We start from the raw sequence: 60,948 nt of genomic DNA on the forward strand, positions 1-60,948 counted from the left end.
GTAGCTGTGACCCGGGAGGGAGTGTGATGAGCCCGGCCAGTAGGAAAAGATGAAACAGGCAGGGGGTGTGGATCCACCCGCCTACGCCCTTGTCCAGCAGGGAAGCCATTACAGAAGCCAGACCTTCCACCTTCTGCTCCCCATAAAGAATTTTGGTCCAGGTGCGAGGACCGACGGAAGGATCCCGGCTCGACCCCCCGGCTCCCCACCTGCAGGGACGTCGCTTCACAGGGGGTGAAGCAGGTCTGCAGGTGTCTGTCTTTCTCTCCCCCTCTCTGTCTTCCCCTCCTCTCTCCATTTCTCTCTGTCCTATCCAACAACAATGATATCAACAATAACAATAATGACCAGAACAAGGCTACAACAAGGGCAACAAAGGGGGGGAGGGGATGGCCTCCAGGAGCGGTGGATTCATGGTGCAGGCACTGAGCCCAGCAATAACCCTGGAGGCAAAAAAAAAAAAAAAAAAGAGAGAGAGAGAGAGAAGGCTGTCTCCTTTGCAATATCATGGTCAGAACTCAAAAATACTATGTTAGGTAAGATAAACCAGAAGAGAAAGACTAATACCGCATGATCTCACTCATAAGTGGGGCTAAAGAATAAAGAACAGAAAGGAAAAACAGACTGAGTGTGGCATATTGCACAAAAGCAGAGGACTCTGGGGAAGGAGGGAAAGGGATAGAATAAAGGGACATTGGGATCCTAGACACCCAGCAAGGGGACATGAGAGGTCGTGCCTATGTGTTAAAGACTACACTGTAAACCATTAACCATCCCCCAATAAGATGAAAGGAAGGAAGAGGTTTTGGAAGAAGCTGGAATGTCAAAGCACTCAGTGCTAGCCCAGTGGATGGTTCCCAATTCCAGCAAAGACAAAGTGTTAGAGAAGCAGGCAGAGTGGTCGGGAGGATCCAGCAGGGCCCACGGCTCGGCGAGTGGCACCGCAGGCCTCCATGCCCCTGGGCCCCAGGAGCCAGTGAGCACTCTGGGCTATTCCTGGACAGAGGCAGCAGTGGAATCCTCCAGTACTGACCCAGCTTCCCAGAACCCAGATCAAGAGAGGCACTCCTCAGAGGGAAACCAAAACCGGGTCTCCCTCCACCCCAAGTCTCTCACACTATTGGACTATGTTGCAGATAAAAAGGTTTAGTAATCTAGAGCTTGTCAACCATGGGTTGAACAATCATATTATTGCAGTAATGGTATAATAGCAGAAACTGTATCTCCTTTCAGTATTTACTGTGTGCTAGCCACTATGCTCTATAAGTAGAGAGCTAAAACAACGTATTGTGATGTATCACCTACATATTTAATATTAATTGTAAATTATATGCTTATATCAAAAATATTTTGGACTTGGAGATGGTATAATGTTTGTGCAAAAGACTTTATTTTTAAAAAATATTTATTTATTTATTCCCTTTAGTTGCCCTTGTTGACAAAAGACTTTCATGCCTGAAGTTCAGACATGTCAGCACCACCATAAGGCAGAGCTGAGCAGTGGTCCGGTCCCTCTCTCTCTCTCTTGATGTGTGTGTTTAAAAAGCAATTATCGGAGGTTGGGCGGTAGCACAGTGGGTTAAGCGCACGTGGTGCAAAGCGCAAGGACGGGCAGAAGGATCCCAGTTCGAGCCCCCCGCTCCCCACCTGCAGGGGAGTCACTTCACAGGCGGTGAAGCAGGTCTGCAGGTGTCTGTCTTTCTCTCCCCCTCTCTGTCTTCCCCTCCTCTCTCCATTTCTCTCTGCCATATCCAACAACAATCAGATCAATAACAACAATAACAATAACCACAATAATGGTAAAACAACCAGGGTAACAAAAGGGAAAAAATGACCCCAGGAGCAGTGGATTCATGGTGCAGGCACCGAGCCCTGGCGATAACCCTGGAGGCAAAAAAAAAAAAAAAGGCAATTATCTGGGGGCCGGGCGGTAGCGCAGCGGGGTAAGCTTACATGACATGAAGCCCAAGGACCAGAATAAGGATCCCGGTTCAAGCTGGCTCCCCACCTGCAGGGGGTCACTTCACAGGTGGTGAAGCAGGTCTGCAGGTGCCTATCTTTCTCTCCTCCTCTCTGTCTTCATCTCCTCTCTCTATTTCTCTCTGTCCTATGCAACAACAACGACAACAAAAACAACAACAAGGGCAACAAAAAGGAAAAAATAGCCTCCAGGAGCAGTGGATTCATAGTGCAGGCACCAAACCCCAGCAATAACCCTGGAGACAAAAAAAAAAAAAAAAGCAATTATCTGGTGAAAATAATAATATAGGAAATAAAATTAATATATTTTTCACACACCAAGCTTCTCTTCCCCACCAGGCAATTTCATCACAGATGAGCTCAAAACTGAAAAAGAAAGTGCCCATTTAAAATTTCATCACAGGATAGGGCCAAGGTCTGTTTTTAAGTAAAACCCCTCTATGACTTTATTCTTTGTGTTCATTTTTCATCAAGCGATTGGGGTTGTTTGATGGATTGAATGAAATTTCACTTTAGCATGGTGTTGCTATCCATTCCCCCTCTAGCAAATGAGGCATATTCGTTTCTGTTTTAACTCTTTTTCCCATCCTAAAGAAACAGCAGATTCATGTCCAGAGAAAAGAAATTGTGACAATTTCCTCCTGTCCTTCGCTGTAATTGTATAAGCCTTTCAAAAAAACCAACCAACCAAACAAACAGTTGCACTATGAAGTTTCAGAAAAAGAGACATAATGAAATGAAGCCTGAGGTCCCCAAGTGAGGACAGGGTCCTTGCAGGGACTCCAAGTGCCAGCCTTGCTATGAGATGTTCCGGCAGAAGCAATTCCCCTGCACCCTGGCTTACAGAACACTAAGGAGAGCCGGTGTCACTGTCAGCGGCCCATCCCCACATGCACACTGCAAGGTGGATCTGTGCCGTGAGGCAAACTCAGAGCACCTCGAAGGGGAAGGGACATCTCCATCACGTCCACCAATTCAGGCTCGCTCTGACTAGGCTGGTAGCTTCAGAGGCAGCGGGCCTGGGTGCCGCCTGGGCGATGCCATCTGACACTCGCAGCCCTCGGCGGCTGGCCAGAGACCCCGCCCCTCGGAGAGGGCAGCCAATGAGAAGCTGCTGTGGTGATGTCATGCCTTCTGCGCCTCAGGAGTCCTGGTTAAAGGAAACAAAGATAATCACAGGCTCTGGGAGTTTGTGGGTGTCTTTGGCAGACATCTCCTGGATCTCGCGTGGTTTGCCCTCTAATTAAGCAAGGGCAGCCATGTCAGAAGTGGCACCCGCTTCAAGTGAACCCGAAAGGACAGAGGTGTCCTCAGGGGCTTCCTGGCTTCCTGATGGGAAGGCCTGGAATGCTGTGCCCCAGGTCCCCACACCCCTCTTCTGCTCCCATGGCCTGCTCAGCAGCTGGCAGAAGCAGAGAAGCCTTTGCTTCCTTTCTTTATCATTTTTATTGGTTAATAGTTTACATTGTAGCCATGAGCACATGGGTAGAGTGAGAAACCTTGCCCTACGTTGACTGGCTTATTCTGGAGGACATCTGTTCAGTGTAAGAGACACAGATGGAGAGGCCAGAGAGACCAAGCCCAGGGTCCCTGTCCCCATGGATTGGGTGGGGAGGGGGAAGTACATCAGCCTCCCAGCCTCCCAGCTCCTGGAAATGCCAGACACTGGCCACACCTCACCGTGCAAGGGCTTCTGCAGAGTGGAGCCGCTGGCCTCTGCCCTTTGCATCAGTAGCCTGTGGCCGGCTGGGGCCCACTCCCATCTGGAGAGCTGGATCAGTGCTCTGGGTGGGGAGAGGCTCCCTCCCTCCTGCCCCCAGATTCCACAGGACAGTGGCCACCAGCTGCCAGGCTGTATGACAGCTCCTGGGCAAGGCATCTGGTGGCCACCCACACCTGCCCCCTGTGCCATGGAAGGCCATGCCCAGGGACTCCTGGCACCTCCAGGCAGATGGGGGATGCTGTGGCTGTCAGAACTATTGAGCTTCAGGGGGGCTAGAAAGACCCAGGCTGCAGAGTCCCTTCCTTCTGGGCCACCCGCTCACCAGCAAGTCTGCCATCCTCTCCCCAGGCTTCCCTGCCTGTCTGAGCACAGTGCCAGGCTAAGACCTGCCCAGCAAGCCCACAGTCCTGACAGGCTTCCAGCTTCTCCCCGGGTGCCACCTGTGTCCCATTCAAAAGGGAAGCCACTGGGGGGAGCCGGTGCCCCTCTAAGTGCCCAGCTATGTGGAACAGCATGGTGGTGAGGGGTGCCCACCCTCCTGGTCAGATGCAAATGGACCCTGTGTATCCAGTGAGGAGACGGGGCAGCTGCAAGTCGGCTCAGCTCAGGACCTGCAGGCAGGTGGCCTCAGTTCCATCTCTGGTGCCACGAGGATGGAGATGTCTGCTCTCTCAGCAAGTAAACAAACACAGGGGCAGGGTGGATGGTGGAGCACCCTGTTGAACACACATGTTACCATGTGTAAGGACCCAAGTTCAAGTCCCTACTCCCCACCTGCAGGGGGAAGCTTCATTAGCGGTGAAACAGGGCTACTTCTCTGCCTCTCCCTCCTTTTTTATCCCCCTTCCTTCTCAATTTCTCTTTGTCCTATCAAATTAAATAAAGTTTTAAAAATATTTTTAAAATTAAAAAAAATAAACAAGCACATCTTTAAAGGAATTTGAAAAGTTTGGACTTTGCTCCCAACACTTAGCTCAGAGTTCTTCAAACCCTTGGGTTTCCCTTGGGAGGGAGGAGTCTTGGTGTTTTGGGGCGTCCCTTTGAACAACCCTGAGTTTAAGTGAGTAAGGTGACTCTGGGTGGGAACCCACAGACAGATAGCCTCAGAATGGAACTGGACATCGGTCTGGCCACAGTGAGCATTTGTTTTCTTTTTCTTTTGTTTTTTTCTACCAAAGTTTTCACTGAGACTTTGTGCCTACATGATTCCACTGCTCCTGGAAGACTGTTTGGTTTTTAGATGAGGATGAGATGCAGAGAGAAAGAGAGAGAGAGAGAGAGAGAGAGAGAGGAATAGAGAGGCCATAGCATTGATCTCCCACTTGTGCTGACAGTTTCTCTCTGCGTCATCCATGGAGCGACCAGGGCCTTGAACTCAGGCCTCACACATGATAAAGTGTGTGCTGCCAGGTTAGCCATCTCCCAACCCCTGTACAGAATGTTCTGGATAAGCCACAGTCTCTGTGGTGATGGCATCCTGTGGCAGAGATTTTAGATGAAATCTCCCAGGCTTTCCCATTATATTTTTCTTATTTTATTTGGCAGAGAGAAAAAAATGAGAAAGGAGAGAAGACTTCTGAGGTCTGAGTACTGAGCTCTAAACACTGCTCAATTCTGGTATAAGATGATGGCAGGGCTTACCCTGCAGCCCCTGGAGTCTCAGGCATGAGGTACACTTCATACCTTCTAACAAGCTGAGCCATCTCCAGCCCCCCCCCCCACTCCCATCCCTGTTTTGTATTTGGCCTCTAAGTTGACATTCACCATTGAGTGAATTTTTTTTTGCCTCCAGGCTTATCGCTGGCCAATCCCTGCTCCTGGAGGCTATTTTTTCCCTTTTGTTACCCTTTTGTTTATCATTATTATTGTTTTTGTTGCCACTGATGGTGCTGTTGTTGGGTAAGACAGAGAGAAATGGAGATAGGAGGGGAAGATAGTGAGGGGCAGAGAAAGATAGGAAGACAGACACCTGCAGACCTGCTTCACCACCTGTGAAGCGACTTCCCTGAAGGTGGGGAGCCGGGGGCTTGAATAGGGATCCTTATGCCGGTCTTTGCACTTTGTGCCATGTGCGCTTAACCCACTGCACTACCGCCTGACTCCCAATAAAATATCTTATTTAAAAAAGTTCAAACACCAGGAGAAAATAGCCACAATTATCTCATGATAGTTCTGTGATGAGACGATGAATTTCAGAGATGAAATCAAAGGAAACCCCTTCTTTCTTTTAAGTTGTATGAATCCCTGCCTGCACAAGCTGATCTCAGCAAAATTCCCTCTAGCAAGACCATCAGGCTGGGGTGCTTCTGTCCTCTGGAGGTCTGGCCGGCCAGCTGGCTTTCCACCCACTCTGGACCCTTCCACAACCCCTCACCTCACCACCTCTCCCCTCCTTGGTTGGAAACTGCTTTTCCTCAAGCCCTGATATGCAATATAAGCACTTAATTCATATTTCTTATTCATTTCTCCTGTTTTGTTTTCTAGAGTTTCAGCATGGTGTTTTGTTTTATGTTTTTTTTCCCCCTCCCTACCAAGCCTCTTTGTGCTGAATAGGCTTTTGTGGGCTGGCCCCAGGGACATTGTTTGGAGTGAAAAATGCATTCAGTGCCGGGAACAAACAGCAGGCACAGAGAGAAAGCCTGCAACTCGCCTCTTTGTGGCTGGAAGAGAGAGGTGCCTCCAGCCCCAGGCAGACTCGGTGCCTGCTTATCAAGTCCTCACTCTAAAGCCAACATATGTATGTAGTTAAAAATCTCAGTCTGTGAGTCTGGTCTGGAGAAAGAGGTCTTTCCATCCCTTTGGCAGCTGGGGTGCAGAGAGGGCTCCTCTCGCTCCAGTAGAGCATCTGGTCTCTGTGGAGAACTCAGTGGTGGGACGGGACTGGGCTGTCCAGTCACAAACTAAACCTCCTGACAGACAAGTAGAGCAGCCCCACAGACCGGATGTTGTTCTGGGTGTGCAGAGAAAGTTTACAAGGTCTTGAGACAGGCCAGGTCTGTGGCAGGTGCTCCTGGGGCCCAGAGCAAAGCAGCAGGTGCACCTGGCTGACTCAGCAGCTTTCAGGGCAGGTGGGGGGCACAGCTGCAGCCTCAGCAGCACCTGGGAACACAGACAGGATCACAGGGTGGTGGTGGAGCCTTCTGCAGTTCTCTCCAGACTCCCTAAGAATGAAAACAAGGCCAGGGAGGTAGCTCAGCAGTGCTACCACACAGGCACAGGCTCCTGGATTCACTCTCCAGCAATGCATTTTTAAAAACATAAATAAAAAAAAGAAAGAAAGAAATCGGGCTGGGTGGTGGCACATATAATAATGCACAAGAACTCAGGTTCAAGCCCCCATGTCCACCTGCAGGGGGAGCTTCATGAGTGATGAAGCAGTGCTGCAGGTGTCTCTGTCTCTCTCTCTCTTAAAAAATTTTTTAAAGTATTTTTATTTACTTTATTATTAGACAGAGAGAAATTGAGAGGGGAAGAGGAAATGGGGGAAGAGATGGAGAGACACCTGCAGTCCTTCCTCACCACTTGTGAAGCTTCACCCCTTACAGGTGGGGACTAGGAGCTTGAACCTAGAACCTTGTGCACTGTAATGTGTGCGCTTAACCAGGTGTGCTACCATGTGGCCCCTCTCTCTGTCTCTCTCTGTCCCCCTATCTTCCCCACTATCACTTTTTTTCTGTGTCTAGCCAAGAAACAATCAACTAATTAATTTTTTAATTTTTAAAAAATATTTATTGATTTATTCCCTTTTGTTGCCCTTGTTGTTTTATTGTTGTTCTTATTGATGTCATCGTTGTTACATAGGACAGAGAGAAATGGAGAGAGGAGGGGAAGACAGAGAGGAGAAGAGAAAGACAGACACCTGCAGACCTGCTTCACCGCCCGTGAAGCAACTCCCCCGTGGGTGGGGAGCTGGGGGCTCGAACCCGGCCTCTTGTGCCAGTCCTTGCTCGGGTCCTTGCGCTTCGCACCACGTGCACTTAACCCGCTGCGCTACAGCCCGACCCCCTGTTGTAATCTTTATAATCACATAATAGTCGTCATTAGAAGACATTTTTAGATGTATTAAAGAGCAGATTCCATCACTGAGGTCACAGCACCCAAGATAAGAGCTGCTAGCATGTGGGCCGCATTGGTGCAGCCCGTGTGATGGGCAGAGCCGCTCTCTGCGGGCTCCCAGGTGCACAGTGGCTTCTTTCCGTGCAGGGCAGCGTGTGGATGCTCCATTTTCCTTGTGGACCTCGGTGATCTGGAATGGAGGAGTGAAAGAGCAGCTGGCCATACCCGTAGATGCGAGCATACTACTAGGAAGCTCGATGATGTGAAGTGCTGATGTTAAACAGAATTAGGTGAAAAACACAGCATGGCAGGCATCCCCTCAACCCTCTGCTCTGTGCTTGTTGTTTTTAGGCAGTGGCTGTGTACAGAAGTCCACTGCCAGCTGCCAAGATCTCAAGCCATTTTTTGTCTTTTTTTCTGAGAATATTTCTATTTCCTTTGCTGTTTATAAGTTCCTTTCTTTAAAAAAAAAACAAACTCTGTTTTGATAGGACAGAAAGAAATTGAGAGGGACGCTAACAACAATAAACAGAACAATTATAACAATGAAAAAAATAGAAAAAGAAATCGAGTGGTCTGGGAGGTGGTGCAGTGGATTTTCAAGCATGAGGTCCTGAGTTCAATCCCCGGCAGCACATGTACCAGAGTGATGTCTGGTTCTTTCTCTCTCTTCTTATGTTTCTCATTAATAAATAAATAAAATCTTTAAAAAATACTTTAAAATTTTAATTATCTTTATTTATTTATTGGAGAAAGACAACCAGCAATCAAGAGGGTAGGGGGAGACAGAAAGAGAGATGCTGGGGAGCTGGGCGGTAGTGCAGCAGGTTAAGCACACATAGCGCAAAGCGCAAGGACCAGGGTAGGATCCTGCTGTAGTCACAGCACAGCCCCTGGGGCTTATTGAGCCTGACCTCCTTACCAAAGGAGCAGGGGAGCCCGGGGAGGCCAGGCCACCACTCTAAGCCCATAAAGCAAAAGCGGGTGCTTTCTCAAGAGCTTAAAAGCCAAGGGCATTCCAGAAAGTCAGGCCAAGGAAATCTGAGCTGCTGCAGAGTCAACCAGGAAGGTGGACGGGGAGGCTGACACCGACTCTGCCTTGTAGGTGCACTCAGTCTGCCCAGGGTGCGTGGGGGAGAAACCAGAGCAGGCAAGAAGAAATGCAGTCGGGGTCGGGCAGTGGCTGCAGCGGGTTAAGCGCACGTGGCACAAAGCGCAAGGACCAGCCTGAGTATCCCGGTTCGAGTCCCCGGCTCCCCAACTGCAGGGAAATTTCTTCACAGGCAGTGAAGCAGGTCTGCAGGTGTCTGTCTTTCTCTCCCCCTCTCTGTCTTCCCCTCCTCTCTCCATTTCTCTCTGTCCTATCCAACAGCGAACAACATCAACAATAACAATAATAACCACAACAAGGCTACAACAACCAGGGCAACAAAAGGGGGGGGGGTGGCCTCCAGGAGCAGTGGATTCATGGTGTAGGCACTGAGCACCAGCAATAACTCTGAAGGCAAAAAAAAAAAAAAATGCAGTCTCGGGCCACGGGGCCCTCTGAGCAGGTAACGGGCACCTCTCCCCCGAAGGGCACTGCACCAGGCAGATTTCTACCTGGACACCTCATGGCTAATCTCATTTCCTCAAACTCCAGCCGGGCTGAGCAAACATCTGGCACAGCCTACTTCTTCAGCACGTTATCTGTAAGTGGGCTGTGCCTCACAGCTCAGGGAAGTGCACTGTGATCACAGCCTCTGGTTCATGTAAATCTGCTGGCTCTGAGCCTCCAGGACTGTGGAGACATCTGGGGTCAATAAGCCCACTTGGAAATGCCTGTCGACACCTCCCACGCATAGTGGGTGTCAGGAGCATCCTCTGCTAAGTCAGCCTCTGTGTGCTCTGGCATAAATCCCAATAGCCTTAGTTACCCCTCCAGGAGTCTCATTTTGTAGTGGCAATACTAGGGGACCACACCGGAGTGTGGGGGTGCTCTGAGTCTCTGCAGCCTGTTGGGGTTTCTGGGATTGTTTCAAAAGACAGCGGCCTCTCTGCAAAAGGTTCCAAACTTTCCTTTCTTTCTAAACCAGAACAGCAGATTCATCAGGCCCAAGCCAGACAAGAGCCTTCATTTGCCTTCCTCCCCCACCCCCAAATAATAATAACAAGCCAGCACACTGCAGTGGAAGAATAAGCCCAGGGTGGACCCAGACAGGTGGGTGTGGGCTGGGCCCAGGGGGTCTGAGGCAAGGATGCTAACATGGCATAAGAACAGGCCACGGGGAAGTCGGGCTGTAGCGCAGCGGATTAAGCGCAGGTGGCACAAAGCACAAGGATCGGCATAAGGATCCCGGTTCGAACCCCCGGCTCCCCACCTGCAGGGGAGTCGCTTCACAGGCGGTGAAGCAGGTCTGCAGGTGTCTATCTTTCTCTCCTCCTCTCTGTCTTCCCCTCCTCTCTCCATTTCTCTCTGTCCTATCCAACAACGACAACAACAATAATAGCTTCAACAATAAAAAAAAAAAAAACAAGGGCAACAAAAGGGAATAAATAAATAAAATAAATATTAAAAAAAAAAAAGAACAGGCCAAGGGAAGAGGGGCTCAGTGCCACCGTGACTCTGCTGGGCTCTCAGCTCGTTCCCTTCCTCAGCGGGGTTGAGCTGCCTGCTGGAATCAAATCAGGTCATTCAGTGTCCCAGAGCCCTCTCCCCCACGGCTGTGTCTATTTCCAGCCTGAGGAATTTTCTCTGTGGTTGTCTTTGCTCCTGAAACTTTCTGTGGTGCCCTTGGTGTTTCTGGTGGCCCACGGTGCACTCAGCAGGCTGGAACCGCCTCCCTTTCATCCATCGCCACCCCCCCTCCAATACCCTATGCCCACCCCAAACCCCCAACTTCCCTGCTTGTCACTCACACAGTGACTCACCATCCTGGGACCTTGTCCTCCTATAAACCCCAGCTTGTTCCCTAGAACAAGATCAACGCCCCTGCTCCCCACCCCCCTCCCTGCCTTTCTTTCTGCTGAGGCAGCTGAGTTGGGAGACTCAGACTCAGTTTCTTTTCTTTCTTTATTTGCCTCCAGGTTTATTTCTGGGGCTTGGTGCCTGCACTAGGAACCCACTGCTCCCTGTGGCCATTATGGATAGGTCAGAGAGAAATTGAGAGAGGAAGGGGATAAAGAGGGAAAGAGAAAGCCTGCAGTCCTGATATACTGCTTGTGAAGTGACCTCCCCCCCAGCAGGTGGGGAGCTGGGGCCTCTAACTCTGGTCCAAACACTTTGTTCTACGTGTGCTTAGCTGGGTGTGCCACTACCCAGCCCCCAGACACTCAGTTTCTGAGCTCTGCTCCTGCATTCTGGGGTGACAGCATCCTGGGGGCTCTTCATGATCTGGTCTCAGCAAAGGTAGACAGAGAATGAAGGGAAGGTTTGAGCTGCACGTTTCTGTCCCCAGTCAGCTGAAGAGGGAGAGGAACCAAGTCCAGGGGACAGGTGGGCCAGCTGCAGGCTGGTTCTTGGGGAGAAGTTTGTTGAATTTCTAAAAAGTCTTATTTCTAGAGGTTTGTCCCTCTGGTTTAAAAAAATGGGGTGGCAGGCGATAGCATAACAGGGTAAGTGCACAAAGTGCAGAGTGTAAGGACCAGTGCAAGGATTGCAATTTGAGCCTCTGGCTCCCCACTTGCTGGGGGGTTGCTTTACAAGCAGTGAAGCAGGTCTGTAGGTCTCTCTCTCTCTCTCTCTCTCTCTCTCTCCCTCTCCCTCTCTGTTTTCCCTCCTCTCTCAATTTTTTTCTGTCCCATCCAACAACAGCAGCAGCAACAACAATGGAAAAAATGACCACCAGGAGCAGTGAATTCATAGTGCAGGTGTGGAGTGCCGTCAATAACCCTGGAGGCAAAAAAAATTTTTTTTAATTTGTGGACAAGAGCGAGGTGGAAGAGAGAACGAGAGCATCATGCTGGCACACATGATGCCAGGGACTGAACTCAAGACCTTGCGCCTGAAGGACCTCACTCTTTATCCACCACTGCCTCTTGGGCTGTGGGCATGCTTGTTAAAGGGCCAGCGGTGAGACTAGAGGGTCCTTCACCCTTTCTGCTGCTGTGCACCTGCTGGTCATGTGAGCACATCAGATCTGAGGGGCGACACCCCCACAGTGCCACCGGACCCACTGAATCTCCTGCCACCAGGAGAATGAAGGCCCCAGCCAAAGCCCCCACCCCCACCCCCACCTCCACCCCCACCCTGCCCAGTTGCTCAGAGACAGTCAGCTCGGCCACTGCACACCCACTTGGTTTCTATGCCACACGCTTCACCCAGTGTGCACAGAAACACCTGTGGACGGTTCACCCCTGGATCCGTGGACTCCTGGGACCCTGAGCCCCCAGTCCCCAGAATCCTGGACATACTACAGGGTATCTGGACTTTCAGGTCCCCTGGGCCCCCCAGAAGTCAGGGCTCTTGGACCTCTGGGGACCCTCGGGCCTTCTGGGTGGTGCCTCAGGCTTGGACAGGGCTCCTGCTACCCCCAGGAGCCTGTGACCACTTGGGATCACAGGGTCCCCAGTCTCTGGGGGCTCCAAGCCCCTGACCTCTGATGACACCCAGGGGACCTTCTAGCCCCCTACTCCAAGGGTCGCCTCAGAAGAACCAGTGAAACTTAAGGGATGTGGGGACCCTTTGGCGCCCCTCCCTCCCACTGGTGGGGATCACAAGTATCCCTCACCTCCAACAGGTAGGGTCCCCAGACTCTGGGGGCAGGTGTCTGACATCCAGCCCCGAAGCTGCGATCAGCTAGACCCCAGGATGCCACGTCCCCACCCTGGGCCCCCAGGAGTCTTGAGGACCCCAAAACCCAGTAAATTTGTGAAGCTGAGCTCAGGATCAGGAAACCCGGCACCCCCATGCTTGGGGTCCCTCTTAGCACTAGGATCCACTGAGGGGGTGCAGTCCTGCCACCAGCTTGTCCCCCAACCTGGGTACCCCTCTGCTCCCCACAGTTACATCCAACAGGACATGTTGGTTGTCCAGAGTCCCTGGGGTGGTCATTTAGCTGGCACCCCTGTGACAGTGTCTGTGGACTCAGTGCTACTGGCGGGGGTGCCCAGCAGGCTGGGACTAAAATGCTGCTCAGTTCCTGGAGCACCGAACTTCTTTCCCCTGAATTCAGTGTCTCCTCTGGGACTAGGGAACCGCATCCCTCCAGCTGGGGGTGCCACCCTCTCTAGACTCCTGGGCTTGACAGGACTTTTCTCTTTTGGCTGTTTATTTATTTATTTTTAATTTTCCCTTTTGTTGTCCTTGTTGTTTAACATTGTTGTTGTAGTTATTATTGTTGTAGTTACTGATGTCATTGTTGTAGGATAGGACAGAGAGAAATGGAGAGAGGAGGGGAAGACAGAGAGGGGGAGAGAAAGATAGACACCTGCAGACCTACTTCACCGCCTGTGAAGTGACACCCCTGCAGGTGGGGAGCCGGGGCTTGAACCAGGATCCCGCTGGTCCCTGCACTTTGCGCCATGTGCGCTTAATCTGTTGTGCTACCGCCCAACTCCCCTCTTTTGGCTGTTATAAGACAGGGAAGGGCTCTGGGTCAGGGGGCAGGAGCCTTGTGGGGGCACCTGTGCCAGCCCCAGACCCTCCCCAGGAGATGAGGTCTAGGGGGCCACTCTGAGGCCCCCTTCCTGCCACCTCAGGCCACCCTAAGGCCCCCATCTCAAGCCACTCAGGCCCCCTCCCTGCCAGCTCAGGCCTTTCTCAGGCCCCCAGCTTAGTCTTCACTCTCTAGAATCTTCTGACTTAGCCTTCTTAAAGCTGTCCTTTTCAGACACGGGTCCCAGGTGACACAGGCATTTCTTCAGTGGAAGATGCAAGGCCGCTCAGGCCGCCTCACCTGCAGGCACTGAGCACAGAAAGCCGGGGCTCTCCTGCCCAAGGAGCAGGTCCTGGCATGCTCGCTGAGTGTGTGACAGCTGAGTCCCTTCCCCCTCCTCCCTGCGCTGTGTCTCCTCATACAAACACGGGTTCCCAGCCACACCAGCCACTCCTCCTCTTCCTGTTTCCAGCCAATTTCCAGAAGGGCAAAAATAGAAGGGCACCAAAGGCAATGGGAGCTGAGCTGGTTTATTCTTTTACTGGGGGTGGGGAGGGGGGCTTGAGGTAGAAAGAAGTTTCCCCTCAAAACACAGTGACAGCCACAGAGGGGCAGTTCCTGGAGATGGGGATGGGGTCAAGTCACAAGTGTCCAGCCCAGCCGGAGGTTTGGGGAGGTGTGCGATCATTTGGGTGTCACAGCCTGGGCAGCTCACACACCGCTGGGCACTCCCTTCAAACAGGCCTCCTGGGACCAGGCAGAGGCTCTGTAAGAAGCTGACCAGGGTCTTCCTGCATCTGGGCAGGCAGAGCCAGACTCATTCATTCATTCATTCATTCATTCATTCATTTATTCCTAATGAAGCTTTGGACCTCGACTTTATCCCAGAAACGTATTAGGGAGATAACTAATGGTAATACAAAAAGACTTTCGGGTGGGGCAGATAGCATGATGGTTATACAAAGAGACTCTCATACCTGAGACTCCAAAGTCCCAGGTTCAATCCCCGAACTACCATAAACCAGAGTTGAGCAGTACTCTGGTGAAAAAAAAAAAAAAAGACTCATGTCTGAGGCCCCAGAAGCCCCAGGTTTAATCCCCAGCACCACTATAAACCAAAGCTAAGCAGTGCTCTGGTGGAAAAAAAACATAAGCAGTGGTGCAGCTGGTATAGCAAATTCATTACCATGTGCAGGGACCCAGGTTCAAGTCCCCACTCCCCACCTCAGGGAAGCCTCAGGCAATGAAGCAGGTCTGCAGTTGTCTCTCCCTCTCTATCCCTCCCTTCCTTCTCAGTTCTCTCTCTCTCTCTCTCCATATATATATTTCAATTCCTTGGTAGCTCCCATTAAGTGCCCTGGCACTTTTGCCTGTGACTTGGGCACGGGTCCCCTCTCCTGGGGACAGACTGGATCTCACTCCTGGCTGCAGTGAGTGTGATGGCTTTGCAGGGGACCCTGCCGCTCTGCACAGACAGAGGAGCCATTTTCACCAACGGAGCCCGGCCTGCTGCTACCAGACCCCAAATCTGCTTCTGACACCCCTGCTCCGAGTTTCCGTCACTGTGAACTCATCTCATGGGGTCCGGTGTCCCCAGCGGTGACACCAGAGGCTGGGCATCAGGGGAGCTCTTGAGGCAGGTGGGCAGCGGTGACAGGCCGAGGCCGGCCGGACCCGCAGCACCACCTCCCCAGAGGAGAGGGAGGCCAGGGACACTCAGAGGCCAGGCCCTGGGTGGGCGGGCCTGCTCCCTGCTCACCCGAGGAGTGGGGTCCAGGCCGGCTCCTTCATCCCCCGGGTGGCTGTGAACTTTGCTCTGGACTCCCAGAGATCCAAGAATCGCAAAGTCTGGGGTTTTCGGAGATCCAAGGACCCAGGGATTCCGGGATTCCAGAGATCTGAGGGTCCCAACACCTGGGGATGCCGGGGGCCTGGGGGGCCCAGGGATCAGAGGACACATGAGCCCCGGGATCCCGGCCTCCCCGGAAGGGACAGGGAAGTGTGGGCGCAGGTGATGTCAGCGCATCTGCTGCTCCCCAACAAAGCGGGGGAAGGAGGGGTGATCCCGGGACAAACTGGCGACCGCGGCGGCTCCGGAGACGGGAGGCGGGATGGGGAGCGGGAGGCGGGGAGCCGGGGAGGGGGAGCGGGAGGCGGGGAGGAGGAGCGGGAGGCGGGGAGCCGGGGAGGGGGAGCGGGAGGCGGGGAGCCGGGGAGGAGGAGCGGGAGGCGGGGAGGGGGAGCGGGAGGCGGGCAGGGGGAACGGGAGGCGGGGACCCGGGGAGGGGGAGGCGGGGAGCCGGGGAGGGGGAGGTGGGGACCCGGGGAGGGGGAGCGGGAGGCGGGGAGCCGGGAGGAGGAGCGGGGGGGCGGGGAGCCGGGAGGGGGAGCGGGAGGCCGGCACCCGGGAGGAGGAGCAGGAAGCGGGGAGGTGCTCCCGCAGCCGCGCTCCTTCCCTTCCCCCGCCCCGCACCCGCCCAGCCCCGGGAGCGCCCGCAGCGACGCGAGGCAGCGCGGCTGGGTCCCCGCCGCCATGGACAGCGACGACGAGATGCTGGAGGAATCCGTGGAAGGTGCGGGCCTGGGCGGCGGGGGCAGGAGAGGAGGGTGTGCGGGGGGCGCGGGACGCGGAGGGGCCGCGCCAGGTCTCCGGGAGCGCGCACTGCGCGGGGGCTGGGGAGCAGAGGGGCACCGCCACCCACCCGGGGGCTCGGCGGCTCCCGGCCTGCAGCCGCCGCCCTGTGAACTGCCCGCAGCGCCGGGCACTCGGCCGCCCCCCGCCCGCAGACAGGGAGGTGGAAGTGCACCGGAGGACAGACCCCCGACCCGCGGTCGCCACCCCATTCCCGGTCGCGGGCCCCCCGTCTCTCCCGGGCCAGTGCTGTCCTTTCCGCTCGCCCTGGCGACCCCAGGTGACCGCGCGGATCCCCCCTTCACCAGTAGGCACGTGGCAGCCGCGGCTCCTGGGAAAAGATGAAATCATAGCAGAGCCAGTCGAACTCGCGGCGACTGGGAGCTGGGGATCTGCCCACACCTCCCCGGGGCTCGAACTCGCGGCGACTGGGAGCTGGGGGTCTGCCCACACCTCCCCGGGGCTCCAACTCGCGGCGACTGGGGGCTGGGGGTCTGCCCACACCTCCCCGGGGCTCGAACTCGCGACGACTGGGGGCTGGGGGTCTGTCCACACCACCCCCGGGGCTCGAACTCGCGGCGACTGGGAGCTGGGGGTCTGCCCACACCTCCCCGGGGCTCGAACTCGCGGCGACTGGGAGCTGGGGGTCTGCCCACACCTCCCCGGGGCTCGAACTCGCGGCGACTGGGAGCTGGGGGTCTGCCCACACCTCCCCGGGGCTCCAACTCGCGGCGACTGGGGGCTGGGGGTCTGCCCACACCTCCCCGGGGCTCCAACTCGCGGCGACTGGGGGCTGGGGGTCTGCCCGCATCTCCCCCACCCCTGTCCCGCACTCCCTGCGGCTCGGAGCATCGCTGTGCAGGCGCACCGCCAGGGGGACCAACTGGTGACACTCAACTTTGCAAATCCCAGGCCTGTGAGCTCACCGCCCCTCCCCTCCTCGCCACTTTGTTTTGCTGAGTTTCTTCCCACCACCTCTCCCTCTGCCGGCTCCTTTTCCCTTTCTCTTTCTCTCTTCCTCTCTTCCACTCTCTCCCATCTCCTCTCTCCTCTATCACTGCACTGACTCTCTCTCTCTCCTCTCCTCTCTCTATCCTTTTTCCTCTCCTCCACCCCCTCTCCTGTCCCCTTCTCCTCTCTCTAAAAAGAGGTGGGGACGTTATACAACCCCGCTGTGTGTGTCGGGAGGATTTTGTAACGCTCTTTGGAGTATTCCTCTGACTCTGCCCCAGACAGTTGAGTCGTGATGTTCCCGGGGCTGTGTGCTGCTCTTCCAGCCGGGCCTCCAGTAAATCCGGTTTAGCCGGTGGCTGTGCAGGCTTCTCACTGGTGTGTGTAAACAAGCCCTCAAGCTGGGAGGAGGCCCCATGATGTGGAGTTATGGCCACTCCTGGAGAGGAAATCCCTCCTCACTGGCAGCTGGCAGGAGACTTGGCTTTCTCTTCTTGACTCCTTTCCTAGTGCTGCTGAAATCTCAGAGTGAGACTGTGCAGAGTCGGGATGTTTCTGAGTCCTCTGAAGGGTATCCGGCCCTAGTGACCATTTTGACGTGGCCTCAGCCTCTGCCTTTGCCTTGGTCACCACGGGACGGGTTTTGTTTTCACGGTGCCCTGAACCATTTGTTTCTGAGGAACCCAGGGACGTGGGCTGAGACAGCCACACTTATTACAGTTTCAGTTTTTGTCTTTCCGTGCTATGAAAGGGAAGTAGAAAACGCTCTTCTCCATGAGCCGGGCCGGGTCTTCTCAAAGTTTACTTTCACATGCACTGCAAACCCTGGTAGTGAAGTGTGGGCTCCACATTCAGCCTCCTCTCCCCAGAAGTAGTTTATAAACAGAGTGCCAGGTCTGGGGACTGTGCAGAAGGTGCCAGGCAGCTTTGGAGTGGATGGAAGCAGATCAAGTCCTCTGTGTAAGCCAGGTGGGGCCTGCCCCGTAAGCTGACTGCATATGTGACTGTCTGGAATCAGGACATTTCTGCAGTATGAAGGGACCCTGGCCTACACCTGGGGCGTCTGGGCCGGCCTGGGACATGTCGTCACCCCACTGCCAGTCAGCAGTTAGCCTCACGCAAGATCTAGAAGCCATAGCAACCTCTGAGTCTCCAAGTCACGTGCCTGCAGGCTGCTGGGCCCCACTGTTCACCTGCTGAGTGGGGCTTCAGGGCGTCTAAAACAGTCTTCACCTCCTATCTGGCGGTGGGGTTGGGGCCTGGTGCAACACCAGTCTGAGTATCTTGGTGATTAATTGTTGTGGGACAAGTTTCACCCAAACTGTCCAGACTGGCATCCTCCCAAGATGTCCAGAGCAGGTCTTTTCCAGTGGGAAGCACAGGCCAGTGGACACGCTGTTTGGAGGGCCTGGCACCACTCTCTGGGGAAGGCAGATGTCCTCCGAGCTTGTGTCACAGGAGCGACCTTTCTGTCAGAGCAGCCCAGATTAAAGCAGGACAGCTATCCACACAGAGCTTTGTCAGGTAAAGGGACCCCCACCCTGTCACCTGAGCCCCCTCTTCCCTCCTTGACACCCAGATCCGCAGCACAGGACAAAGACCTTCTCAACTTCCTAGCTTACTTTAGAATACATCGCCATCGGCACTAGATGGCACTGCAGGTAGAACATAAACTTTACAGTGCATGAGGACCTGGGTTCAAGCCCCTGTGCCCCGCTTGCATGGACGAAGCTTCACTAGAAGTAGGTCTGCAAGTGTCTTTGCTCACTCTCTCTGTCCCCCTGCCAGTGTTTCTGTCCTATCAAAATAAAATACAAATAAAAATAAAGATTAATAAAAAGGAAAAATGGCCACCAGGAGCTGTGGATGTGAAATGCCCACGCTGAACCCCAGCTATAACCCTGGTGGCCAAAGAAAAAAGAAGAATTCTCAAGGACCCAGGTTCCAGCACCCACTCCCCACCTGCAGGAGGCAATTGCTGTAGGTGTCCTCCGTCTCTTTTCTTCTTAATTTCTCTCTGTCCTATCAAATAAGGAAAAACAACAGAATATACCGCCATGTACATTCTCACGTGTGTTACTGAATTTGGTCGGTCTGCTTGCCCGGCTTCTGAGGAACTCAGAGAGGTGATGAAGCTTTTCTCTGTGGCTCCATGGTACCAGTTAACCTGCCTCTCCCCGTGAGCCAGCCCCCCTGTGCCCAGCTCTTTCCTGTCTCAGCTACTACTGTCTATTGTTGCTATTGTTGTTTACTTCTGTGCAGAATGTTTCACACACACATGAGCCACCCAACCTTAGGAGGTGGCCTCCAAGATGAGCCTGATTTGCAGGCCAGGAGATAGGCACAGAGAAGTTAGGAACTAGCCCAAAGATACTCAGTGAGGGAGGGACAGGCTTGACCCCACAAACACACACCCCCCCCCGCCCCAGGTTCTCCACCTTTCCTAAACCTCCCTCTATGTTTATCTTATTTATTTATTTATTTTATTTTAATATTTATTTTTTTCCCTTTTGTTGCCCTTGTTGTTTTTCATTGTTGTGGTGGTTATTATTGTTGTTTATGTCATCGTTGCTGGATAGGACAGAGAGAAATGGAGAGAGAAGGGGAAGACAGAGGGGGAGAGAAAGATAGATACCTGCAGACCTGCTTCACCGCCTGTGAAGCGACTCCCCTGCAGGTGGGGAGCCAGGGGCTCGAACCCAGGTCCTTACACGGGTCCTTGTGCTTTGTGCCACATGCGCTTAACCCTCTACACTACTCCCCAACTCCCCCTATCTTATTTATTTTTAAGATTATTTTAAAGTTATTTATTTATTTATTTTACTAGAGCACTGCTCAGCTCTAGTTTATGGAGGTACAGGGGATTGAACCTGGGACTTACGAGCCTCAGACATAAGATTCTCTTTGCATAACCATTATGCATGCTATCTACCCCTACCCTATTTTAAATTTATTTAAAAAATATGTTGTATTTATTTCATGAGAGAGATACAAAGAAAAAGATACAAGACAAAGAGAAAGAGAGAGAGAGGGAGGGAGGTCTCAGAGCTTCAGGCATGAAAGTCTTTTCATAACCATTCTGCTATCTCTGCAGCCTCATTTATTTATTTATTGCCTCCAGGGTTATTGCTGGGGCTTGGTGCTGGCACTATGAATCCACTGCTCCTGGCAACTATTTTTTTTTCCATTTTATTGGGTAAGACAGAGAGAAATTGAGAGAGGAGCAGGAGAAAGATAGACATCTGCAGACCAGCTTCACCACTTGTGAAGCATCCCCGCTGCAGATGTGGAGCAGGGGCTTGAGCTTAACTTGTTGCACCACCACCTTGCCCCCGCTTACTTACTATTTTTTTTAATATTTATTTATTTATTCCCTTTGTTGTCCTTGTTGTTTTATTATTGTAGTTATTGTAGTTCTTGATGTCATAGTTGTTGGACAGGACAGAGAGAAATGGAGAGAGGAGGGGGAGACAGAAGAGAAAGATAGACACCTGCAGACCTGCTTCACCACCTGTGAAGTGACTCCCCTGCAGGTGGAGAGTGGGGGGCTCGAACCAGGATCCTCACGCCAGTCCTTGCGCTTCCCGCCACATGCGCATAACCTGCTGCGCTACCACCAGACTCCCAAGTTATTTTTAATGAATCAGTCAAAATACAGGGAACACTTGGTACCTGAGTCAGGAAGCAACAGTTAAAGATTGTATCAGTCTCTCTCTTGACCTGGGTGACTCTGGGGAGGTTGGTTCTGATAGAGTGTAGAGATTGACAGACAAATGCCATTGGGGGGGAAAGGGAATTTAGCTTCCAGTGTCTGCAAAGGACTCCATTTTCTGCTGCCTTAGAAATTCACTCTAGGACTTGAGTTTAAAAGGCTTCCGCTGCATCATGTATTCTGGGTCCCCGTCAAGCTGGAACTTGGGGGAGCTTGAGGTTGAGTGACTGGTTTCTGGAGTGGAAGCAGGGTGTCTGTACAGTCCCCATCTGCTGTAGCTGTTCAAGACACTGAGGGGGCCGGGTGGTGGTGTGGTCCACCTGTTATAAGGATCTGGGGTCAAGCTTCCGGTGCCCACCTGCCAGGGGAGTTGCTTCACAAGCACTGAAGCAGGGCTGCAGGTGTCTTTTCCTCTCTTCCTCTCTGTCCTATCAAATAAAGAAAAATGAATAAGTAAGTGAGCAAATTAAGGAAAAAATGGCTGTTGGGAGTGATGGATTCTGTGCGGGCTCCAAGACCCAGCAATATAACCCTGGTAGCAATAAACAAACAAACAACACTGAGGCTCCAGGGCCAGTGGGGAGGGACATTTAGAAATATTTGTGGGACTGAGCGGTAGCGCAGCAGGTTAAGCGCATGTGAGGCAAAGCGTAGGGAGTGGAGTAAGGATCTCGGTTCCCTGTTCGAGCCCCCAGCTCCCCACCTGCAGGGGGATTGCTTCTTAGGCGGTGAAGCAGGTCTGCAGGTGTCTATATTTCTCTCCTCCTCTCTGTCTTCCCCTCCTCTCTAGATTTCTGTCTGTCCTATACAACAACAACAACAATAACAACTACAACAAGGGTAACAAAATGGGAAAAATGGCCTCCAGGAGCAGTGGATTTGCAGTTCGGGCACCGAGCCCCAGCGATAACCCTGGAGGCAAAAAGAAAGAAGGAAGGAAGGAAGGAAGGGAGGGAGGGAGGGAGGGAGGGAGGAAGGAAGGAAAGAAAGAAAAGGGAGAAAGATTTGCTGCTCTCTTTCTGTGTCTACCCATAGACAGTGCAGCCTCCAGTGTAATTTCAAATAAATGCATCATAGCTACACCATTGAATTCTGTGGAGAAAAACAGAAGTGACTTCCTGCAGCTCAGCCCAGGAGGCTGACCTTCCAGAAACTTCTTCAAGGAAGTTCATCTACGCCGATGACATCTGCTATGCAACTCAGGCATCCAAGTTCGACATCCTCGAGGAAACACTCACGAAAGACATGTCTCTGATATCTGATGACTGTAAAAAATGGCGACTAATCCCTAGCACTGCAAAGACGGTATCATCTGTTTTCCATCTACACCATGCCTCGGCCTCGCGTGAGCTTAATGTGCAGCTTGGCGATACGAGAATCCGGCATGAAGCCCAGCCAGTCTATCTTGGCGTTACTCTCGATCGCACTCTGTCATTTCACGAACATCTCATAAAAACTGCAGCAAAGGTGGGCGCGAGGAATCACATCATTGCAAGACTGGCCAGCTCCTCATGGGGCGCGAGCGCTTCCACACTACGATCATCCTCTCTGGCATTATGCTATTCCACTGCAGAATACTGTGCCCCAGGATGGTTCCGTAGCCCCCATGTCCACTTGGTCGATTCCAAATTATATTCCTCCATGAGGATCATTTCTGGAACCATCCATTCCACCCCGGTTCCATGGCTGCCAGTTCTTAGCAACATCGCCCCGCCAGATATTCGTCGGGATGCGGCATCATCTAAGTTCATTTCCCACGTCTACGCTCGACCGGACCTGCCAATCTACGCGGAGATCTTCGCCCACCCTGTCCAACGCTTGACGTCTCGTCACCCAATCTGGTCCCCTACGCCTACACTGAACTTCTCTGTTCCAGTCTCTTGGAAACAGAGTTGGCAGTCAGCTGAGGTAAAGAACAAACACCTCATCACAGACCCCTGCAAGCGTCAACCCGGCTTTGACCTAGCACGTTATGATCGGGCCCTCCTCAATCGCTATCGAACAGGCCATGGCCGGTGCGCCGCTATGTCCCATCGCTGGGGAGCCAGAGACGACCCGAACTGCCCCTGCGGCTCCAGACAGACTATGACCCACACAGTCAACGACTGCCACCTCTCCAGATTCAAAGGAGGTCTCGAAACTTGACATCAGGCTCAACCTGACGCTGTGGACTGGCTGCGGAAGAAGGGCAAACGCTAGAAGAAGAAGCCCAGGAGGTGTGGCAGCCGGCAGCATTGGGGGTGGCAGTGTTTCCAGGAGCCACCTGACCAGCAGGCCTCCGCATCATGCTCACCAGGCGGCAATGTCTGCTTGGCCCCAGACGCGAATAACTTACTGCCAACACACTGTATGTGGCCGCGGGCTGTGCTAGGCTGTGCTGCCGCCTTAGCCACATGTCAGTCCAGCACCAGAGCCGGGTGCCAGGCTGCCTTCCAGGTGTGGGCAGTGCCATGTGGACAGTGCTCGAGAGATGGGCACAGACACTGCAGGGCTGCTGCCAGTCACTCTCCCTCTGCCGTAAATGGCAAGCTGGTTTGGGGCTCCTCCTCTGAAGTGTATCTAAGTCCCTGTGCTGGGCACCATCCACCTGTTCATCCATTCATTCATTCGTTCATTCATTCATGTGTTCATTCATTCATTCGCCACACTCTTCGGCAGATGCAGGCAGAGTCACTGTGTACATTCTCCCCTCGGACAGACAGGGCCCCTTGGTCACCCTGGGTGACTCATGGCCACCACCCCCCCCCCAGCACTGCGTTCTGTGATGAGGCTAACGTGTGGCTCCCTCCCCCCAGGGCAGCTGGACGATGACGGGCTACCGCACGGCTTCTGCACCGTCACCTACTCCTCCACCGACAGATTTGAGGGCAACTTTGTCCACGGAGAGAAGAATGGACGGGGGAAGTTTCTCTTCTTCGATGGCAGGTAACGTCCACTCTCGTGCTCTGTTCGGGGTTGGTCTCTGGATCAGGTAGCAGATCGCTGTGTTGGAAGGCAAGGATCCCGGTGGATGCTTGGGGCTAACTTACACAAAGGGACAAAGCAACCTTGACATAAGGGTGCCACTTTGGGGTCCAGAGAGGCAACCCCTGTGGCTGGGGGTGGATTAAGCTAAGTTTCCTGGGGTGCAGTTGCCCTCAGTTCATGTCTTCTAGTCCTGACACAGGCCAGACAAGTGCCGAGTCACACGGCCAGGGTCCAGACAATGAGAGCGAGACGGGTGCAAAGATGGCGTCAGCTCCAAACTCATGGTGTTTCTCTCGCCCGCCTTGGGGATGGCTGGTCTTCACGCTATATGCCTTCATGTTGCCTGTTGTTTTGTTTATTTCATCTGAGATACAGAGATAGTTTTACGCAAGAGAGAGGCCAGAGCACCACTTTGGTACATGTGGTACTGAGTACTGAACCAGGAGCCTCAGGCCTGCAAATCCTGGGGTCTTCCAAGTGGGCTGTTCCCCCTGGCTGGTGCTGACGTCTTCACTCACCTTCTCACCTCGCCCCCCCCACACACACACACACCAGCCCCCACCAGCTGCAGTGTTTTCCAGCAAGTTCTTTTTGCCTGGTCTTCACCTGCCTGAGGATCCTGTGCAGCTCCGTGCTCTCCTGAGATCTAAAAATAACCTTGAAATGTGTCTGTTTCAGAAACAGTGGCCAAGAGACTTTCCTCTTTTTGTTTTTTTTTTTTTAACATAAATTAACTTTATTTGTTGGCTAGAGAGAGCCAGAAATCTGCTTCACCATTTGAAGTTTTCCCTCTGCAGGTAGGCACTGGGTCCTTGTGCATTATAACATGTTCACTCAGCCAGGTGCACCACCACCCAGCCCCACCTCAAGATTTTTTTTTAAATATTTATTTCTTCCCTTTTGTTGTCCTTGTTTTATTGTTGTAGTTATTATTGTTGTTATTGTTGTCATCATTGTTGGATAGGACAGAGAGAAATGGAGAGAGGAAGGGAAGAAAAAGACAGACACCTGCAGACCTACTGTACCGCCTGTGAAGCGACTCCCCTGCAGGTGGGAAGACCAGGGCTCAAACCGGGATCCTTACACCGGTCCTTGCACTTTGCGCAATGTGCGCTTAACCCACTGCTCTACCGCCTGACTCCCCACCTCAAGACTTTCTAAGATAGTTGAGGGACCCCGAGCCCAGGGACGGGTCAGCTCTTTCTAGATGCAGCGAAGGATTTCACTAAGCAGGGAGAGAGAGACAGCATCACTCCCCAGGACTCTGGACGAGCTCTGGACAGTGCTGATAGGCTGACATGGCCTGAATCTTGGAATTCCTTAGGGGAAGGGCGTGTGGTCCCAGGGGCTGGCTGTGACCAGAACCTGTAAGTGAACTGACTTGTTCTGCAAAATACTGAAAGATCTGATCTGAGGTTGAGGGGAGCAATAAAAACCCAACAGCAGACTGTTTGAAGCTTACATTTTAATTGCTAATTTCGACCTTTTCTCTCCCATTGCCCTTAAATCCACAACCCACCTTTTTTTAAAATCAATTTTGTTTTATTTATTTATTTTTAATTTTTTAATTTGTTATGAATAGTGTGTTCCAGGATTCTAAGATTACAATGTATAGTTCATACCACACCACAACCCACCTTTGGAAAAAGAAGGCTTTGCTTATAACCTGCACATTTTATCTAGTTACCTTGAATGTGTATGAGAGAAATGAAACTCCACCATGAGATGTGGTGCTGACCATCAGCCCTGGAGCCTGCTGGGTACAAACTGAGCAGCCAGCTTTTTCAGAACTCGGCTTTATGGTACAGCAAGTTGGGGTGGGGTGTGTGGACAGGGCTCCAGATTACCTCCCTGGGTCTTTGTTTCCGGGACTCTGTGCAGGTGGGAGGAGGGTCTGGAGAGGTGCCTCTGGGCCTGAGAAAATCCTGAGTTATTTGTCCTAAGGGCAGAAATAACCAGCCGCTGGGGCTGGTATGAGTCCTTAGGGTGCTGCTAATCCCCCTGGCCTTCTGGGTCAAGGCCAGGCTCCCAGACTAGGTAGATGTGACCTTTGTAAAGTCTGTTAAAGAAGACAGCAAGACATCATCTTTAAAAAAAATAGGGAGCCCCACCTGCAGGGGAGTCGCTTAACAAGCGGTAAAGCAGGTCTGCAGGTGTCTATCTTTCTCTCCTCCCCCCTCTGTCTTCCCCTCCTCTCTCCATTTCTCTCTGTCCTATCCAACAACGATGACATCAATAAGAACAACAATAATAACTACAACAATAAAACAGCAAGGGCAACAAAAGGGAATAAATAAAATAAATATTAAAAATATTTTTAAAAAGGGAGTCGGTCAGTAGCTCAGCGGGTTAAGCACTCATGGCGCAAAGCACAAGGACTGGCATAAGGATCCCGTTTCGAGCCCCTGGCTCCCCACCTGCAGAGGAGTTGCTTCACAGGCGGTGAAGCAGGTCTTCAGGTGTCTGTCTTTCTCTCCTCCTATCTCTCCTCCCCTCCTCTCTCCATTTCTCTCTGTCTTATCCAACAACAACAACATCAATAACAACAATAATAACTACAACAATAAAACAAGGGCAACAAAAGGGAGTAAATAAATAAATAAATATTTTTTAAAAATAGGGGAGTCGGGCGGTAGCGCAGTGGGTTAAGCGCACGTGGTGCAAAGCTCAAGGACCAGCGTAAGGATCCCAGTTCGAGCCCCCGGCTCCCCACCTGCAGGGGAATCACTTCACAAGTGGTGAAGCAGGTCTGCAGGTGTCTGTCTTTCTCCCCCTCTCTGTCTTCCCCATCTCTCTCTGTCCTATCCAACAACGACGACATCAATAACAACAACAGCAACAATCACTACAACTGTAAAATAACAAGGGCAACAAAAGGAAATAAATATAAATAAATATTAAAAGATAAATAAATAAAATGAATAAAAAATAGATTTAGGGGGCTGGGCTGTGGTGTACCCCATTAAGCACACATAATACTAAGTGTAAGGACTCATGCAAGGATCTGAGTTTGAGCCCCAGCTCCCCACCAGGAGGGGGGTTGCCGCACAAGTGGTGAAGCAGGTCTACAGGTTTCTCTGTGTCTCTCCCTCTCTATCTCCTCTCATCTCTCAATTTCTCACTGTCCTATCCAATTTAAAAAAAAGGCCACTAGGAGCGTGGATTCAGAGTGCTGGCACTGAGCCCCAGTGATAACCCTGGAGGCCAAAAAAAGAATTATTTCTGGGGCTTGATGCATGCACAACTCCATTGCCTAGTGGACATTTTCTTTTGTTTCCTCTAAATAGAAGGTGAGAGAGAGATAGAAAGGGAGGGTAAGGGGCTGTGAGACAGCATAATGGTTCTGTAAAAAGACTTTCATGCCTGAGGCTCTAGGTCCCAGGTTCAGTACCATCACCACCATTAGCCAGAGCTGATCAGTGCTCTGATGTCTCTGTCTCTCTCTCTCTTTCTCTCCCTCCCCCTCCATATCTCTCTTGCTCTCTCCCTCCCTCCTTCCTCTCTCCACCTGTCTCTCTGAATCTCTCTCATTAAAAGTAAAATAAATAGGGAGTCGGGTGTTAGCACAGCAGGTTAAGCGCAGGATTGGCGTAAGGATCCCAGTTCAAGCCCCCAGCTCCCCACCTGCAGGGGAGTCTCTTCACAGGCGGTGAAGCAGGTCTGCAGGTGTCTGTCTTGCTCTGCCCCTCTCTGTCTTCCCCTCCTCTCTCCATTCCTCTCTGTCCTATCCAACAACAATGACATCAATAACAACAACAATAAACCCATAACAATGATAAACAACAAAGGCAACAAAAGGTAAAGTAAAATAAATTTAAAAATTTTTTAAAAGTAAAATATATATATATTTTTTTGCCTCCAGGGTTATTGCCAGGGCTCGGTGCCTATACCATGAATCCACTGCTCCTGGAGACCATTTTTCCCCTTTTGTTGTCCTTGTTGTTTTATCATTGTTATGGGTATTGTTATTGTTGTCGTTGCTGTCGTTGGATGGGACAGAGAAATGGAGAGAGGAGAGGAGACAAAGAAGGGGAGAGAAAGACAGACACCTGCAGACCTGCTTCACCGCCTGTGAAGAACTCCCCTGCAGGTGGGGAGCCGGGGGCTCGAACCGGGATCCTTACGCTGGTCCTTGCGCTTTGCACCATGTGCACTTAACCACCCGACTCCCTAAATACAGTATTTTTATAAAGAAGAAAGAAAGAAGGGGAGAGACATAGCAGTCTGCTCTACTGCTTATGAAATTCTCCCCCTGCAGTGGTCCAGGGCTTAAGCCCCCTTCCCCTTCCCCTATGGTAACGGGGACGCTCTACCTGGTGATGCACCTGCCAGCCTCTGCTGAGTAAGAGTTTTAGATAGTCAGGTCATCTGCCTGGGAGGTGGTGCAGTACATAAAGCTTTGGGCTCTCAAGAATAACTAAATAGCACATAGCAGGGTCACTGGGAGAATAACCGAGTCCTAGACAGATAGAAGACGGAGATTTTATTTTCAATGGCACGTGTAGCAAATGCTTGTTGGCATTTCTAAAAGCTTGAACACGTGCAGAAATGGAAAACGCGGACGTGCTCCTCTTTTTAATTTTCACCCCGTCACATTGTACCGCCCAGCCACAGAGATTTGAAGTCTCGTCATTAAACGTGGGCAAGGTACGTGAGGACCTTTCTCATGGTTTCAAGAGCCAAACAGCCTGAGCTGACCTGTGTGCTCCACCTTGTCATGAACTCATTCTGAGATTTTAATTGCGTTAGTTATTCCTTCCTTGGATGTGCAGAGTGCAGAGCAGAGAAGCAGAGCAGAGAAGTGCAGAGCAGAGAAGCTGTCTGTGCAGCCAGACAGAGGTTCACCCTACAAGTGAGGGATGAGAGCCTCGTTTTGAAAACTGTCTCTTTTTACCCAGAAAGGTCTTAGTTGAGTGATTCATCCTTAAGCATCTCCAGCCTCCCTGCCAGGCCGTGCAGAGTCTCTGCCCCTTTTCACTCGCCACCAGCATAGCCGCGGTCATCCTTTGTTGTTCTTCGACAGGACAGAAAGAAATTGAGAGAGGAAGGGGCATAGAAAGGGAGAGACAGAGAGACACCTGCAGCTGGGGAGTTGGGGGTCGAACCCTGGTCCTCACACATGGTAATGTGTGTCCTTAAGAAGGTGTCCCTCCCCCCACCCCCACCCTTTTTTTTTTTTTTTTTTTTTTTGCCACCAGAGCTATAGCTGGGACTCAGTGCCTGCACCATAAATTTACCACTCCTGGGCAGCAGTTTTTCTGTTTACTTGTTTGTTTGATTTTTTTCAAAATAAAATAGAAATTGAAGGGGGGAAGAGATCTGCAGCACTGCTTAACTAGTGAAGCTTCCCCCCTGCAGGTGGGGACTGGGGGCTTGAACCCAGGTCCTTCTGCATGATGATGTGTACATTCAATTGGGTGCACCACCACCTAGCCTCATGATTTTCCTTTTTAAGCTTTAAAAGAGAGAGGACCAAAGCATCACTCTGGCATTTTCGGTGCTGGGATCAGACACAGGACCTCGTGTCTGTATGTCTAGCACTGCCCACACCCCCGCCCCCGTCCACCCACAACCCCTGACAATTTTTCTGCTTTTGCTTTTTCCACCCCAAACTCCTTTGGCTTTCCCTCAGTCTCTGTCTTCTCTCCCCAGCCCGTGTGCAGGTTAACTTCTCTTCGCCTAACAGATTCTCACAGGAAGTTGTCAGCCCTGCCAGGGTCGGCTTTGCCATCACCACCCAAGTGGCTTCTGAAGTACCGGAAACAGAGTTGAGGTCAGGGTGGATTGGAGCATCTTAGCTGTTCAGCCCCAGATTTCTTGGGTGCTGTGGGCTCCCCCGGGTGCCTGGATGCTCTTGCTGACGTGTGTGTGTGTGTGTGTGTGTGTGTGTGTGTGTGTGTGTCAGGGAGGAGTCACCAGCTGCTAACACGTGTGTGTGTGTGTGTGTGTGTGTGTGTGTGTGTCAGGGAGGAGTCACCAGCTGCTAACGTGTGTGTGTGTGTGTGTGTGTGTGTGTGTGTGTGTCAGGGAGGAGTCACCAGCTGCTAACGTGTGTGTGTGTCAGGGAGGAGTCACCAGCTGCTAACACGTGTGTGTGTGTGTGTGTGTGTGCGTGTGTGTGTGTGTGTGTAGGGGGCAGGGAAGGCGTCACCAGTTCCAGGCCTGGATGCTGTCACTGTGTCTTTTGTGGGGGTGGAGCTTCACACAGCCAGCGGACAGGAGTGATCTTTCCTGAATGTCCCTTGCAGTCTGTCATCGGCCTGAGAACCCCGAGACTGCTGACCTGCTGAGCCCCTGAGAAGGGCTGCCTTGTCTCCTCAGGCAGGTCTGGATTTTAGAAAGTTCTGAGTGACAACTGCAGAGAAATTAGAGTTGGATCCGTCCTCGGCAAGTTGTGTTTCTCAGCCTCCCACATGAGGCCAGGGGTGCTTCTCTGATGCCAACGGTCACCCAGCGTTGCCTGGAGCCAAATAGACTCGTCTCTGTCCTGATGCGACTGAGGCAGCCATCTTGGTGAGGGAGTGGGAAGAGAAGTGGGTGATGGAGGGCCTGGGAGTTGGCTTAGCCTGTTAGAGCACCATAGAGTGCCCGAGTCCCAGAGGCTGCAGGTTCGATCCCAGCACCCCGTGATGCCAGGACTGAGGTGGTATTCTTGTTCTCCTTTTCTCTCACTCACTCTCTCATAATAAATGAATAAGTATTTAAGAAGTAAGTAACCTGAGTCCTCCACATCCCCCCTCCTTCTATGGCTAAGGCTCGGTGCTTAGATGATGAACCCACTGCCATTTTTACCAATTTTTTTCTTTTTTTTTTTTTATTTGACAGGACAGAGAGAAATTGAGAGGGTGTGGGGAGATAGAGAGAGAGAAAGATAAACACCTGCAGACCTGATTCACCACTCGTGAAGTGCAGTGGGTTAAGTGCATGTGGCGCAAAGCGCAAGCAACGGCGTAAGGATCCCGGTTCGAGCCCCTAGATTTGCAGGTGTCTGTCTTTCTCTCCCCCTTTCTGTCTTTCCTTCCTCTCTCCGTTTCTCTCTGTCCTATCCAGCAACAATGACAATAATAATAGTAACAGCAACACCGATAAAGAACAAGGGCAACAAAAGGGGGAAAAAATGGCCTCCAGGAGCGGTGGATTCGTGGTGCAGGCACCAAGCCCAGCAATAACCCTGGAAGAAAAAAAAAAATCTCCCCCTCCTCCCCTCCTCTCTCAATTTTTCACTGTCTTATTCAATAAAATAGGGGGGAGGAAATGGCTGCCAGGAGCAGAGGACTTGTCATGCCTGCCCTGAGCCCCATGATAATCCTGGTGGCAAATAATAATAATAATAATAATGTAAGGTAAGAGAAAGAAGAGGAGATGGTTGGGTCCCTGTTGTTTGCTCAGCCTGGACAGTCTTCCTGTCACACAGCTGAAGAGACTAGAGCACAGGTGGGTGAGTCAAGCTGTTGTTCACCTTGTCAGAGGTGGAGCTGGGAGCCAGGCCAAACTGAGAGTTCCACAGCCCCCATAACCCCACCCCTGATTCTCTCTCCATTTCCTGTCCTTCTTTTCTCTCCATCCCCTTCCCTCCTCTGACTTCCAGCAAGGAGGAGGTCTCAGCCAGACTGTCTTCCTTGCCGCAAGTTTACCTGACGTCACTCATTAACTCTGATTGCAAAGAGCAAAGGCCGCCTGATCTCAGCTTTGCCCAGGTGGCAGGAGCTTGGCACAACAATGGGATTCTTTTCACAATTCAGCCCAGGGATGTGCTATTCTAGCTAGTTCCTGTTCCTGGAATGTCTGTTTCCTCCTTTGTCAAATGAGATGATTTCACCGTCTTGTCTGCACTGTTGCGAAGGCTGAATGAGGAGGCCTGTGAAGCCCTTTGTGGCGTGGAGGATATCTGGGACCTGCTCGAGGACTGAATGTTGTGTGTTCTGTTGCCCTCTGTCGTCTTTTTTCTTCTTTCTCTGGCCTTACCAATTTGTTCTTACTGACATGTAGCACACAGAAGTTTCAGGAATCCAACAAGAGGAGGCGATCCAAGTGCATATTGTGAAATGATGGTTTGAGCAAACCCCGCACTCCGGCGGCTAGGCCAGCTCCCCAGCCATGTTCGCTTTCTCTCTTTCCTATTTCTTTTTTTTCTTCCTTTCTTACTTATTTTGTATAGAGATATTTCGAGGGAAGGTGGTAAGAGGGACACCTGCAGCCCTGCTTCACTACTTGTGAAGCTTCCTCTCTGCAGGTGGGGACTGGGGGCTTGAACCCAGGTCCTTGCACACTGTAATGTGTGTGCCCAGCCCAGTACACCCCCACTCAGCCTTTAAAGATTCATTTTGGGGGGCTGGCAGCAGGTTAAGCGCACGTGGTGCAAAACACAAGGACCAGTGTAGGATCCCGGTTCGAGCCCCCGGCTCCCCACCTTCAGGGGTGTTGCTTCACAGGCAGTGAAGCAGGTCTGCAGGTGTCTGTCTTTCTCCCCCTCTCTATGTCTTCCCCTCCTCTCTCGATTTCCCTCTGTTTTATCCAACAACAGCAACAGCAATGACAACAATAACAATAATAACAACAACAAGGGCAACAAAAAATGGGAAAAAATGGCCTCTGGGAGCAGTGAATTCGTAGTGCAGGCACCAAACCCCGGCAATAACCCTGGAAACAAAAGAACAAACAAACAAAGGTTCATGTTAGTCTTTTCATGAGAGAGAAAAGCAGATCCAGAGAACCACAGTATCACTCTAGCACCTGTGATCCTAGGGGCCAAACCCGGGATCTGATGGTAGGGAGTCCAGAACTTTCCCGCTGCACTGTCTGGCAGACCATAAAGCCACATGCACTTGAGAGATAAAGCAAAGAAAACAGGGTGGAAGGAAGGATTCAGACAGGAGCCGCGAGATAGCTCACCCCGAGGGGGCCTGCTTTGCCATGGGTAGGACCCAGCTCCCAGCTCAGACCCCGCAGCCCTGGAGAACTCTGGTGCTGTGTTGTCCGTCTCTCTCTCTGTCTCTCTGAAAAAGCTGAGAGCCGTGAAGAAGCCCCAGCAACAAATAAATGAAACAAGTGCCTGGGAAAAGAGCTCAAATGGTAGGGTCTTAGACTTTCCTGCATAGGTTCCCAGTTTCTCCCCAGCACTGCCCATGCCGGAGTGCTCCCCTGTCTTCTCTCTCTCCTCTCTGTCTCATATGAATCTCCTGCATGTGTGATTAGTAAAATAAGTATTACCAAAAATATATGTAAACATAAATATAGCAGGGTCAGGCGGTAGAGCCCCTGGCTAAGCGCAAATATTCCAGAGCTCAAGTTCCTGGCTTCAAGCCCCTGGTCCCCACCAGCAGGGGAGAGCGTCTCGAGTGGTGAAGCAGGTCTGCAGGTGTCTCTCTGTCTCTCTATTTTCCCCATCCCTCTCAGTTTCTCTCCGTCTCTATCCAGTAATAAAATAAATAAAATTATTTAAAAAAATAAAAAATGGGGGAGTTGGGCGGTAGCGCAGTGGGTTAAATACACGTGGTGCAAAGCGCAAAGATCGGCATAAGGATCCCGGTTCAAGCCCCTGGCTCCCCACCTGCAGGGGAGCGGCTTCACAGGTGGTGAAGCAGGTCTGCAGGTGTCTTTCTCTCCCCCTCTCTATCTCTTCTCCTCTCTCCATTTCTCTGTCTTATCTAACAATGACGACATCAATAACAACAACAATAATAACCACAAAAAATAACAATAAAAACTGATTCTAGAGCAGGAGTCTGTATTTTTTTTTTTTTACTATTTATTCCCTTTTGTCACCCTTGTAGTTATTATTGTTGTTGATGTTGTCGTTGTTGGATAGGACAGAGAGAAATGGGGAGAGGAAGGGAAGACAGAGAGGATGAGAGAGATAGACACCTGCAGACCTGCTTCACCGCCTGTGAAGCGACTCCTCTGCAGGTGGGGAGCAGGGGGCTCGAACCAGGATCCTTATGCTGGACCTTGTACTTTATGCCACGTGCGCTTAGCACGTGGTTGTTTTTTTTTTGTCTTCTGTGCAGAGTGAGGCAGTAAGTATTTTAAGATTCTTGGGCACACCTGGACTCTGTCACAAGCCTACACAGAAGCTGTAAGAGGAACAGCCACTCGACTGTGTGGCAGTGCAAGTGTCTTTACAAAAGCTGCGTCAGCCTCCCCTGGAGGAAGATGCCGGAAGCAAAGGCAGCACCTGGACTGCAGACAGTGGGGCTTTTCTTTCAGACAGGAGGCCTCAAAGCCTTAGGAGTTCTGTGGCCCAGTTTCTGTGATAACTTGCCTTCTGTCATCCGATTCCGTCTGTAAGCATTCGCCACAGAAGCCAAGCTGTGTCCTCAGGCAGATGCTGGAAACCCTGGGGGGAGGTTTGCTCTCCAGGGCCTGAGTATTCACGTCAGAGGGAGAGGAGAGAGCAGTCTGTTTGCAGACAGACGTGCTTGTAAGGGAGCCGGGGGAGGGGGTGCAGGCTGAGATCTGTGCATGTCCACATTCATGCGAAAGACCTGTGCTGGGCAGGGGACAGCACCCAGCCTGTTAGAGCACCAGACTTGAATGCCTGAGGTCCAAAGATGCTGGTTTGATCCCTGACACCACCTTTTTTTTTAAAAAAAAAAAAAAAAAGATTTTCTTTATTTATGAGAAAGATAGGAGGAGAGAGAAAGAACCAGACATCACTCTGGCGCATGTGCTGCCGGGGATCGAACTCGGGACCTCATGCTTGAGAGTCCAAAGCTTTATCACTGTGCCACCTCCCAGACCACACTTGACACCACGTTATGCCAGAGCAGGACTCTGGGTTCTCTCTCCCCTCCTTCATTTTCTCTTATAATAAGTAAATTTAAAAGTTCTTAAAAATATTTTATTTAAAAAAATATATTTTATTTATGGGAATCAGGCAGTAGCACAGCGGGTTAAGTGCACATGGTGCAAAGTGCAAGGACTGGCAGAAGGATCCCGGTTCAAGTCCGTGGCTCCCCACCTGCAGGGGAGTCGCTTCACAAGTGGTGAAGCAGGGCTGCAGGTGTCTATCTTTCTCTCCCCCTCTCTGTCTTCCCCTCCTCTCTCCATTTCTCTCTTTCCTATCCAACAACAACAACATCAATAACAACAACAATAATAACTACAACAATAATAAAAAAGAACAAGCAACGAAAGGGAAAATAAATATTAAAAAATAATTAAAATGTTTATTTATTAATGAGAGAGACAGAAAGCTCCAGAACATCGCTGTAATGGAGGAAAGCGAGGGAGGGACGATGGAAGATTAGGGAGACGGCATAATGGTTCTGCAAAATGACTCTCATGCCTGAGGCCCCAAAGTCCTAGGCTCAGTCCTCAGCACTGTCATAAACCAGAGCTGAGCAAGTTCCCTGGTTAAAAGTATGTGCGTGTGTGTGTGTGCGTGTATGTGGTATGTGATGTGTGTGTGTAATATAGTGGCCAGGAGGGAGTCGGGTGGTGGCGCAGCGGGTTAAGCGCATGTGGAGCAAATCGCAAGGACCGGCATAAGGATCCCGGTTCGAACCCCCGGCTCCCCACCTGCAGGGGAGTCGCTTCACAAACAGTGAAGCAGGTCTGCAGGTCTCTCCCCCTGCCTCCGTCTTCCCCTCCTCTCTCCATTTCTCTCTGTCCTATCCGACAAGGACAACATGAACAACAACAATAACTACTACAACAATAAAAAAAAAAGGGGAAACCAAAAAGGAAATAAATAAATACTTAAATATATATATATGTATATAGTGGCCAGGAAAAGAGGAAAGTCATTCTGCTGATAGAGCACAGGACTTGCCTGCCTGAGGTTCTTGGTATGCACCACCATGTGCCAGAAGCCCCTGGCTTCTCTCTTTCCTTCTCTTGTGAGGCGCTCTTGTTATTAAATAAATCATACGTGTGTTTCTGTGTCTGGGAAACAGCAAACATCAGCTTGGCATAGCTCCGTTCCAGTCAGTATGTGCTTGTTGATGTGGGAGTGGGAGCAGTGTGCTTCCTGCCCTGCATCCTCACAGCTGAGAGGGCCGACTGGGCCGCTTCTCCCACTGTGTGTGGCGCTCTTCTGCCCAGTGATGAGTTACTCGATGATGAGTTGTTCTGGGCCGGCTCCTCCACCATCCTGGGAGTCTGATGACAGTGCCGTCTCATCAATTTTGACCTCCCTGGTCTAGAATTCTGGTTATTTGTACTCTGGCAGTGCAAACAAAACTGAAAGAGAGCTGTTTGTCTCCTGGGGGGACTACAAGCTGTGATTGCAGCCTCATCAGAGGCTAGTGCTAGTTAGACTGTGCTTCTTATTTCACAGCTGGATCCTCTGTCCATCACTGTCACAGCAAGACAGGCCTTTGTAGGTGTCTACAGGCCACTGGGTGTGCCTACCACTCTCCTGTCCTTCTGCATTTGTTGTCTTTCTGCTGAGACTGCTCTTGCTCCTGAGCAGAAATCCTATCTAAAAAAAAACGTAGTCCGGGAGCTGGTGCAGTGGCCCTAGACTCTCAAGGATGAGGTCCTGAGTTCAGTCCCTGGCAGCACATGTACCAGAGTGATGTCTGGTTCTTTCTTTCTCTCCTCCTATTTTTCTCATTAATAAACAAATAAAAATCTTTTTAAAAAATTAGCACCTGTACTTATTGACTAGATGGCCAGAAATTGAGAGGGAAGGGGGACATAAATAGGAAGAGAGACAGAGAGACACCTGCAGCCCTGCTTTACCACTTGTGAAGCTTCCCCCCTGCAGGTGGGGACCAGGGGCTTGAACCCAAGTCCTTACACACAATAATGTTTGCACTCAACCAGGTATATCATCACCTAGACCCTAAAATCCGATTTTTTGTTAGTCAAATGAATGATTGGATGTTGTCTGCATATATTAAAATAATCCAAATGACTTTGAGGCTGAGCATCTTACATTTTGCACTGAAAAAGCAGATTTACTTTAATGTGAAAAATTTTAGTGGCTTGGGAAGTGGCGCAGTGGCTAAGACACTAGACTCTCAAGCATGAGGTCCTGAGTTCAATCCCTGGCAGCACATGTGCAAGAGTTGTATGGTTCTCTCTCTCTCTCTCCTAGCTTTCTCATTAATAAATAAATAAAAAATTTTTAAATACTTTGAAGTGCTTTTCCCCATATTCCAAGTTGCATTACACTGAAAGAATTTTGGGTAATGCTAATGAAAACATGAAACCCTTACTGTGCTTTTGATGATTGAGTCCTGGGTCACTTTCTTCTGTTCTAGTGTTTTGGGTCTCAAAGGTTAGGAAGCTGCTGAGAATGTTAGCTGGGAATAGCCTGGAACTCTTCCCTATTTTGTACCATTTGCTATAATCTCTCTCTCTCTCTCTCTCTCTCTCTCTCTCTCTCCTGTTTTGCACCATTTGCTATAATCTCTCCTATTTTGTACCATTTGCTATAATCTCTCTCTCTCTCTCTCTCTCTCTCTCTCACACACACACACACACACACACACACCCTCCAAAGAGGTGAAATGGGATAGCAATTACAGCAATTATGGTTGTTAGCCATAAATAATACACATGTGACTTAAATTGACATGTAGATATTTACACATTCAGGGCCCCATTTGTCTCATCAGAGACTCCATGTTGACAAGCCACCTAGAAGCCTTTGATGGTGACCAGGAACTCTGGGCCTCTCCTGAGGGGAAGTTAGGCACGAGTGGTCTAGGTGGGGCGCAGGTGGCCCCAGGATTCTCCCGCCTGCGTTGGTCCCCCACCCGAGCCTGGAGTCAGCCCAGGGAATCAGCCCTTCCCTGCTTCTTCCCGCAGAGCCGAGGGTCTGCTGGGGCCCTGGGGAGCCCCCACAGCTAAGCACTCTGAGAATTCAGGCACATGTTCTGGAGACCCGGGGAGGACAGTTCCGGGAAAGTCATTATTTGGGGAGAGTGAAGACATGGTCTGACTGTCCCCTCTTGTCCCTCCTGTCACAGCACCCTGGAGGGGTACTATGTGGATGATGCCCTTCAGGGCCAGGGAGTTTACACCTACGAGGATGGAGGCGTTCTCCAGGGCACCTACGTGGACGGGGAGCTGAATGGCCCAGCCCAGGAATACGACACAGACGGGAGGCTGATCTTCAAGGGCCAGTACAAGGACAACATCCGCCACGGGGTCTGCTGGATCTACTACCCAGTAAGCCCGAGTGCTTCACCCTGCTGGGAGCACCACGTTCACCAGCTGCGCCCTGGTGCTTGGCACTGAGGAGTTAAAGGCTTTCTCCGGGAGTCGGGTGGTAGCGCAGCGGGTTAAGCGCAGGTGGCACGAAGCACAAGGACCGACATAAGGATCTCGGTTCGAGCCCCTGGCTCCCCACCTGCAGGGGAGTTGCTTCATAGGTGGTGATGGTGAAGCAGGTCTGCAGGTGTCTATCTTTCCCTCCCACCCTGTCTTCCCCATCTCTCTCCATTTCTCTCTGTACTATCCTAACAATGACACCTTCAATAACAACAATAATAACTACAAGAACAATAAAGAAAAAAAAGGGCAACAATAGGGAAAACAAATAAATATAAAGACTTTCTCTGTGGAGGGAGTGGGCAGCTGCGACCCTGGTGGCTGTAGCTGGAATCACATTCTTGAGCTCTGTCAGCTCACAATGATTCACCCTTGACTCAGCATGTGTTGGTCCCTGTGTTGTTTAGAAAGGAACCGTTCGGGAGTTGGGCAGTAGCTCAGCCGGTTAAGTGCACGTGGTGCAAAGCGCAAGGACTGACATCCGGTTTGAGCCCCCTGGCTCCCCACCTGCAGGGGAGTCGCTTCACAGGCGGTGAAGCAGGTCTGCAGGTGTCTTTCTCTCCCCCTCTCTGTCTTCCCCTCCTCTCTCCATTTCTCTCTGTCCTATCCAACAACATTAACAACAGCAACGATAGTAACTACAACAACAATGAGAAAGAACAAGGGCAACAAGAGGGAAAGTAAATTAATTAATTGAAAAAATATTAAAGAAAAAAAAAAGGAATGGTTCCTACCAATGAAAACACATTGGGACAGATGGATTGCATTAGTAAATAAATAAGTAACCAACTAAATAATGTTTTACTTTATAAAAAAAATATATCCCTTTGGTACATAGAATAAGGAAGTGGGATAGTTCATGATTGCTGTTCATTTTATTCCGTTCCTCATTGATCCCACCTGGGGGGGGGGGGGTTGTGCACCGTTGGGACTTACTTCTCCAGGCCTACAACCTCCTGGTTAAGGTGACTGTGTTTCATGCCGTTTACATTAAGGGTCAGCTGAAGATGAGCTGGCCTGTGAGAGTATTTCTTTTTTTTTATTATTTTTTAAAAATATTTATTTATTTCCTTTTGTTGCCCTTGTTTTATTGTTGTAGTTATGGTTGTTGTTGGATAGGACAGAGAGAAATGGAGAGAGGAGGAGAAGACAGAGAGGGGGAGAGAAAGACAGACACCTGCAGACCTGCTTTACCACCTGTGAAGCGACTCCCCTGCAGATGGGGAACCAGGGACTCGAACCAGGATCCTTATGCCGGTCCTTGCACTTTGTACCACCTGTGCTTAACCTGCTGCGCTACTGTGTTGTCTTTATTTTATTTATTGGATAGAGACAGCCAGAAATCTAGAGGGAAGGGGGTGATAGAGAGGGAGAGACAGAGAGACACCTGCGACACTGCTTCACCACTTGCAAAGCTTTCCCCCTGCAGGTGGGGACCGGGGGCTCGAACCTGGATCCTTGCTCACTGTAATATGTGAGCTCAACCAGGTGCGCCACCACCTGGCCCCTTGTTATTTTCTTAAAGATTATTTATTTCAGGGAGCCAGGTGGTGGCACACCAAGTTAAGAACACGCCTGTGAGTATTTCAGAGCAGCTTTTGTTCTTTCTGGAGTGTATGAGAGCAAAAGACGTGGCAAAAAGCATCGTTGGGAATCAGTCTCTCTCTGTTTGCATTTCAAATACCCCATCTGTTGTGAGTACAGTTTCAGACAGTGTTTCATAAAATAGACCTTTAAAAATGTTTATTTTGTCCAGAGCTTAGTCAAAACACATTCCCCCCCCCCCAGCTTTATTTTCTTATGATTAAAAAATACTAATTTAAAAAAAAATCACCTGCCATTTGTATAAAAACGGACTAGCCTCAACCTAAACCTTCCTTCTTCTTGAAACACAGACTGCGCTTTAGAATAGGGTGTGAGAAAAGAGGTGTGCAGGATTTATGAGAACATGCCGTAAATAATGACACAAGTAGTCACATGTTTTCTTGGTTGGGATCTGCTGTACAGCGGAAGTCTTTTGAGTCACTGCCTATAAAGCAAGCAGGAAAAAGGAGGGGGATGGAGAAATAGTCCGGTAAGACTGATACGCTTGTTGGTATAAATAAATAAATAAATAAATAAATAAATAAGCCAGGTGGTGGTGCACCTAGCTGAGGACACATATTATAATGTGCAGGGACCCAGGTTTGAGCCCCCGTTCCCCACCTGTAGCTTTGTGAGTGGTGAAGCAGGTCTGCAGGTCTCTCTCTCTCTCTTTCATCACTCCCTTCCTGGTTTCTGACAGTCTCTACTCAATAAATAAAGATGACAAAAAAAATTTATATATATATGACTTCTCACTCTCTATACCCCATTCCTTCTAAATTTCTCTTTGTCCTATCAAATAAAATAAAGCTGTGTGTGTGTGTGTGTGTGTGTGTGTGTGTGTGTGTGTGTGTGCCATCACTCTGGCATGAGCAGTGTCAGGGTTTGAAATCAGGACCTCATCATGCCTATAAGTCCTGCACTCTGCCCTTTCAGCCTCCTCCATGGGTGGCCACACCTTGTTGATTGTGGGGGAGGCAGGTGAGCCTCTGGCCACCCAGTGCTGACCGTAGTCTCCAAGGCAAGACAGGTGTGTGAGGACAGGTATGGGAGAGAGGCCACGAGAGGCTTAACCCCAATACTGGTTTGTGTATTCTTCCTGTTTGCTTCCCTGAAGCGACTGAAAAGGCTTCTGCTGTGTAGCAGATCCCAGCCAAGGAAACGTGTGACTACTTGTGTCATTATTTAAAACATGTTTTCATAATTCTTTTTTTTTGCCTCCAGGGTTATTGCTGGGGCGTGGTGCCTGCACCATGAATCCACTGTTCCTGGAGGCTATTTTTTCCCCCTTTTGTTGCCCTGGTTGATTTTTTTTTTATTGTTGTTGTGGTTATTATTACTGTTGTTATTGATGTCATCTTGTTGTATAGGATAGACAGAGAAATGGAGAGAGGAGGGGGAAGACAGAGAGGGGCAGAGAAAGATAGACACCTGCAGACCAGCTTCACCACCTGTGAAGCGACTCCCCTGCAGGTGGGGAGCTGGGGGCTCGAATGGATCCTTGTTTCTGTCCTTGCGCTTCACAATTCTATATATATATATATATATATATATATATATATATATATATATATATATATTTGCCTCCAGGGCTATTGCTGGGGCTTGGTGTCTGCACTGCGAATCTACTGCTCTTGGCAGCCATATTTTTCTTTCATTTTTTTGGATAATACAAAGAGAAATTGAGAGAGGAGAGGGAGAAAGAAAGGGACAGAGAGAGAGAGACACCTGCAGACCTGCTTCACTGCTTGTCAAGCGATCCCCCTGCAAGTGGGGAGTGGAGGCTCGAACCAGGATCCTTGAGTGGGTCCTTGAGCTTGGTACTATGTGCTCAGTGTCCAGGTCCCCCAATCAAGCTGATTGCCAGCAGGACGCATAAATTCTAGCAGTTTCTTGGGATGGGGCTGCCGAGCCATGTGCCCCATTCTCCTTGACGGCGCAGGACAGGCTGAGCTCTGTGACTGAGAGGACCCGCAGGCGGGGAACCAGGAGGGATGGGGGTTGGCATCCATGGAGATGGGAACATTCTCTTAATATTTTCTGGGCTTCGGCTTCTCCCATCAGGATGGAGGCAGCCTGGTGGGGGATGTGAACGAAGATGGGGAGATGACAGGGGAGAAGATCGCCTACGTGTATCCAGATGGGAGGACGGCGCTGTTGGGCAGGTTCATTGACGGGGAGATGATGGAAGGGAGACTGGCCACGCTTGTGTCCACCGAGGAGGGGCGGCCGCACTTTGAGCTGGTGCCCGGCGGTAAGTGGACCTACTTCAGATCGGCTGTGCCTGCGAGGAGTCTTAACTTTGCCTCATCTAATTAATTAATTAATTAATTTTTTAAATATTTTGGGAGCTGGGCAGTAGCGCGGTAGGTTAAGCGCACATGGCGCAAAGCGCAAGGACCCGGTAAGGATCCCAGTTCGAGCCCCTGGCTCCCCACCTGCAGGGAGTCGCTTCACAGGTGGTGAAGCAGGTCTGCAGGTATCTGTCTTTCTCTCCCCCTCTCTGTCTTCCCTTCTTCTCTCCATTTCTCTCTGTCCTAACCAACAACAACGACAACAATAATAACTACAACAATAAAACAATGGCAACAAAAGGGAATAAATAAATATTAAAAAAAACACAAAAACTTCTTCTCGGGGGTCAGGTGCTATTGCAGCGGGTTAAGTGCACGTGGCATGAAGTGCAAGGACCGGCGTAAGGATCCCGGTTCAAGCCCCCGGCTCCCCACCTGCAGAGGAGTTGCTTCACAAACGGTGTCTATCTTTCTCTCCCCCTCTCTGTCTTCCCCTCCTCTCTCGATTTCTCTCTGTCCTATCCGACAACAACAATGACAATAGCAACAACAACAGGGCAACAAAATGGGAAAAATGGCCTCCAGGAGCAGTGAATTCGTAGTGCAGGCACCAGCCCAGCGATAATCTTGGAGGCAAAAAAAAAAAAAAAAAAGATTTTATTTGTTTACTGGTGAGAAAAATAGGAGGAGAGAAAGAACCGGACATCACTGATACATGTGCTGCCGGGGACTGAACTCAGCACCTCATGCTTGGGAGTTCAGTGCTCTGGCCACAGGACCACCGCTCTATTTATTTTTTAAACTTGCATGTTTTTAGAGATTTGTCAGTATTGCAACAGACTTGCAAGCATGAGGTCTCCCAGTTCAGTCTCTGCCATATGCAGAGCCAGCAGTTGAACTAGGGACCTCAAGTGCACTCAAGTCCCGTGCTCTACCACTGAGCCACCTTCCTGGCTGCTGTCTGGTTCACTTTAATGAACCAGTGGCATATTAATCAGACAGCTCCAGACTGTGTAGCAGCAAATCCGGGGCTACTGACTGGCTGGACTCCAGCTGGTCTCGGTGGGACTTGGCTGAGGTCAGCTGGACCCAAGGCGTCCTGGCAGGTTTGAGTCTGCTCTAGAGAGACCCATTCCCAGGCCAGGAGCTAGCTCAGCCTGGTAGAGCCCCAGACTTAAATGCCTGAGCCCCCAGAGGTGCCAGGCTCAGTCTCCAGCACCTCTCTGTGCTGGGTCTGAACAGTGCATTTCCTCTCCCACTCTCACAAACAGATACAGGTGTGTAGGTTCTCATTCTGGGAGCCGGGTGAAAGGACAGGGCAGAGCTGGGGCAAGAGGCCCTCGGGTGGCTCACGGGATCCGGTGCCTGAGCAGAAACACCCGTACTGTCTCCTAAAGCCTCAACACACTGTCATTCCACCCACTTCTCATGAGTCCAAGCGCAGCACGTGACTGAGCCAATGCTTGGGCTACACACACTGTGCTCCTTGGTGACGGCTGCTGAGAAGTTACAGACCGGCCAGAGCTCCAGACTTGGGACCTGGGACGGGACTGAGTGAAGGGGAGGGCAGAGGTCTGGTGTGGTCACACCGTCAGGGAGAGGAGGAAATGGAATCCCCAGCACATACAGCCTTGAAGACCAGGGGAGCCCAGTGAAACTGTCAGAGTTGGATAAGCAGGGCTGGCAAGCTAGCCCACCAGGGAGGGGGCCTGCATTGTCACCTGCTCAGCCTAGCTCCCCCCAGCCCTCCTGCACTACCGTCCTCTCCCTGTGTGTCTCTGTCTCTTGCTAGCTGAAAAAGTTGGCCCAGAATGGTAAAGCCCTGGCAATGCCAAAAGCATCTACCTTGAGAGAGAGCCCAAGCTGCCTCTCCGTAAGAGGTGCTGGGGATCGAACTCACAGCCTCACACATGCAAGTCTTACACTCAACCCACTGATCCATCTTCTAGGCCCCAGCAGTCAGGATGCTGTGAGCAAGACAGTAGAGATGTCCATCCTCTGGTGTCCCCAGGACGGCGCTCTGTCCTGGCTCTTAGTGCGTTGTGATGAACATTTTGTCTGAGGAGAGGAGACAGAAGTGTGCAGGAGAATTTCTGCCCAGCAGGACACAGGTTGAGTTTGAAAGTCTTTTTCAGGGAGTTGGGCGGTGGCGCAGCGGGTTAAGCGCACGTGGCACAAAGTGCAAGGACTGGCAAGGATCCCGGTTCGAGCCCCCGGCTCCCTACCTGCAGGGGAGTCACTTCACAGGTGGTGAAGCAGGTCTGCAGGTGTCTATCTTTCTCTCCTCCTCTCTGTCTTCCCTCCTCTCTCCATTTCTCTGTCCTATCCAACAACAACGACAACAAGAGCAACAAAAGGGAAAATAAATAAATAAATAAATAAATAGAAAGTCTTTTTCAGACAGGATCCCCTTTTGTGGATTGTGTGAGGTCGTGAGCAGCTGGCTGGCAGACCCAGGTCCTTCCCTGCCTGCTTCGGCTGACGGGATGGGATGCGTGGCCTCCAACTGCCCAGGCCTGGGCCTCTGTATATTCCCTGGGCATAGCCACAGGGAAGGGAGAGGCAGGCACCCTCCTGGTGGCCAGCAGCAGCCAGTCTCCTGATTCCACCTCCCACTGGAAAGGCCCCTGGGGAGCTGTGGGAGCACTGCCCTGGCTTTGTCCCTCTGGCACATGCTGGGGACTTCCTGCGCTGGGTAGTCTCCCTGCTCCTTCCTGTTTGGCTTCTCAGCAGTTCCTTCCTTTGCAAAGCCCTTTCCCTGAATCCACTTGTCGCTCTTTGAAGTTCTCAGCCAGTCTGTTCCCTAACATGACCCCAGCAGATCTGAATCCTTTAGTGTGAGCCATTAATCTGGGCTAGATTGCATTATGACAAAACAACAAAAAAAGGAAAATACAAGACCTGGTTACCCTTGGTAACTGCTGTAAAATGCTACTGGGATAAGAGGCCATGTCTTCTTGCTGGAGATAACTGACTTTTGCAGTGAGCCACCGGATTCCAAAACCGGTCTCCTTACTGAGCAGCCTTTGGAGGTGGCCCTGGGCTAGGCCCTGCGAGAAGCAGAGTGGATTCCTGGATGCCCGGGTCAGGTGTCTCCCTTCCCGGGAGAAGTGACTCACTGACTTCACCACTTTACTGGAAAGAAGATGCCTTTGTTACTGCCTTATCGAAAGCACGTCTGTTCTCCTTAATTCCAGTGAGGGAGGGTGTTTATTTTTAGGGACAGAGGCAATTGCCAGAGCCGTTCTGGACTGTGTTCAGATGGAAGAAAACTACAGAGAGCTGGGAAGGGACTGCATGACTCATCTGCGCGCACGCGCACACACACACACACACACACACACACACACACCATCTCACCATTTGATGGCGATGCACAATCTTAATAAAAGCCCTCTCCTGGGAGTCGGGCAGTAGCGCAGCGGGTTGAGCGCATGTGGCGCAAAGCGCAGGGACCAGCCAGGATCCCAGTTCGAGCCCCCAGCTCCCCACCTGCAGGGGTGTCGCTTCACATGTGGTGAAGCAGGTCTGCAGGTGTCTATCTTTCTCTCACCCTCTATCTTCCCTTCCTGTCTCCATTTCTCTCTGTTCTATCCAACAACGATGACATCAATAACAATAATAACCACAATAACGATAAAAACAACCAGGGTAACAAAAGGGAAAAAATGGCCTCCGGGAGCAGTGGATTCGTGGTGCAGACACCGAGCTCTAGCAGTAACCCTGGAGGAAAAAAAAAAAAAAAAAGCCCTCTCCTTAGACAAGCCTTGTTTAAGCCGTCCGAGTAAGGACATTTCAAAAGCAAAAACAGAGCCAAAGTTCCTTGGGTGGCTGTTTCCTAAGACTTAAAAGTCCAACTGTAGAGCCAGTCTGGAAGCTGCTTGTTCCTGTTGGATTTCACTCTGGTTGGTATAACGGGAATAGCACGTTCATCATCTAGCAGTAGCTTTCTTCGTGAGCAGAGGGCAGGTGTCTGGGATCATCAGGCTGAGGAGCAGGAGTGTAACTCCTGGTAGAGTGCATGCCTAGCAAGCTGGAGGCTCCGGGCCTGACAAATAAGATGAGCTCAGATGCTCCCTGCCCCCATTCAGGGGGCAGCTGACCTCTCACTCTGCCCCCAGGCTCCGTGTACCACTTTGACAAGTCCACTTCATCCTGCATCTCCAGCAACGCGCTCCTTCCAGACCTGTACGAATCCGAGAGGTAATGTGCGCCTTGCAATCTCATGGCTCTACCGTGTGGGGGTCGGCCTGCTGGGGGGTTCGCCCTGTGGCTCTCTGCACTCCAAGGGGGGTGCTTCCTTCTTACCTTGATCCTGGCCTGTGAACAGGCCTCTCTACCAAGACTCACAGCAGATTGAGTGTCCACCCAGTGAGACAGCTCTGGCTGGGACTTCTCTTCTTTAAAAATGGGGGGGGGGGGGCAACAGGCGGTAGCATAGCAGGGGAAGCGCACATGCCGCAAAGCGCAGGGACCTGCGTAAGGATCCCGGTTTGAGCCCCCGGCTCCCCATCTGCAGGGGAGTTGTTTCACAGGTGGTGAAGCAGGTCTGCAGGTGTCTGTCTCTCACCTCCTCTCTGTCCTCCCCTCCTCTCAGTTTCTCTCTGTCTATCCTGTACAACAACAACGACAGCAGTAACAATAAAGGTAAGCAATAAAAAGGGAAAAATTGGCCTCCAGGAGCAGTGGATTTGTGATGCTGAGCCCCAGGGGTAACCCTGGAGGGAAAGAAAAAACCACAAGGGCAGGGTAGACAGCATAATGGTTATGCAAAGAGACTCTCACGCCTGAGGCTCCTAAGTCCCAAATTCAATCCCCCACGCCACCATCAGCCACAGCTGAGCAGTGCTCTGGTAAAAAAAAAAAAAAAAACAATATTTGGAGGACCAGGCAGTGGTGTACCTGACTAAGCTCACACATTACAGTGAGCAAGGACCCAGATTCAAGCCTGCAGGGGGAAAGCTTCACGAGTGTCTCTTTCTCTCCCTGTCTCCCCTCCCCACTCAATTTCTGTCTCCATCCAATAATCTGTAAATAAAAATATATTAAAAAGAAAGAAAATGAAAGAAACAAATGGTCTTAAAAATATTTTTAAAAAATATCTATTTCAGAGGCCAGGCAGTAGAGCACCTAGTTGAGTGTACATATTACCATGCACAAGGACCCGGGTTCAAGCCCCAGCTCCCCGCCTGCAGGGGGAAGCTTCACAAGTGATGAAGCAGGGCTACAGGTGTCTCTCTTTCTCTCCCCCTCTCTAACTTCCCCTCTCCCCTCAATTTCTCTCTTCTGTCCTGTCAGTTAAAATAGAATGGGGGAGTCGGGCGGTAGCGCAGCGGGTTAACTGCACCTCAGCAGTGACCCTAATATATATAATATATATATATGAGGCAATAATATGTATATATATATATACATATATATATATATACATATATATATGAGGAGAGAGAGTGGGGGTATCAGAGCACTGCTCAGCTCTGGCATCGTCGGTGCTGGGGATTGACCCTGTGGCCTCTGGAGATGCAGACAGGCAAGTTGGTGCTCTTAATCAACTGAGCTATCTATCTTCTCAGCCCACCTGTCCCCTTTTCTTTTCTACCAGGGCTTTACCACTCTGGGTCGAGTTTTTTAGACAGCTAGAGAGAGAGGAGGGAGAGAGCGCAGCACTGAAGCTTTCCCAGTGTGGAGGGGCTGCGCGGGACCCCGGGGCGCACGCAGGGCAAGCAGTGCGCTGCCCAGATGAACTGTCTGCCGGTCCTCCCTTCCTTGCTTCATCCCTTCCTCCTCCCTCCTTCCCTCCTCCCCCTCCCTTCCTCTCTTCTTAGTAATTTAATTGTTACTTTGGACTCGGCAACCGCAGTGATAATTTGATGGCGATGTTAAGGGAGAGACCTATCAGAGCTGAAAAGCAGACAGGCAGCAAAAGCCTTTGCTCATCTGTGTTCCAGGGTCTACGTTGCTGAGTCTCTCATCTCCGGCGCTGGAGAAGGGCTGTTCTCCAAGATCACAGTGGGCGCCAACACTGTGATGTCTTTCTATAACGGAGTGCGGATCACACACCAAGAGGTGAGTCGGCCCGCCCGGTGAGAGGGCTGTCCTGTGCATCCCTGGCTCTCTACTAGTCCCTTGGCAGTAGCAGTCACAAAGACCCTGAAGGCTGGCAGGGGAAGGCCCTGTGTGATGTGGGCCACGTGCGCGCTTGCAGCCCCCCGAGAGCCAGAGCAGACAGGCTTAGATGCCACGAAACTGGTCTCTCAGCGTTCTGGAGGCTGGGAAGCCCAGGGTCACTGTGTCGGCAGATTCAGTGTTTAGCTGGGAGCCACCGGCTGGCCGCGGATGCCGCCTTAGGGCTGTGTCCCAGCCACGCGGCTTTTCCTCCATATGCGCTCCTGGGGAGGGGCGTCTTTTCCTCTCCCTCCTCTCCCTCCTCTCCCTCCTCTCCCTCCTTTTTAATAACTTATTTTGAATGCAGAGCCAGGGAAGGGACTCGGGGCCTCAAACTTACGGGCCTGATCTCACATGGCTTCATTGAGAGAGAGAGACGGAGAGAGACGGAGAGAGGAGAGTCACGGGGCTGGGCTGTGTCACACCTGGGAGAGAACGTGTGTCACCACACACAAGGACCTGAGTTCAAGCCCCCAGGCTCTACCTGCAGGAGGGAGACTTCGTGAGTGATAGTGTTGTGTCTCTCCTTTTCGCTCTATCTCTTTGTCTCTCACTCTGTTAAAGAAAAGGGAGCGGTTACCACCAGGAACAGTGGAGTTACCATATAGACACCAACCCTCAGTGATGACCTTGGGGGAGAGAGAGAGAGATTGAGGGAGAGAGAGGCTCTCTGTCTCTCCTCCATCCTGTGTGCTAGTCCTCCAGCCCACGGCTCCTGACAAGGATCCACAGCCCCTGGTTTTACCTGTGTGTCTTGGTGAGAGCCTTGCACCCTTTCTCCCACGTGAGAGAGGGAGAGCTCAACAAGGGCTCCATCGAGCCTCTGGGGGCTCCCTCTCCACCATCCTGAGCTCTGAGCAGCATGGCCGCTCCATCACCGTGTGCTGCCCGCAGGTGGACGGCAGGGACTGGGCCCTCAACGGAAACACCCTGTCGCTGGACGAGGAGACGGTCATCGACGTGCCTGAGCCCTACAACCACGTGTCCAAGTACTGTGCCTCTTTGGGACACAAGGCCAACCACTCCTTCACCCCCAATTGCATCTATGACTTGTGAGTGCCGAGGCCGAGATGGCGGCGGGGTGTGTGTGTGTGTGTGTGTGTGTGTGTGTGTGTGTGCCGACTGCCCCCAGAGCAGGGTGTCGTGACAGGCACAGGGTCTTGGCCCCTCCCGTAGCCTGGGCAGAGGAGAAAGGGGAGCAAGTGGGGTGCTGGACTCACATGCTTGAGGCCTGAGTTTGCATGTGCCAGAGCGTTCTGCTTCTCGCTGTCCTGTGAATACATCAGCCTTTTTTTTTTTTTTTAAGAATTTATTTATTTATGAGAAATATAGGAGGAGAGAGAGAAAGAACCAGACATCACTCTGGCACATGTGCTGCTGGGGATTGAACTCGGGACCTCATGCCTGAGAATCCAATGCTTTATCGACTGCGCCACCTCCTGGACCACACATCAGCCTTTTTTTAAAAAAAAGATGTTTTAAACTTTATTTATTTATTTTTGTTATCTTGATTTATTTATTGGATAGAGATAGACAGAAATAGGGAGATAGAGGGGGAGAGAGACAGAGAGACACCTGCAGCCCTGCTTCACCACTCGCAAAGCTTTCCCCCTGCAGGTGGGGACCGGGGGCTTGAACCTGAGTCCTTGTGCACTGTAATGTGTGCACTCAACCAGGTGTGCCACCGCCCGGCCCCTAAACTTTATTTATTTGATTTGATACAATAGAAATTGAGAGTGAAGGAGAGAGTGTGTGTCCAGGTGGTGGCAGACCTGGTTAAACACACATTACCATGCACAAGAGCCTGGGTTCAAGTCCCGCTCCCCACTGACAGGAGGGAAGTTTCACAAGCAGTGAAGCAGGTCTGCAGGTGTCTGTCTTTCTCTTTCCCTCTGTCACCCCCTCCTCTCTCAATTTCTCTCTGTCCTATAAAATAAAATAAAGAAAAAATGGCCGCCAGGAGCAGTAGATTTGTAGTCCCTGCACTGAGCCCCAGAGATGACCATGGAGGCAAAAAAGAAAAAGTTGAAAGAGAGAGAGATCCACAGAGAGCACTACAGACATGTGGTCCCAGCACCACTTGCGCCCGGGTACCTGGAGACCCTGCTGCCCTGTCGCTGCTGCTCTCCTGCTGGCTGTGCCTTTTCACAGCCAACAGCAACAGGGGCGGGGCAGTGCGCGCCTGGTGAGATGCTCACATTGCCGTGAACAAGGGTCCAGGTTCAGCCCCCGACCTCCCCCCCCCCCGGCCTGGGTCCCCACCTGTAAGGGGAACGCTTCAGGATTGGTGAAGCAGGGCTGCAGGAGTCTCTCTGTCTCCCTCCCTCTCTAGTTCACCCTTTCCTCTCAATTGCTCTCTGTCTCCAGCCAGTAATAAATAAAAATATTTCAAAATAAATAAATAAATAGACGGGACTGGGTGGTGGCACACCTGGTTGAGTGTACATGTTACAGTGCACAGGGACCCAGGTTGGAGCCCCTGGTCCCCACCTGCAGAGGGCAAGTTTCACGAGTGGTGAAGCAGGGCTGCAGGTGTCTCTCTGTCTCCCTCCCTCTCTGTCTATCCATTCCTCTCAATTTCTGGCTATCTCTAGCCAATAAAAAAAAATAAAGATAGGGAGTCGGGTGGTGGCGAAGCGGGTTAAGCGCACGTGGTGCAAAGCGCAAGGACCGGCGTAAAGATCCCGGTTCGAGCCCCCGGCTCCCCACCTGCAGGGGTGGGTCGCTTCACAGGCGGTGAAGCAGGTCTGCAGGTGTCTGTCTTTCTCTCCCCCTCTGTGTCTTCCCCTCCTCTCTCCATTTCTCTCTGTCCTATCCAATAACCACAACTATGTTAAACAACAAGGGCAACAAAAGGAAAAATAAATAAATAAATAAAATTTTAAAAATTAAAGAGAATTAAAAAATTTAATAATAAATAGAAAGAAAGATGCTATTTTGTAAAAATATTTATTCCCTTTTGTTGTCCTTGTTGTTTTATTATTGTAGTTATTGTTGTTGCTATTGATGTCATTCATTGTTGGATAGGACAGAGAGAAATGGAGAGAGGAGGGGAAGACAGAGAGGGGGAGAGAAAGACAGACACCTGCAGACCTGCTTCACCGCCTGTGAAGCGACTCCCCTGCAGGTGGGGAGCCGGGGGCTCGAACCGGGATCTTTATACCGATCCTTGCGCTTTGCGCCACCTGCGCTTAACCCGCTGCGCCGCCGCCCGCCTCCCAGAAGCATGTGATGTAAAAAGACAGAGAAGAGAGGTGGCACAGCACCTGAGCTCCCCCAGTCAGTGGGACTGGGCTGCATGCATGACAGAGCCGACTGCCACCCGGCTGAGCTGGCCCATGCAGATGGGACACAGATGCGACTTCAGCAAAGCTGCTGTTGAAGCCTTCAGGTCAGCTGCCCTCCCTCTGGGTGATCCTGCCCCTCCAGCTGCCCCGGGCGCCCTCTGCTAGGAAGTCTCTGAGGATGGAGAGCCACAGTCACTCCCAGAGGTGACCATCGGGACAAGTTGGGATGGGTCCTGTAGAGGGGCTGGGGCTCTGGGGACCAGAAGGCTCTCTGTGTGTGGAGTCCACCCTCAGCCCTAGTCCTTCTACTTTCTGGTGTGCTGTGCGGGTCTCCCTTCCTCTCTGGGGCCCTGCCGGCACTCTCGGAGTTTCCGTGGGCCCCTGACTGGCCTCGTCCCTGGCAATGCCTTAGAGGGTGCAGCTGGGACTCTGAGTCCCGTGCTTTCCTGCCTCCTTAGCTGTCCCCAGGAACCCTGGTCCTCCCACCTGCAGCCTCTCCTGTCCCTCCCAGCTGGCTGTCCCTCTGTCAGCCAGAAGCGTGAGCAGGGTCAGAGCACATGCTCCCAGTCTATAGGAACACGGCCCGGTGTGAATGCCCCCTCCTGCCTTCTTGGGTGGCTGTGAGGCTGTCCTGGCGGCCCCTCACCGTCCTTGGCGGCCAGAAGCATGGACCGAGGCCACAGCTTCTGTTTAAGAGGAGGGTGGGAAGGGCCAAGGATGTGTGTGTCATGTGAGCTGAGCCGGACGGTGTCTTCAGTCCCTGGGGCATTGTGGCCACAGCCCCTGGACATGGTGCTGATAACTGGCCTCGATGCTCTCCTCAGATAGGCTGCTCTCCTCTGGGCTTTCACTGCAGGGACATGGTTTTCCCCACACAGGACACAGGAGAGGAGCCGTTTGTTCAAAACCAAGTCTCTGTGCTTTTCAGAAGTTTTCCTGTTTGTTTGTTTTTCAAGCCCAGTACAAGTCATTAGTTATTTGGATAATGGGAGATCTGCCTGGATGCTAATCAGATATCAAATTCCGGTTCTCACTCACAGCCTTCATTTGGTTAAGTCATTTCTATAGTCTCAGATGCTCTCACACAGAGCAGACCACACCTTTGCCAGCCATTTTAGCTATGCCTGCTGCATAATACCAAGTGGATGGACAGACAGACAACAACAAAATGCCCTCCTGGTTGTAGAGCAGGTCTCTTGAGCCAGGGGCCAGACCTCTTGGGGCCCAGGTGTGCAGCTGTGAGCTGGCACTTACCCAGCATGCACTGCATGCCAGGGACTACTCCTGCCTGAGTGTATTTACACCCCCACCCCCTGGGGCAGCACCAGCACGCTGTCTGTCTCTGTCTCTCTCTCTCTCTCTCTCTCTCTCTCTCTCACACACACACACACACACACACACACACACACACACACACACAGAGTCACTTTATCAGGATGGCTCAGAGCCTCTGGCCCTTGTACCACCTCTGATGTTATCAACTTCTTTTCAGTTTGTCCATTTTCTTTTTTTCTCTTCTTTCTGTCTTCCTTTCCTTCTTTCTTTCTTCCTTTCTTTCTTTCTTTCTTTCTTTCTTTCTTTCTTTCTTTTTTTGTTTTTTCCAGAGCACTACTTAGCTCTGGCTTATGGTGGAGCTGGGGATTGAACCTGAGACTTCAGGCATGAGAATCTCTTTGCATAACCATTATGCTACCTACCCCCCCCTCCATTTTCTTTTCCATCTTTTAAAATATATTTTATTTATGTATTTGTTGGACAGAGACAAAGGAGAGGGAATGGGAGGTAGAAAGAAAGAAAGAAAGATCCAACACCTGCTTCGCCACTCAGAAAGCTTTCCTTCTGCAGGTGGGGGCTGGGGGTGCCGCTGCCCGGCCCTTGTCTGTCCGTTTTTCACTCTGCAAAGAATGGCAATCAACAGGAAAATGAACACACAAGAGGATTTTTGGAGACGTCTTAGGTGTCTCTCAGATTTTTTCTATATGGTGCTGGGGATTGAACCTGGGGCCTCTGGTGTGTGCTCTGTTAAAGACAGACTGGTTTGACCAGATGCAGGTAGAATTCAGGACGTCCTGACCCGGCCTTAGCAGAGCCATGGGCTTCCATTAGCTGTCTGGTTTGTTTGTCCCGGCCTCCTGCTGGAACTGGGGGAGGTGCCGCCCTTTGGCAGATGGGTGCAGATCCCTCACCACAGACTTCTGGGGAATGGGAATGTGAGCCACGCAGACAGGCCAGCCAGGCCCAGGCCCCTCCTGCAAGCAGAGCTCCACCCACTTCTCTGCAGCAAAATCAGGCTGCTCTCTCCGGACGGTGGGGGCTTTGCCTGTGAAAGTCCCCTGGCCAAGCTCTGACACTGCACAGGCCTTGTGCAAAGCCTGCGCTAGTGCAGTCGGTCAGGCAGAGGGGCCCACACCCAGCAGGCTGCCTGGATCGCCTTTCTCACCAGACGTTTCTTCTTGACCCTGATTATAAGCTTATACATTGGTCAGACTTGCTGAGAGAGGGTGATGGGGCTCGGGGTCCTCCCAGTTCCACTGTGAATGAATTCTTGGGTGTTCAGACCAGGGTCCCCTGGAGCTGGTGCAGAGGGCAGAGTGTGTGCATGAGGCCCTGGGTTCCATCTGTCCGCTGCTTCCCTGTCGAGTATTGCTGGACCAGCACTCTGGGCTCTTTTGTTTTGTTGTGTTTTGTTTTTGCCTCCTGGGTTATTGCCGGGGCTCAGTGCCTGCACCACAAATCCACTGCTCCTGGAGACCATTTTTTTCCCCTTTTATTGCCCTTGTTGTTTGGTTTTTTTTTTTTTTATCATTGTGATTATTATTATTGTCGTTGTTGTCATTGCTGTCGTTGGATAGGACAGAGAAATGGAGAGAGGAGGGCAAGACAAAGAGGGGGAGAGAAAGATAGACACCTGCAGACCTGCTTCACGGCTTGTGAAGCGACGTCCCTACAGTTAGGAAGCCGGGGACTCGAACCAGGATCCTCACGCCGGTCCTTGTGCTTCACGCCACGTGTGCTTAACCTGCAGTGCTACCACCTGACTCCCTTTTTCCATTATCTTTATTTATTTATCGCATAGAGACAAAAATTTCTGGGAAGGGGGTGCTAGTGAGGGAGAGAGACAGAGAGACACCTGCAGCCCTACTTCACCACTCGCAAAGCTTTCCCCCTGCAGGTGGGGACCGGGGACTAGAACCCAGGTCCTAGCACATTACAACATGTGCGCCACCACCCAGCCCTGTTTTTCTTTTCTTTTTTTTTTTTTATTGTCATGTTCCTGGAGCTTGTGCAACTGCGCTGCTCCTCGTGGACTGTTTCTGCCTCCTCCACTTTAACTTGAAGTAGCAGACACCAGCAGCCAGCTCACCGGACAGCTCACACTTCACCGTCCTCAAGAACCTGGGTCCGAGGTCTGGCACCACCATGCATGGCTGGGATAGGGGGCAGAGGGGAGCTTCACGAATGGTGGAATGTTGCTGTGGTGTCTCTTGTCATGTGCGGTCTTTCTACTTGAAATTAAAAGGGGAGAAAAAAAAAACCCAAGAGCCCAGAGCAGTGGAGTCATGTGGGGTCCAAGGCCTGGAGGCAGTCATTCATTCAGTAAGCAAAGGTGGAGGTGGGGAGGTCGCATAGCACCTCCCACTGCTCCTGGAGCCTTCCCTGGTCCTGTGTGTGATGGTGACGTGACAGGTGCTGGAGCCCAAGTCCTCACACTTGGTTAAGTGTGCACTCTACTGGGTGAGCTATCTTCCAGCCCCTAGTCCTTATTTCCTTCCCCCCTCTCTATTTTTTAAAATAATCTTTACTTGTTATCCATAGTTGGTTATAAGACTATAAGATTGGGAGTCGGCGGTGGCACAGCAGGTTAAGCGCATGTGGCGCAAAGCGCAAGGACCGGTGTAAGGATCCCGGTTCGAGCTCCCACCTCCCCACCTGCAGGGGGGTCGCTTCACAGGTGGTGAAGCGGGTCTGCAGGTGTCTGTCTTTCTCTACCTCTCTGTCTTCCCCTCCTCTCTCCATTTCTCTCTGTCCTATCCAACAACGACGACATCAACAACAGTAATAACTACAACAATAGAAAACAACAAGGGTAACAAAAAGGGAAAAATAAATATACAATTTTTTTAAAAGACTATAAGATCACAATGTAGAGTCCCACACCACACCCACCACCAAATTTCTTCTATTTTTTTATTTGTGATCACAGTGGGTTACAAGATTGTAAGATTAGGGCCGGGTGGTGGCGCACCTGGCCGAGTACACACATCGCACTTGGGTTTAAGCCCGTGTCCCCTCCTGCAGTAGGGAGCTTCATGTGTGCTGAAGCAGTGCTGCAAGTCTCTCTCTTTCTTCTCATTTTTTACTTATTTTTCTCCACTGCCATCACCAAAAGTCTCTTTTTTCTTCTCTACCTCCCTCTTGCCTTTTGATTTCTCTCTGTTTCTATCCAATTAAAAAAAAGATGGTAAGATTTGTTCAGTACCACACCCACCATCAGAGTTCCATGTCCCCATCCTCCCACCTCCCAGAGATTGCCACCATGGTCCTCATAAGTCTTAGAAACCATTTACTTGCTTCTGTTTTTATTTCCTTTTTTGTTTGTTTGTTTGTTTTGTTTTGTTTAGCTGGGGTTTTTTATTTGCTTTTTTCCTCTTTTGTTGCCCTTGTTGTTTTATTGTTGTTGTAGTTATTATTTGTTGTTATTGATGTCATCATTGTTGGATAGGACAGAGAAATGAAGAGAGATGGGGAAGACAAAGACAGACACCTGCACACCTGCTTCACCACTGGTGAATTGACTCCCCTGCAGGTGGGGAGCCGGGGGCTCGAACTGGCATCCTTTCACCAGTCCTTGGAATTCACGCCACGTGCACTTAACCTACTGAGCTACCGCCCGACCCTCTGTTTAGCTGTTGTTGTTTTTTTCCAAGTTCATGTGTATCAGCTCTCTAGATTTCACATCTGAGTGAAACCATCTGGTAGCTGTCTTTCATCTCTTTATTTATTTCACTAAGCATCATCACCTCCAGTTCCATCCATTTCGCCCCAAAGGACACAGCAGTGTCTTTTTGACTGCAGAGTAGTATTCCATGGAGTATCTATGGAATAACTTCTTGATCCAGTCATCTGTCAGTGGGCGTCTCCTAGTCTCTATTTCTCGGTAACTAAATCAATGCTCCGCCATGCAGATGAATATCTGAAAGAGCTGAGCCTCCCCTACCTGCCATCTGGCACTGGAGATCCCACAATAAGGACCCTGGGGCGTGGGGGTGTAGGGCAGGGCCTCCCTTCCTCCCTGGCCCAAGTGGCAGGAGAGTGACCGCCTCCCCCCGTCCCCCCAGGTTCATGCATCCCCGCTTCGGGCCCATCAAGTGCATCCGCACGCTGCGTGCCGTGGAGGCGGATGAGGAGCTGACGGTGGCCTATGGCTACGACCACAACCCCCCCGGCAAGAGTGGCCCCGAGGCCCCCGAGTGGTACCAGCTGGAGTTGAGGGCCTTTCAGACCGCCCAGCAGAAGTGACGGCCATCGCCCCAAGCCCGGCCCCGCGGCACTCCGTCTCCTAGTCCAGGGGGGCAGCCAGCGGACAGCCAGGGCCGGGGGGGCACCCTCCCACTCCCCGCACACTAACCCGCTCTGTCGCTCAGCGCACCTTTACACCCGCCAGCCTTGCAGCCGCGTCCTGCCGAGAGAGGAGCCGGCAGAGAAGGGGTGCCCCGGGGTGCCAGGTGTCTGCCACCTGCAGCCCTGCAGACAGTCCCGTCGGCACCGGGGCACTGGGCAGGGTCTTTTCTAGTGAGTGGTTCTTCCATGACGACGCCTTTCTTTTCTTCCTCTGACCAGTGCACAATGCGTGACCACACTTGCATACGCTGCCCCTCCCTCACAGAGAATGACTCCATCTTGATTCTCTAGTTTGCCTTTTTAGCCTTTGATCTGTATCTTGCAATAGAATGCCTTGATCTTCCTTTTTTTTTCCCCTCCTGAGCAGAACCCCACTTACTGAGTCCTCTCACACCTCAGGTCCTAATACCTTCCCTTAGGTCATCCTGCTTCAGAGAAACTCCCAGGTGGATGTCTTATCCCTAACGGTATGTAGGTCTTTTTTGGCTCTTTCTAGACCATCGTTGCATTATCCTGTCCTTATATAAAGAACTGGCCTCTAGGGCCAGGGCATCACAATAGAATTATTATTCTCGCATGTAAACAAAGACATCTTTGCTTTAAGATGTGAGAAGAAGAAAGAACTTTAATCCGTGTGCATTACAAGCGGCAACGCCTACGTGAAGGAAGGAGGGAATAAGCATTTCTAAGCAGTGACTGTGGTGATTTTGCAGTACCTTCAACAGCACCAGTGATGTCTGCTCTGCGGGTGCACATCGAACACCAGAGCACAGAGCAGCCGGACTCGGAGCTCAACGCTTTGGCTTCAGAATTCAACAGCAAAAACCCGAACCCTGACGCATGGTCCAAAAGTTGGCGCTGCCCCTCATGGCTCCTGTTAAGAGAGACGTTCTGACCACTGGGTGCAAATCAGGCCTGAAGGCTGATGTTCTTCTGTTGCTGCCATTTCTAAGCGCCCACCTGCTTGCCAGCGTGGGGAAGGAATGAGGACTCGCAGCCCGAGCGTTGACACCAGTAGCATTGCCACCACTCTACAAGCCGCGTGTAGTCACAGCTGCAGAAATGAGGAGGAAGTCCCTGTTGGGTTTGGTTTGTTTGTTTTTGATTTTTTGCCTAGGTGTGTGATGTAACTGGGATGGCTTCGAGTTGATTCAAAAAATCGGAGGTTTAGGGTGCCCTTACTCATGGCGTAGCCGGACCTACTTCCGACGCCTGGGGGACGGGCACAGCAAGAAGGTCCCAGACCTTTGGAGCTCAGCGGTGCCCACTGCCTGAGCCGCTCTGGTGAGGAATCCTCTCCAGCCGCAGGTGGTAGTGAGGAGAGAGCAGGAGGGAGGTGGCTCTTTCTTGTCAGCCACCTGTCACTCAAATTGACAAAGGTGCTTCACACACACACACACACACACACACACACACACACACCTTGCTCCCAGTTTTCAGGGCCAGGGACCCGTGGGCCCAGAACGCAGCCCTCCAGACTGGGACCCAGTGACCTCTGCAGGGCCAGGCCTCCTAGAGCTGCCCCTTCCCCCCAGTGAGGGCCGAGCAGATTACGGGGGGGGGGGACTGGCCTTGGGGACGGAAGTAGAAATGAGCTTCCAGCTGCCAGGACACCAGATAGGACCGCCATTACTCTGTCACGAGAGACCACGCTGCCAACTGTGATTGCTGGACAGGGTCTTGGGACTCACATGTGCTCGGTGCTCTTATTCCAGTGTCCCAAGACATGCTGCCTCTCCAGGCTGTGGGCTCAGGGCAAGTAGAGGGAATGGGATCTTCCCCGATGGGCTCCTCTAACTATCCCATCCAGTGGTGTTCTCTCTCTGTTGCTGGTAGAAGAGGTTATGTGGAGTTGTCAGTGGTGATGAACCAAATAGTTCTGTATCTGGGTGCGGTGAGTGACTGGCACCGTGACCATCATGTCTCAGCTGTGTACTTGTGGCCCTCAGGCCATGCAGCCCAAAGGAAGCCATCCATCCACCACACAAGAAGAGCTGCCCCTCTGAGGCCCCTGTCTTCTGGCTTTCTCCTGCCCCATCTCTATCCTCTTCCTCTCTTCTGTGAGAATACTTGGGAGTCTGCCAGAAAAAACATCTGGGAGAGAGAGAGAGAGAGAGTGAGAGAGAGAGAGAGAGAGAGAGAGAGTGTGTGTGTGTTGTCTGCCTCTCGTACTGTCTTCCTACTCTTCCTGGTCAGCATGCTATGCACCCCACCCCCTGCCCCCTGTGAGGCTTTGTCCCTGGGTAGCATAGAAGGAGGGCTTGACACTTGCTGTATTCTGTAGGTAGAGCTGGAGTGGGCATGAAGTGAAGGCCGTGCTCCTTGTGGGAGCCTAGGTCTGAGGAGTCATTTTCCCACAGCTTTGGCAATGGCCACGGCACAAGGAAGTGGTGCAGGAAGCAGCTGGTCCAAGCATCAGCTCAGTGCCAAAGTCACAGAGCAAAGGCGGAAGCTTCTGTGGGGAGGGGGTTCAGAAGTCACTTCATTCCTCCCCCAAGACCCATGAGTCCAGCCCCCACCCACCCACCCAGGTCCGCTTAGAGCCATCCTGGTGTGTACCGCCTGCCTGGCTAGAGCTTTCCCTAGCTGCTTCTCTAAGCCAGCTAGCACCAACGTCGGTGTTAGAAGCAGGAAGAAATGCCTTAAGTGGGCACCCCAAGAGTGGGCCCACAGGCACTGTGTGAGGCCGCCTTCCCAGTCAGGGAGCACTCAAGACTGCAAAGCAAAGGCCAGGAAGGCTGAGTCCGTAGCCCCATCCTTTCTCCAGCTCCTTCCCGAGATCAGGAAGGAGAAGTTTCCTTCCCAAGACCTCGCTAGCAGTCTGGGCCTGAAAACCTAAATTCTATGGCCTCAGGGGCCTTCCAGGCAGGAAAAGCTCTTCACTCCCACCACCAGGCTGTGGGGGCCGGATGACTGGTGACCGCTCACTGCACTGAGGTTGTGAGAACCTCGGACAGAGAGGCCCAGGTGGGTCCCCTCAGTGAGATGAGCACCAGGCAACCCCCCCCCCACACACACACACACACCATCAGACAGTTGAAGCCACTGCTAACAGCATCCTCGAGCTTCCGGGAAGGGTCCCTTCCCTCTCTCTCTGTTTCTGCTTGCCGGGAGTTTCTGTCTGAGAAGCGGCGTCCTGGAACCCAGACCTGTTTCATTTCTGAGACTGACTCCTAAGTGCAGAGTGTGTTGCCTTAGCATCTGTCCCTTCAGGAATTTGGAGAACCTTGGTGTCACTTTTTTTTTTTTTTAACTTTTTAAAATCCTAAATTGTGATCATTTCATTTTGCCAAATTTGTGCGTACCTACTCAAAGCAATGAAACTCTCAAGCCATACAGCCACATGGGGCGGTGCCCTTTCTCACAGGTTTTAACACGTTTGTATGTAAATAGATGTTTGTATGAAATATTTTCATGGTAGAATGACTATATTTAAAATGAAGTTGAATCACTCCAGTGCTATTGCAACTAACTACCAAATTTTTGGTGAGAATTCTCTATATGGAGTCTATGGAGATATAATGCAGGTCAGTTTTGATTTTTAAAAATCAAATATATATGTATATATAAGCCTACAGAGAACTCTGGCTCTTGGTGGCTGCCTCACGTGGCTGTGTGTGGCGTGGAGCGAGTTCCGTGGGCTCCCAGTGCCTCCATTGCTTCCTGGTGGAAGTTAGGTGCTCATGAAGGTGTGTCTACCTTTCTGTGATGTCACTCTGGCCCTTGGGGGTTGGGGGGGGGCGCCGAGTGTGTCAGAGGCATTCAAGACCCCGGTGCGTTGCCCGGAGCACAATTTCCTTGCAGGGCAGCCAAATCAGAAGCCAGAGGTGGATATGTGACCCACAGACAACTGGGGGTCCTGGCCACCACCCACCGCCACCCTTACTGCCTAAGTCACACAATGTCAGGGAGGCTGCCCTAGTGAGTTGGGGTCCAGGTCCCCGGGGTGGGACTTCATGGATTGGTCAGTGGTCCCTTCCTGTCCTTATCTTGTACAGAGGTGACAAGAGGGCTGTTGACCAGAGTCCCATTTCTCAGCACAGTCTCTTTCCCGCGTATCTCAACTCTGGGAGGTCGATGCTCTGAAGCACGGAATGTCCATCCCAAGAGAGACCTCTGGGGTAACGCAAGCCCTTGCTCTCTTGTCTGGGACTTTCCACACTGTTGTTCAAA

At 51.4% G+C, this 60,948-nt stretch overlaps 1 protein-coding gene across 4 annotated transcripts; it reads left to right on the plus strand.

Annotated features, from left to right (window-relative positions):
- Window positions 1–15,752: 15,752 nt before the first annotated feature.
- Window positions 15,753–57,853, plus strand: SETD7 (SET domain containing 7, histone lysine methyltransferase). Of its 4 annotated transcripts, XR_009546400.1 has the most exons (9): window positions 15,757–15,908; window positions 23,426–23,555; window positions 37,520–37,721; window positions 41,472–41,661; window positions 45,823–45,904; window positions 47,650–47,767; window positions 48,761–48,918; window positions 56,493–57,242; window positions 57,489–57,853. XR_009546400.1 is itself a non-coding variant. In XM_060179063.1 (8 exons), the coding sequence occupies exons 1-8, from the start codon at window positions 15,869–15,871 to the stop codon at window positions 56,671–56,673; spliced, it is 1,101 nt and encodes a 366-aa protein (XP_060035046.1). In that variant the 5' UTR covers window positions 15,753–15,868; the 3' UTR covers window positions 56,674–57,853. The 4 variants fall into 4 exon arrangements, 3 of the variants coding, with proteins under 3 accessions (XP_060035046.1, XP_060035045.1, XP_060035047.1); XM_060179063.1 differs by having other exon boundaries at window positions 15,753–15,908; window positions 56,493–57,853; XM_060179062.1 differs by lacking the exon at window positions 48,761–48,918 and having other exon boundaries at window positions 56,493–57,853.
- Window positions 57,854–60,948: the final 3,095 nt, after the last annotated feature.

This window comes from Erinaceus europaeus, chromosome 19 (genome assembly GCF_950295315.1).
Source record: "Erinaceus europaeus chromosome 19, mEriEur2.1, whole genome shotgun sequence".
NCBI lineage: Eukaryota > Metazoa > Chordata > Mammalia > Eulipotyphla > Erinaceidae > Erinaceus > Erinaceus europaeus.

What these genes read in the sequence shown, in the direction of transcription:
- SETD7 (XM_060179063.1), top strand. Translation starts at nt 15,869, where the DNA reads ATGGACAGCGACGACGAGATGCTGGAGGAATCCGTGGAAG. An exon ending in TCTGCTGGATCTACTACCCA is followed by an intron (nt 37,722 to 41,471) that starts GTAAGCCCGAGT and finishes TTCTCCCATCAG; the next exon opens with GATGGAGGCAGCCTGGTGGG. An exon ending in CTTTGAGCTGGTGCCCGGCG is followed by an intron (nt 41,662 to 45,822) that starts GTAAGTGGACCT and finishes CTCTGCCCCCAG; the next exon opens with GCTCCGTGTACCACTTTGAC.